Source organism: Cetorhinus maximus, chromosome 21, assembly GCF_964194155.1.
Source record: "Cetorhinus maximus chromosome 21, sCetMax3.hap1.1, whole genome shotgun sequence".
Taxonomy (NCBI): Eukaryota; Metazoa; Chordata; class Chondrichthyes; order Lamniformes; family Cetorhinidae; genus Cetorhinus; species Cetorhinus maximus.
This window is the reverse complement of record NC_135899.1, coordinates 7,217,730-7,289,818: the sequence shown is the minus strand read 5'-3', so window position 1 is coordinate 7,289,818 and position 72,089 is coordinate 7,217,730. Positions and strand designations below refer to the sequence as shown.

The 72,089-nt window shown below is 44.9% G+C and overlaps 1 protein-coding gene across 1 annotated transcript; it reads left to right on the top strand.

Annotated features, from left to right (window-relative positions):
* Positions 1–15,166: 15,166 nt before the first annotated feature.
* Positions 15,167–27,832, top strand: LOC144695626 (zinc-binding protein A33-like). Its single transcript, XM_078566524.1, has 6 exons — positions 15,167–15,852; positions 15,940–16,035; positions 16,129–16,362; positions 20,934–20,956; positions 21,036–21,151; positions 23,705–27,832. Exons 1-6 carry the CDS (start codon positions 15,445–15,447, stop codon positions 24,265–24,267), a joined length of 1,440 nt encoding a protein of 479 aa, XP_078422650.1. The 5' UTR covers positions 15,167–15,444; the 3' UTR covers positions 24,268–27,832.
* Positions 27,833–72,089: the final 44,257 nt, after the last annotated feature.

The following is a 72,089-nucleotide window of genomic DNA, read 5'->3' as shown; positions in this document are numbered from 1 at the left end:
AAATCCACAGGTCAGTCATCAGCTGTGGAGAGAAAAGCCAGGTTAACATTCTGGTATAAACGCTGGATCTGAACTGGGAACTGAAAGATCAGCAAGGATCTGTGTAGGGCTGGGGGAAAGAAGGAGGAGGAGTGAAGAGAGAAACAGATGGTGAATTGTGGAGTGGGAGTTAGTGGGTAGAGTGAGCTGTGAACTGCAGGAACCCGGGCGCCCGGGCAGGGAGCTGCTGCCTGTGATGTTGTTCCACAGGCGGAAACTCTTTCGAGTTATCAACAGTCACAGATTGCAACTCTTTCGAGTACAATCACAGTTCTTGGTTTCCGGGAGTGGGACATGAACCCACAACCCTCTGATTCAAAGGCGAGGGTGCTATGACCTGAGCCACAGGCAGAAGGTGAAGCTACATCGCCGGATATCAGATGGATTCCAGCTTGTAGTTTCTTCCTCCCAGGTGTGGGGGGACCATGAGCTTCACTCACTCTGAGACCAGGGGGTGTCCAGCACTCAGTTTCACCGTCATCTGATCCCCCGGGATATCTTCTCCCATTCGCCGCCTTTCTCATTCACTCGAGCTGCTTTCAGTTGGCCTCAGTTCCCCAAGGGGCCACCAGCTTCACTTCTTGAATTAATAACTCCTGAGTCTGTTCTCTGGGTAGTTTTGAGCGCGATTAATGAGCTGAAACATAAAAGGACGCCTCCATTAGCTGTCTTGCTGTCAATAAGGTTTACTAGCCGTCAACTTATCAGATGTGCCTAAATTTAAACGGTGTTTAACTGCCCAGCAGAGGAGCAGTCCCACTACAGAATGAAGGCGGCTGAAGAGTGTCCGGCGAGGTGAGAAGGGGGAACCTCGAGTTCAGGAGTGGGACATGGCTCAGATCCCCTGGAAGTACCTGTTTTAAAAAGTTCCATTGTCCAAATTCATCGGTCAGAGTTCTTAAAGAAATTCTTGGGCAAATTGCTTAACAGGCAGTTTACCTATGAGGTGAATTCCGCGGGACAGATGTAACTATTCCAGGATCTGAGCCGATATTCCTGCTGAAAACAGATGTTTCATCTTACAGTCCAGATGTTGATAATTCATTTTCCATTTTCTCTTCAAAGTAAAGCGCACCTTGGACATTAATAGACCCTCCTTGCCTGTAAATTACTAAATTAATTCAATCAAGTCTTCTCCTATAATATTACGAATTAGGAGCAGGAGTAGGCCACTCGGCACCTCGGTCTTGCTTCATCATTCAATAAGGTCATGGCTGATCTGATTGTAACCTCAACCCCACATTCCTGCCTAACCCCCATAACCTTTCATCCCCTTGTTAATTAAGAATCTATCTATATCTGCCTTAAAAATATTCAAAGACCCTGCTTTTGAGGAAGAAGTTTCCAAAGACTCACAACCCTGAAAAAAAAACTCTCCTCATCTCTGTCCTAAATGAGCAACCCCTTATTTTTACAGTGACCCCTAGTTCTAGATTCTCCCACAAGAGTAAACCTCTCCACATCCACCCTGTCAAGACAGCTCAGGATCTTAAAGGTTTCAATTAAGTCGCCTCTTACTCTTCTAAATTCCAGTGGATACAAGCCTAACCTGTCCAGCCTTTCCTCATAAGACAACCCGCCATGCCTTGTATTAGTCTAGTAAACCTTCTCTGAACTGCTTCTAATACATTTACATCTTTCTTTAAACAAGGCGACCAGTACTGTACACAACATTCCAGATGTGGTCTCACCAATGCCATGTACAACTGAAGCACAACCTCCCTACTTTTGTAATCAATCCCGCTCACAATTAGTTATAACATTCTATTAGCTTTGCTAATTACCTGCTGTACCTGCATTCTAACCTTCTGTGATTCATGCATTAGGACACCCAGACCTCTCTGAATCTCAGAGCTCTGCAATCTCTCACCATTTAGATAATAAGCTTCTTTTTCTATTTTCCCTGCCAAAATGAACAATTTCACATTTACCCACATTATACTTCACTTGTCAGACCTTTGCCCACTTACATAACCTATCTGTGTCACTTTGTAGCGTCCTTACGTCCTCTTCACAATTTACTTTCTGACCTATCTTTGTGACGTCAGCAAATTTAACAACCATTCCTTCAGTTTCTTCATCCAATTCATTTTTATAAATTGTAAACAGTTAAGGTCCCAGCATTGATCCCTGTGGCACACCACTCGTCACATCCTGCCAACCAGAAAAAGACCCACTTATGTCAACTCTCTGCTTCCTGTTAACTAACCACTCTTCTATCAATGCCAATATATTACTCCCTATACAATGAGCTTTTATTTTCTGCAATAACCTTTGATGTGACACTTTATCAAATGCCTTCTGGAAATCTAAGTTCTGTACATCCACCAGTTCCCCTTTATCCACAGCACACGAGACTCCTTCAAAGAACTCTAATAAATTGGTAAACATGATTCCCCTTTTACAAAACCATGTCGACTCTGCCTGATTGCCTTGATTTTTTCTAAGTGCCCTGTTATAACATCTTTAATAATAGCTTCTAACATTTCCCCTATCACTGATGTTAAGCCAACTGTAGTTTCCTGCTTTCTGTCTCCCTCCTTTTTTGAACAAATCTAATGGAACCTTCCCCGGATCTAGGGAATTTTGGAAAATTAAAACCAGTGCATCAACTATCTCTCTAGCTACTTCTTTCAAGACCTTAGGGTGAAGTCCATCCAGACCTGGGGATTTATCAGCCCACAGACCCATCAATTTGCTCAATACCACTTCCCTGGTGATTGTAATTTTCCCGAGTTCCTCCCTCCCTTCCATTTCCTGATTTACAACTATGTTACGTGTGGCCTCTATAGTGAAGACCAAAGCAAAATGCCTGTTTAATTCATATGCCATTTCCCTACGTTCCATTATCAATTCCCCAGGCACACTCTCCACAGGACCAATGCTCACTTTGTTAACTCTTTTCTTATTTAAATATCTATGGCAATTCTTACTATCTGTTTTTATATTTCTAGCTAGCCTTTTTTCATACTCTAATTTTTCCCTCCTTATTAACCTTTTTGTCATTCTTTGCTGTCCTTTACATTCTTTTCAATCTTCTGATCTGCCACCTGTCTTTGCTTAATTATATGTTTTTTCTTTAAGTTTTCTATTGTCTTTAACTTTTTTTGTTAACCACGGATGGTGGGCCCTCCCCTTGGAATTTTTCTTTCTCATTGGAATGTATCTATTCTGTGTATTCTGAAATATCCCTTTAAACGTCTGCTACTGAACCTCTATTCATCAATCCCTTAACCTTTGTACTGAACAAAATATTGTGACGGAGACCAGAGGCTAAAAGGGTGGAATAACTCACATAGTTAAAATTTACCTTTGCTGTGAGACACTTAAATTTGGCACAACCTAAAGGTGTGGTTTACATGAAGTGAGTCACCACGATGAAGATGTTAACTGTAGACATGCCGCTGGAAAGATTAGCTGGAGATACGATACCACTTTAGTTAACCACTTTAGTTTATCAACAGTGGGCTGGCAACTTGCACGCTCCCTCTGGCAGCTTAGGGGCATAAGTGTCAGGACACGCTCCACATTATGCCACCCGTTGAAATTGCAGCTACATGGCAGGGCAGTGAAATGATATTCAATGGAGAGAAGAGCTTTATCTTTAGATATTGGGCCTCGGGCTCAGTGTATTGCCACTGCTGAGATTCCATGACCTGACGGCGTTCCTGGCCAGGTAGTGAAGTAGGGAAATGATTTAGAGGGAGCTGGCGAGTGAGGGATAGTGAACCGCATATAGAGAATCCCGTGATGGGGACAGGAAGGGAGAGGGAATAGAGAGGGGACAGTGATGGGGAGAGGGTGGGGGTTGTGATGGGGCCAGGGAGGGGACAGTGATGGGGCGAGGGTGGGGGCAGTGATAAGGAAAGGGATGGGACAGTGATGGGGAGAGGGAGGGGCAGTGATGTGGGGAGAGGGAGGGGGAAGTGATGTGGGGAGAGGAAGGGGCAGTGATGGGAGATGGACGGGGCAGTGATGGGAGATGGACGGGGCTGTCATGGGATCGGGTGTGGGCATGAACTGGAAGGACCCAGCATGGTTTGTGTGGTTTGGCGCCTGGTAGCGGATAAAAACAAAAAGCTAAAAGCTACTGCGGATGCTGGAAATCCAAAACAAAACAAAAACAGAATTACCTGGAAAAACTCAGCAAGTCTGGCAGCATCGGCGGAGAAGAAATCAGTCAACGTTTCGAGCCTTCATGGCCCTTCGGCAGTTCTGCCGAAGGGCCATGAAGGCTCGAAACGTTGACTGATTTCTTCTCCGCCGATGCTGCCAGACTTGCTGAGTTTTTCCAGGTAATTCTGTTTTTGTTTTGTCCTGGTAGTGGAGCCTGGTGAAGGTGTCGTGCACTGTCTAGCAGCAATTTCATGTAGTTACTTTTCTGTTCTGTGGATAATCATTGTGTTAGCCACTTTCACCTGTATTATGGTGACCTGGCACTGGCTGCATGAAGAGTAGCAGTATATTATAAAGGTTGCTAATATAGGCGCCAGGCCCATATTTACTGATGCAGACAGGCCTGTTTCAGTTATGCCTCCAGGGAGCCTCTATTAGTTACTTTACCAATATGGCAGATAGCAGAATTCTGGTCTGTAAGATGTCCGCGCTACACCCACACTATGTATGGGAGTAGCAATATAAGATTTCCCGGCACTGGTTTCCAGATGTGCTCCAGCTCATGCTTTAGTATAAATATTTTGTGATACTTTGTGCAGAATGCAATGAATTAGACACGAGTCTTTATGGTCTAGGGGTTAAGAGGTTTGTGTAGAGCACAGGAAGGATAATGTGGTATAATGGATTGTACGCTAAGAGAACCCACCTGATTTTCCTTCCATCCATTTCAATAGGAATTCATATTCAGTTCTGTTGCCAATGCTTGTTCTGCACCCTAAAAAAAGGAAGACTCGAAAAATTTGGATTTAAAGAGCAGCTTTCATGAGCATAGGACGTCCTGGCGTGCATCACAGTCACTGAGGTACAGGTGAAGTGTATTCACTGTTGTAATGTAGGAGACACAGCAGCCAATTTGTGCACCGCATATCCCACAAACAATGATGCGATAATGACCATGCAATCTGCTGCTGTGATATTCATTGAGGGATAAATATTTATTCGAACAGCAGGGACACTTCCTCTGCTCCTCTTTGAAATATCGCCATTGATTATTTATGTCCACTTGAGAGGGCAGACAGCGCCTCGGTTTAATGGTTTACACAAGAGTTTCAGCCTTTTAATTCTGTGCTCCAAGTCCTGGAGTGAGACATGGACACCCAACCCTGATGCAGAAGCAAGAGTGCTGACAACTGAGCTATAACTTCCTTGCTGCTCCCTGCCCAGGTGATGTGAACTGCCGGATGGTAATGACTAAAATCCGACCAACGTTGAATATGGTGACAGAGGAGGACGTAAGATCTACAAAGTGGTGAACAGCTTATTACAAATCTCAGTGATCGCTCCTCTACCGTCCTCCTTTTGTCTTCCCCCTTTTCCCAGCCTTTGCACACTGCTTTCTTGTCAGATCCTGATTCTGGGTGTAAAACAAATCGTCAGAGACTGTAATTTCTCTTTGGAAATACGATGCAATATCATCCAGATGTTACCACGCTTCCAGTGACTCGAGTGATCTGTGCCTGGGAACCTGGGCTGAATCCATCCACAGACACACAGCAGCAGCAGATTCAATCAGGAACCATTGCAACTGATCAGAGCTTCCAGGCAGCTCCCTGGTATTTACAGCACTTTGTGTTTTACTGTGAGCGGCTACACTTTTCATTACAATTCAGTCCTGGACCACAAACTTACTCAGTGATTCTCCAGAGGGTTTGTAGTAAAGATGATTTTACACACCTGAGGGCACTACACTTTAGGAAGGATGTCAAGAACTTGGAGAGGGCACAGAGGAGGTTTACCGGGATGATGCCAGGGATGAGGATTTCAGTTATGTGAAGAGATTGGAAAAGCTGGGATTGATCTCCTTAGAGCAAAGAAGGCTGTGGTGGATCAAATGCATGGATTGAAAATCATGATGAGATTTGATAGAGAAAATAGGGAGAAACTGTTTCCTCTGGAAAGTGAGTCAGGAACCGGAGGTTAGAACTTGAATATAATTGACAGAAGAAGTGGGGGGTAATGAGGAGAAACTTTTAAAGCTTTTTTGAATATTTCTGGTGATCTGGAATGACTTGAGTCCCTGTGGACGGAGATTCTCGTGAACTTTCCAAAGGGCAATTGCGCGTGCACTTGAAGGGAAATAAATTACAGGGTTCTGACGAAAAATCTGAAATGTGGAGACTAAATGGAACAGAGCTTTCAAAGAACCAGCATAGGCATGATGGGCTGAATGGCCTCCTGCCTGGTAAGGTTTTATGCTTTTAAAGAAGAATTGAAATCTCGATCCCCGCCCATCCCTCCAATCCCTATTTCTTTCCAGCCATCACACCACTGCTAACCCTCCAAGGACCTCACTCTCCCTGTCTGGGTTCAATAATTCACCTGCCATCCTCTAACCCTGTTTTTCCTTTATAGTGCCCTCACTTTGGTCATCCGGCCTGAATATTGATCGGACGAGCACAGGAATATTTCTGTGAAGTTCATCTGAAATCAGAGGTTCATCACAACTGACAGGAACATTGAAACTGAAAGTGGTTTGAATCAGGAAGTGCTGAGTGTGAGCATGGCTTCCAGACAGCAGGAGGAGAGTTTGATCGAGGATTTAAATTGTCCAATTTGTGTTGATTTCTTCACCGATCCGGTTTCACTGGAGTGTGAACACAACTTCTGCCTCTCTTGTATCACCCAGTGTTGGGAAAAGCCGGAGATAAACTCCTGCCCGGAATGTAGACAGGAGTTTCTGGAAAGAAACCTCAGAGGCAGTCGGGTCTTAGGGAATCTGGCTAAGAAATCTCGAAAATTAAAGCTAAATCTGAAAGAGAAGGAAAGCAAACTTCACTGTGAGGAACATCAGGAAGAACTGAAGCTGTTTTGTGAAACTGACAAGAAATTGATCTGTCTGATTTGCAGAGATTCGCGGGAACACAGAGATTAAAGAAGCTGTTGGAATGTACAAGGTAAAAGAGAACAGATTTGATCGACTGATTATTTGCTCGCATTTTCATGGTCTAACACTTTCATTTCCCAATTTACTCTCCTAATCCCAGGATTGGGTGAAATCTTCCTTAGATTCTGTTATGATGTGGCAGGTGGTACGTGCCAGACAGACCAAATCTACAAGGGAATCTTGGTCATACTGTCACAACTGTTTTGCAATTTGTATTTATTATGAGATGATTTGTGCACTGAATTCAGAAGTAATGAGTCCACCAATAACTTCAGAGATTTTAAAATTACATTGAAACATTTATTAACAAAAGAAAATAATTTAAACACATTTATAAGATTACAGTTGCTTGATATTATAACAAACCCCAAAATTCCTAATCAACCTGACTCCCAACTACACACCCACTTTAAGACAACAGTCCAAAATAGATTTTAAATTTAAAGAAGCAATCTAACAAGGTTACCACAGCACCCACTCAACATTACAATCCAGCTACGATCAGATGGTGTGGATGTGTGTGCTAAGGTGAGTGTGAGAGTATCTGTGCGTGGGACTGATGTTGACTTCTATAAGGGAATACACAAATTGAACTTTTCAGTTACACCCTGTTTCTGTCACGTTTTGCTTTACAGCTTTTGGATGAAATATCTGCTGCGTGTTTTGAAATATATTCGACATGGAATGAGTAACTTGTTTGAAGTTTTGATGAGCTGAGAGAGGCTGGATTAGAGCAGTGCAGTTGATGTTGTCACATGAATTTTCAAAAGGCAAATCACATGGTACCATGTATTGTGCATGTTAGCGAATTAAAGCTCATAAAATATAAAAGGTGCCAGAGGACCATAGGTGGAAAACTGGTTAATGGAGAGAAAGCAGAGAGCTGTGTTGAATGGCTGTTTTCCCAGTCTTGAGGGATGTTTACAGTGGGATAAAACCAGAAAATGCTGGGGACATTCCGCAGGCTGGACAGCATCTATGGAGAGAGAAATATAATTAATGTTTCATGTCATAACCTTATTCATTAACTCTGCTTCCCTCACCATAGATGCTCACAGACCTGTTGAGTATTTCCGGCATTTTCTGTTTTTTTTAAATTTCAGATTTTCAACATCCACAATATTTTTCTTTTGTATTAGGTTCACAGTGGTGTTCCCCAACGTTCAGTGCTAGGATCGCTATTCGTGAAACCGATTGGTGACTTGGAGGTACAGAGGACAATTTCAAAATTTGCAGGTGACTCAAAATTTGAAAGTTTACAAAACAGTGAAGAAGTTGGTGGTAGACTTGAAGAGGACAGAATGTAATAGGAGGACACATGACAGATGAAACCCAACACAGAAAATTGTGAGATGATACTGTTAGGAAGAATTAAAGAAAGTACATCATCAGATAAGTGGCACTATATCAAATTGCTATACCTAGCCAGCGATGCCTACATCCCACAAATGAATAATAATATAAAAAGGCCCTCTTCCTCCTACACTCGATCTGCTTTCCCACCCTGGCCATTGGCCTCAGGGGCTGCTAGCTTCACTAACTCTGGAAAGGAACAGAAATTAAACGTTTCCCCAGCTGCAATAATGCTGGAAATCCACAGGTCAGTCATCAGCTGTGGAGAGAGAAGCCAGGTTAACATTCCGGGTATAAACTCTGGATCTGAACTGGGAGTTGAAATATTAGCAAGGATCTGTGTAGGGCTGGGGGAAAGAAGGAGGAGGAGTGAAGAAGCAAATAGATGGTGAATTGTGGAGAGGGAGTTAGTGGGTAGAGTGAGCTGTGAACTGCAGGAACCCGGGCGGCCGGGCGGGGAGCTGCTGCCTGTAATGTTGTTCCACAGGCAGAAGGTGAAGTTACATCGCCAGATTTCAGATGGATTCCAGCTTGTAGTTTCTTCCTTTCAGCGGTGAGGGGACCGTAAGCTTCACTCAGTCTGAGACCACAGGGTCACAGAATCTTAGACACAGAAGTAGGTCATTCGGCCCATCATGTCTGCTCCGGCTCTCCAAATGAGCATTATGACCTAGTGCCATTGCCCTGCCTTTTCCCCATACCCCTTGCAAATAATTATCTAATGCCCTCTTGAATGCCTTGATTGAACCTGCCTCACTCCTAGGCAGTGTATTCCAGACCCGAACCACTCGCTGTGTGAAAAAGATTTTTCTCACATCACATTTGTTTCTTTTGCAAATCACTTTAAATCGGTGCCCTCTCATTCTTGATCCTTTTATGAGTGGGAACAGCTTCTCCCTGTCTACTCTGTCCAGCCCATTCATGATTTTGAACATCTCTATCAAATCTCCTCTTAGCCTTCTCCTCTCCAAGGAGAACAGTCCCAACTTCTCCAATCTATCCTCATAGCTGAAGTTTCTCATTCCGTGAACCATTCTTGTACTTCCTGAACCTCTCCTGCATACTCTTCAATGTGTTCACGTCCTTCCTACAATGTGGTGCCCAGAACTGTACACAATACTTCAGCTGAGGTCTAACGAGTGTCTTATATAAATTCAGCATATCCTCCCTGCACTTGTACTCTATGCCCCTATTAATAAAGTCCAGGATACTATATGCTTTAGTAACTGGTCTCGCCTCCTCTCCCGCCACCTCACCTGCTGCCTTCAATGATCCATGCACATATACACCCAGGTCTTTCTGCTCCTGCACTCCTTCAGAATTTCACCCCTTATTTTATATTGCCTGTCCATGTTCTTCCTTCCAAAATGCATCACCTCACACTTCTCTGCATTGAACTTCATCTACCACCTATCTGCCCACTCCACTAACTTGTCTATGTCCTCTTGAAGTTCCACACCATCCTCCTCACAGTTCGCAACACTCCTAAGCTTTGTATCATCTGCAAACTTTGAAATTGTCCCCTGCACACCAAGATCTAGGTCATTAATATATATCAGGAAAAGCAAGGCTCCCAATGCCAACCCTTGGGGAACTCCACTACAAACCTTCCTCGAGCCCAAAAATTATTCATTGACTTCTCTCCTTCCTATTTTTCAGCCAATTTTGTATCCACATTGCTACTGTCTCTCTTATTCCATGGACAATAACTTTTCTCACAAGTCTGTTGTGGGGTGCTGTGTCAAATGCCTTTTGAAAGTCCATTATACCACATCAACAGCATGACCTTCATCAACCTTTTCTGTTACCTCTTTAAGAAACTCCAGCAAGTTAGTTAAATATGATTTCCCCTTTAGAAACCCATGCTAGCTCTTCCTTATCAATCCATATTATTTACATGTGACCAGGGGATGTCCAACACCCAGTTTCACTGCCATCTGATCCCTCGGGATATCTTCCCCCATCAAGATGGGGAGGTGGTGGTGTAGTGGTATTATCACTGGACTGGTAATCCAAAATCCCAGAGTAATGCTCTGGGGATCCAAGTTTGCATCCCATCATGAATTAAAATTATTGATTGTCATAAAAACTCATCTGGTTCACTAATGCCCTTTAGGGAAGGAAATCTGCCATCCTTACCAGGCCTGGCCTACATGTGACTCCAGAGCCACAGCAATGTGGTTGACTCTTAAAAATGTGCTCTGAACAAGGGAAATTAGAAACGGACAATAAATGCTGGCCTAGCCAGCGACGCCCACATCCCACAAATGACTAATAATATAAAAAGGCCGTCTTTCTCCTACACTCGATCTGCTTTCCCACCCTGGCCATTGGCCTCAGGGGCTGCCAGCTTCACTCTGGAAAGGACCCAGAAGAAATTTCCTTGAATTGAATAACCCCTGAGCCTGTTCTGTGATCAGTCTGAGTGAGATGAATGAGCTGAAATAGAAACAATGACAGTCATACCCTCAATAAGGGTTTCTAACTGTGAATCTCTCAGGCATGTTCCATTTAAACGGTATGTAACTGCTGAGCAGCGGAAAGTGAATGAAGGTGGCTGAAGAGAGTGCCCGGTGAGGTGGGAAATGGAGACCCTGAGTTCATGACTGGGAAATTACCCTGATCCCCGGGAAAGACCGGGTTTTGGAAGTTCCTGTGTCCAAATTCATTGGTGGAAGTTCCTGAGGAACACAGGGAGAAATTGCATGATAGTCAGTTTACCTATGAGGTGAATTCCGCGGGACAGATGTAACTATTCCAGGATCTGAGCCAACATTCCTGCTGAAAACAGATGTTTCATCTTACAATCCAGATGCTGATAATTCATTTTCCATTTGCTCCTCATAATAGAGCACATCTGGGACATTAATAGGTCCTCCTTGTCTGTAATTTAATAACTGAATTCAATCAAGTCTCCTCCTATAATATTAAACTAAGGAGGGTATTATCATATGGTGGCATTGTGGTATTATCACTGGACTAGTATCCAGAGAGCCAGGGTTCGATGGCAGATGATGATATTTGAATTCAATAAAAATATGGAATTAAAAGTCTGATGATGACCACAAACCTGTTATTGATTGCTGTTAAAACCCACCTGGTTCACTAATGTCCTTTAGGGAAGGAAATCTACGTACTTACCCAGCCTGGCCTACATGTGACTCCAGACCCACAGCAATGTGATTGACTTTTAACTGCTTTCTGAACAAGGGAAATTAGGGATGGGCAAAAATGCTGGCCTAGCCAGTGACGCCCACATCCCATGAATGAATAAAAGACATGGAAATAACTGATTTTAGTTAAAATTTAACATTGATGTGAGACACTCAAAGTGCGATTGACATGAAATTAGTCCCCCTGATAACTAACGATTCCATTGCAGCCGGAAGGATTATCAGGAGGAAAGCAAAATACTGAGAATCCTGGAAATATGAAATAAAAACAGAGAATGCTGATAAAACTCAGCAGGTCTGACAGCATCTGTGCAGAGAGAAACAAAGTTAACGTTTTGAGTCTGTATGACTCTTCAGAGGATGACCTGGACATCCGATACATAAACTAGTTTGGATTACTATCTCAGCCGTGGGCTGGGAACTTCCACCCTCCCTCTGGAAATTAAGGGCCAGATCTGGGGAGACACAGTCCACTTCCTGCCCCCCCCATTGGCGCAGCCACACAGGCAGGGCAATGGAATGATCTTCAATGGACAGAAATTGTTATCTTCAGATTTGGGGTGGATTGTGAGATTTAGGGAGCTGAGAGCCTTCAACGGACAGGATAGAGAAAGTGATTTAGATAGAGGAGGGAAGGAAATCGGAGAGGTAGGGCTAGTGAACTGGAGATAGAGAGGCTAGAGATTGGGAGAAGAAGGGACAGGTTCGGGGAAGGGGAGACAGTAATGGGGAGAGGAAGGAGCAGTGACGGGGAAGGGGAGACAGTAATGGGGAGAGGAAGGGGCAGAGATAGGGTGGGGTCAGTTATGAGGAGAGGGAGGAGCAGTGATGGGGAGGGGCAGGGGCAATGATGGGGCGAAGGAGGGGTGGTGATGAGGAGGGGAGAGGCAGTGATGGGGAGAGGGAGGGGCAGTGATGGGGAGCAGGAGGGCCAATCAAGGGGAGCAGGAGGGGCAATGATGGTGATGTGGGCAGTGATGTGGAAATGCACAGGTTTGTCATGTGTATCGGCTGTGGCCAGTGAATGGGAAGATCCCAGTATGGATTTTATGTTTCACAATCCAGTATTGGTGCCAGGCAAGTGAGCCCTGTACTGTCCTCTGCAATCTCATATCTTTTTTTTGTATTCTTCAGGTAAGCATCGTATAGGCCACTTTTGGCTGAATTATGCTGACCTGGCACGTAGTGGATGAAGGCTTTCAGTATATTATAATTGGGGCGGGGGGGGGGGGTGCGGTGGGGGGTGGGGGTGGGGGGTTGGTGGGAAAAGGGGGGATTGCTTTTAGAGCACTTGTACTGATGCAGGGTTTCCTAAGCCTGTTTCAGTTATGTGTCCAGGGAGCCTCTATTAGTTGCTTTACCAGTATGGGTGATGGCAAATTTCTGGTCTGTAATGATATCTGCTCTACACCCACACTCTGGGGGCAGCAATACTGAACATCTAGGTACTCTCCTCCAGCCCACACCTTCAGTATAAATATTTGGTGTAATTATTTTGAAGAATACAATGAAGTAGATGTGAGTCTTTAAGGTCTAGGGGTTAAGAGATTTAGAGATTAAGAGGAAGGAGAATGTGGTGTAGTGGATTGTACACTGAGGGCAGAACCCAGCTAATTTTCCTTCCATTCATTTCAACAGGAATTCATATTCAGCTTTGTTACCTGCACTTCCTCTGCACGTTAATAAGGAAGACTTGAGTGACTTGGATTTAAAGAGTAGCTTTCATGATCACAGGACATCCCAACATACTTTATGGTCAATGAGGCACAGGGGAAGTGTAGTCATTGTTGTGATGTAGGAAACACTGTAGCCAATTTATGCACAGCAAGATCCCACAAACGGCAAGTGACAATGACCAGAGAATCTACTTTTGTGATGTTGATTGAAGGATAAATATTGGTTCGGGCACCAGGGACACTTCCTCTCCTCATCTTCCAAATAGTGTCATTGAACCTTTGTGTTCCCTGAGAGGGCAGACAGGGCCTCTGTTTAATGTTTCATCCAAAAGGCTGCCCCTTTTACCGTACAGCTCTGCACTGGAGTTTCAGCCTTGAATGCTGTGCTCCAAGTCCTGGAGTGGGACGTGAACACCCAACCCTGATGCTGAGACAAAGTGCTACCCGCTGAGCTGTAACTTCCTTTCTGCCCCTTTCCCAGGTGATGTGAACTGCCAGGTGGTAATGACTAATATCCGACCAACATTGAATATGGTGACAGAGAAAGAACATTTTGCATGACACACTGCACACAAAATCTACACAGTGGTAAACAGCTTATGACAAATCAGCAGCAATCTCTCCTTGAAATTCTTTCTTTGACCCCTCTTTTTTCCCAGTCTTTGCACAATGGCTGTTCATCAGAGCCTGATTCTGGGTGTAAAGAAAACCACCAGAGACTGTCATTTCTCTTTGGAAATACAGTGCAATATCATCCAGATGTGAGCCATAATCCCACTGACTCGAGTGACCTGTGCCTGGGAACCTGGGCTGAATCCATCCACAAAGACACAGCAGCAGCAGATTCAATCAGGAACCACTGAAACTGATCAGAGCTTCCAGGCAGCTCCCTAATAGTTACAGCACTTTGTGTTTTTTTCATTACAATTCAGCCATGGACCACAAACTTACTTAGTGATTCTCCAGAGGGTTTGTAGTAAAGATGATTTTACACACCCGAGGGCATCACACTTTAGGAAGGGTGTCAAGGACTTGGAGAGGGCACAGAGGAGGTTTACTGGGATGATGCCAGGGATGAGGATTTCAGTTATGTGAAGAGATTGGAAAAGCTGGGATTGATCTCCTTAGCGCAGAGAAGGCTATGGTGGATCAAATACATATTGAGATTTGAGAGAGAAAATAGGGAGAAACTGTTTCCTCTGGAAAATGAATCAGGAACTGGAGGGCGGGGATTGAATATCATTGACAGAAAAAACTGAGGGTGGGGGGTGTGGGGGCGTAGAAAGAGATATTTTTCATTATGTTTTTGTCAAAGATGCCTTTCCATCTGGGATAGTCTGATTGCATGTGGAAGAAGACAAGTGGACGTGTACTTGAGTGGGGTGTAATTTACAGGTTTAAGAGGGAAAATCATTTAAACTGCCCTTAGGACATTTAAGAGTCAACCCCATATAGTCAATTCATTAATTTGGACATATAGGCCAGACCAGGTAAGGACAGCAGATTTTCCTCCCCTAAAGGGAAGAAACCCAGATGGGTTTTTATAGCAATTGCTTCATGGTCATCACTAGACCTTTAACTCCAGGTTTTTTTTTATTGAACTCAAATTCCACCATCTGCCCTAGCAGGACTTGAACCCAGTTCCCCAGAGTATTATGTTGGGTCCCTGCATTAGTAGCCCAGCAACACCACAACTGCGCCATCCCCTTCCATATTGAGCAGGTGGCGATGACGTAGTGGCATTGTCGCTGGATGGTCGCTAAATTGAGCAGCTTTAAAACAGCCAGTATAGGCACTTCGGGCTGAATGGCCTACTGCCTGTGATTTCAAAGAGCTAATGAAATCTCGACGCCGCCCATCTCCGCCTCCTCCCTCCTCCCCATCATCTCACTGCTAACCCTACAGGGACCTCATTCTCCCTGTCTAACTTCAATTACTCCCCTGCCATCCTCTAACCCTATTTATCCTTCATAGTGCTCTCGCTTTGGTCACCCCTGTTGCATATCATTCGGACACTGATGAGCACATAACCATTCCGTGAGCGTCGCTGTGAACTTCAGCTGCAATCGCTGAAGTGCAGCCATTCGTCACCCGAGACATTGAAACTGAAAGTGGTTTGAATCAGGAAGTGCTGAGTGTGAACATGGCTTCCAGACAGCAAGAGGAGAGTTTGAAAGAGGATTTAATTTGCTCCATTTGTCTTGATTTCTTCACTGATCCGGTTTCACCGGATTGTGGACACAACTTCTGCCGCTCCTGTATCACCCAGTGTTGGGAAAAGAAGATAAACTCCTGTCCTGAATGTAGACAGAAGTTTCGGGAAAGAAACCTCAGAGGCAGTCGGGTCTTAGCGAATCTGGCTGAGAAAGCTCGAAAATTAAAGCTGGATCCGAAAGAGGAGGAAAGTAAACTTCACTGTGAGGAACATGAGGAAGAACTGAAGCTGTTTTGTGAAACTGACAAGAAATTGATCTGTGTGATTTGTAGAGATTCGCAGGAACACAGAGAGCACCGCTTCCTGCCGATTAAAGAAGCTGTTGGAATGTACAAGGTAAAAGGGAACAGATTTGATCCTGATTATTTGATCACATTTTCATGGTCGATCACTTATTTTCTGATTTTCTCTCCCAAATCCCAGGATCGGGTGAAATCTTCCTTCGATTCTCTCACAGAGAAGAAATCGGCGGTTCTGGAAATGGAGCAGCAGCAGAAACAGAAGATTTCCCAGATTAGGGTAAAGTCTCCCTGTGCTGATTTTCTGGGATCTCTGTTAGTTTTGTTCCTTTTATCGCGGGACATTAATTATGTTTCACATTTCATTTGGTAGGAACAGTCGAGCAGTCTGCAGACCCACATCACATCCGAGTTCACTAAAATGCACCAGATTCTCACTGAGAAAGAGCAGCGTTTAATCCGAGATCTCAGGAAAGAAGAGGAGAGGGTTCTAGAACCAATGGAGGAAAATCTTCGCGAAATTCAAGACATTTTAAATTCTGTTGAGGAGAAACTCTCAAAGTTGCAGAAACAGATGGAACAAAAAGATGACCTGATATTTCTTAAGGTGAGATATTATATTTCAGTTTAGCTCAGTGACAGGGGAATCACAGCTTGAGGGGTGATGAGGTTGAAATAAATGCAGCATTTTCCCAAGAATTCATAACTGATTTTCGGAAACCATTTCGTTGTGTTGTCTATTCCGGGGCATATATGCAGTTTCTACTGAACAGATCTGCCTCCCACCTTCTGCAGAATCCCTGGAATACCTGTCACGTCAGTGGAATGAGTTTTCGAGACCTCAACACTCAGCTCGCTTTGATTTCTGTGTGTCTCAAGTTTAATATTTTCCTGAAACGAACATCATAATGCCATTACAATTACTGGGCAGTTCTGGTCACCACACTATAGGAAGGATGAGATTGCACTGGAGAGGGTGCAGAGGAGATTTACCAGGATGTTGCCAGGGCTGGAGCATTTCAGCTGTGAAGAGAGACTGGATGGTCTAGGGTTGTTTTCCTTAGAACAGAGAAGGCTGAGGGGGGACCTGATAGAGTCATACAAAATGATGAGGGGCATAGATAGGGTAGATAGGAAGAAATTTTTCCTCTTAGAGGAGGTGTCAATAACCAGGGGGCATAGATTTAGGGTACAGAGCAGGAGATTTAGAGGGGATTTGAGGAATTTTTAAAAAAAATCTGGAACACACCAGGGGGTGGTAGAGGCAGGAACCCTCACAACATTTAAGTGGTATTTAGATGAGCATTTTAAATGCCATAACATACAGGGCTATGGGCCAAGTGCTGGAAAATGGGATTCGAATAGATAGGTGTTTGATGGCCAGCACAGACACGATGGGCTGAAGGGCCTGATCCTATCCTATCCTATCCTATGACTTTGATACATGGTGTGGGAATGTCCGGTATGGTGAATGTGAAAGTGACTGTGCCTGTGGGTGGGACTGATGCTCATTTCCAAACAGATTAGCAAGTTTCTGGCAGATGCGATTGCATTTGTTTTTGGTTAAATACCTGCTGCTTATGTTGACATATATTCTGGATAGAATTACTGACTAGTTCGAGTGTTTTGCTAACAAGAGAAAGGATAGGTTATGGCAGTGCAGTTGATGTTGTCAAATGGATTTTCAAAAAGTGGACCGCATGGTAACACAAATCTGGCATGTTAGCAAAATTGAAGCCCGCAAGATGCAAAGCAACATAGATATAACATTGGCTAAGGAATAGAAAACAGGATGTTGTGTTGTCAGGCTCAGTGGAAGTTGGCAGTGAGACAAAACCAGAAGATGCTGGAGATACTCCACAGCTCATGTGGAAGATAAGAAAAACAGAATTAAAGTTTCAGATCATGACTTTAATCGTTAACTCCATTTCTCTCTCCTCAGCTGTTGCCAGGCCTGCTGAGTATTTGCCGGATTTTCTGTTTTCCTTTGAGATTGCCAGCGTCCGCAGTATTTTTCTTTTGCATGAGGTTTACAGTGGTGCTCCCCGAGGTTCGGTCCTAGGGACCCTGATCATGATAGACAATAAAGACTTGGAGGTGCAGATAACAAGTTCGAAATTTGTAGCTGACTCGCAATTTGCAAGTTTACCAAACAATGAAGTTTATAAATAGTAATAGACTTGAAGAAGGTAGAGGTTGGTGGACTAGGGGAGCACATGGCAGATGAAATTCAACACTGAAAATTCAGGTGATGCAGTTTGTTGGGGAGAATGGGACAAAACAGCACAAACTCAATAATAGTACAATATTAAACTCAGTAATGGGACAGAAGGACCCATCTTTAAATCTTTGAAGATGGCAAGGCAGGTTAACAAAGCAAGTAATAAACCATACAGAATTCTGAGCTGTATAAAAAGTGAAAACGGTAGAAAAATCCAGGAAGTTAAACTAAGCTGCTATAAAATAGCTCAGCCAGAGCTGGAGAGTTGTTTTCCACTATATTTTAGATATTTCTAGCAGTTTGGAAGGAAAATGTTATGTTGGCCTTTATCACAATGGGACTTGAGTACAGGAGTAAGGAAGTCTTGCTGCAGTTGTATAGGGCCTTGGTGGAACCACACCTGGAGCATTGTGTGCCGTTTTGGTCTCCTTACCTAAGGAAGGATATCCTTGCCATGGAGGGATTGCAACAAATGTTCAGCAGACTATTATAAAAGCAAAAAATTGCGGATGCTGGGTATCCAAAAGAAGATAAAAATACCTGGAAAAGCTCAGCAGGTCTGGCAGCATCTGCAGAGAGGAACACAGTTAAATGTGTTCCTCTCCGCAGATGCTGCCAGACCTGCTGAGCTTTTCCAGGTATTTTTATTTTTGTTTCAGCAGACTATTCCCTGGGATGGTGGGATTTTCCTTTGAAGAGAAATTGAGGAGACTGGGCCTGTATTCTCTACAGTTTAGAAGAATGAGAAGTGACCTCATTAAAGTGTACAAAATTCTTATAGGTCTCGACAGAGTGGATGCAGGAAGCATGTTTCCCCTGGCTGGAGGGTCTAGAACCAGGAGACACAGTCTCAGAGGAAGAGGTTGGCATTTGGGGCCGAGATGAGGGGGAATTTCTTTATTCAGAGGGTGGTAAATCTTTGGAATTCTCTACCCCAGAGAGTTGTCGAGGCTCAGTCATTGAATATGGTCAAAGCAGAGGCTGTTAGATTTCTAGATGCCAATGATATCAAGTGATCCAGGAATAGTGCTGGAGGATGGTCTTGAGGTAGAAGATCAGCCATGATCTATTTAAATGGCAAATCAGGCTCGAAGGGCAGAATGGCCTACTCCTGCTCCTATGTTCCTAAGTATGACATGAAAGTTTTGGATAGCGTTGAGAGACAGCTTATTGAAATAGTTCTAGTGGTAAAGGGTTACAGTTATGTTGATAGATTGGAGAAGCTGGGCTTGTTCTCCTTAGATCAGAGGTAACTTGATAGAAGGTGCTTAAAATTATGTTGGGTTTAGATGGAGTAAATAAAGAGAAACCACTTCAGTGGGGATGACTGAAGGATCAGTTATTAGAGGACGCAGATTTAGGATGATTGGCAAAAGAATTGGGAGTTGATAAGAGGAAAAGATTCTTTAAATGTCTCTTACACCAGTAGATTGGAGAAGCTGGGCTTCTTCTCCTTGGAGAAGAGAAGGTTGAGAGGAGATTTGATAAAGGTGTTCAAATTCATGAAGGGACTGGACAGAGTAGACAGGGAGAAACTGTTCCCATTAGTGGAAGGATCAAGAAATAGCGGGCACAGATCTAATGTCATTGGCTAAAGAAGAATTGGTGACATGAGGATGTTGTTTTTATATAGCGAGCGTTAGGAGCTGGAATACATTGCCTGAGTATGGTGGAGGCAAGTTCAATCGTGGCTTTCATTAAGGGAACTGGATAATTAACTGTAAAGGAAAAGAAAATGCAGGACTATGGTGAAAGGGCGAAGAGAGTGGCACTAGGTGAATTGCTGTTTCAGAAAGCCAGCATAGGCATGATGGGCTGAATGGCCTTCTCTGCTGTAACCATCCTTTGATTCCATACATACGGTGTGTAGGTTTTGGAATGCACCAATTTTGAGCATGATCCATATAAGTCTTCAAAAAGGAATTAGATAAATGCTTAAGAAGGGAACTTGCACTGATACTGGGGAAAGGCAGTGGATGAGCAGAACTGGATTCTCTTCCTAAGAGTCAGCACAGAGGCGATAGGCTGAATGGCCTCCTTCTGTGCTATCATATTCTATGATCCTGTGAATGACATGGAAGCTTGCATCACAGAGACAGGCCATTCTGCCCAACAGATCTATGCTAGTGTTTATACTCCACAGAAATATCTTACCACATTAATTTGTCACACCTATTCGTGTTCCTTTCTCCCACATAGACTTGTGTAGCTTCATTATGTTGTTCACTATCGCCGCTTTGTAATGAACCTCAACTATTCCATATCAGAGTGAGTCTACATTCTATTCACTTCAGTAAAGAAGTTTCTCCTGGATTTATTAGTGACTATCATATATTTATCTCCACCAGCTTTGGACTCCACCACAAGTGGAAACATCTTCCCTATGTCTAACCCATCAAACCCTCTTAGAATTTGAAGGACTTTTCTCAGGTCACCCTCTCAATCCTCTCTTTTCTGAAGGAAAATATGCAAACTTGTTCCATCTTTCCTAATATTTTGCCCTCAGCTTTGTTTTATTAATTCAGGGGTTTGGGACCGATTAGCAAGCCCAGTGTTTATTGCCCATTCCTAGTTGCTCTTGAGAAGCTGGCAGTGAGCCTCCTCCTTGAGCCACTGCAGTCTGTGCAGTGCAGGTAAAGCCAGAGCCTCAACCCACTGACACTGAAGGAAACTCTTTCGAGTTATCAACAGTCACAGATTGCAACTCTTTCGAGTACAATCACAGTTTTCTTGGTTTCCGGGAGTGGGACATGAACCCACAACCCTCTGATTCAAAGGCGAGGGTGCTATGAACTGAGCCACAGCTGACACCAACAGATTTCATGTCCCTGTCGGTTGCCGAGGTTGACGCCGGGTGGTCCGTCCAGTTTCATTGTTATTAGAATTTATTAATTCCTGCTTTCTGGACATAGACAGCCAGTCCCTATCAACTCATATTTGTGTTTTGTTTATTTCAGGAGGAATCTTGTCGGCCAAGGAGGTAGGACATGTTCAGTACTGAAATTCTACACAATTTAGTAAAATAACTGAGAAAACTGATTATGGTTTGATGCTTACAGGAGTATCAGCGACGTTTATGTGCTGCCATATGCAGGTGCCGCTCTGCCCATTGAAAAATTCACCGGCCCTTTACAGTACACAGTGTGGAGAGAAATGATCGACGTCATTAATCCCGGTAAAACTCAGATAGATTCCTTTGTCCTGAATTATATCACATTTATATGTCAAACGGATCTGATTACATCAAACAGCACCTTTATGAACGAGGTGGATAAACGCTCCTAAATAGAATAAAAGTCTTTATTTTCTCCCCTTCCCCGCGCCAGCATTTTCCTTCCCTCCCTCTCTGGGATCTGCTCTTGTTTCCAATCCTTAGCTTTTTTAAAAAAAAGTTTCTTTTCGCTGTCTCGGTTCTCTCTTCCTTTCAGCAGCAGGTTTCCATCGCTTACTTGCTTCCTCTATTATTTCCTTCCCTGTTCTCTGACTCTGGTGTATGTATCTCGCCCCCTCTCCCCTCGCGGTAATCTTTGTTGCTGGATTTTCGGAGCGATGCCTCTGCGCCTGAGGTTGTGCCTCTGACCCTCCTGGTGCGCCGGGTCCTTGATAATTGCTGAAAGGTCCGTGGGTCACTGTGCCGGACCTGAGAGCTGCAGCACGGTCTGGGGAACAGGGGGCTCTGGCCACCTGAGGGGGACTGCAGCAGACAGCTGACAGCAGGGCTCCCTGTAGCTGCTCTGGGACGCAGGGGCACATGGACATGGGGTCAGAACAGCTGGAGAAGCGGAAACACCAGGAGGGCAGCAAATTCCAATTGGCTGTGTTGATTTGAGAAGCAACAGTTGTAGGGAGCGCTTCTTGCACATGCGCAGACGCTGTGTCAGTGCCAGGCTGTTCAATCTGACATTTGCTTCTAAGTGAAGCTCTGTTTCCTGTCGATGAATTATGCAGTTTTTTCCCCCTCTTTTGCAAGCTGGTTTCTTGTCAACTGCCTCCTTTGCAAAAAAAACCCGTTTTTAAAAATTCATTTACAGGGCGTGGCCATCACTGGCTAGTGCAGCATTTATTGCCCAACCCTATTTGCCCCTTGAGAAGGTGGGGGTGAGCTGCCTTCTTGAACCGCTGCAGTCCCTGTGGGTTAGATACACCCACAGTGCGGTTAGGGAGGGAGTTCCAGGATTCTGGGAGGGAAGACATGCAACTACTCAAAGAACAACCATTTTACCAGGCAGGTTCTCGTAATGGCAACAGCAGCCCTCCCCTCCCCCCTGCCCCCACCCCACGTAACCAATTAGTCTGGGAGGGAACCAGTCTTAGGGAAACCCAAACTATATACTCTTAACTGGGTTCACAATTGCTCAAACAAAAATAAGTTATTTGATTAAAATGTTTTTTAAAAAAAATCACTCAATGTGAGGTTGGAAAGTATGTCCCTGGAGCGACTGTCCCTAATACCTCCCAACTGAGCTCGGGGTCTATGCCGGAGCTCCCTATATAAACTCTTTCCAACTTCTTCATTTGCTCTAAGATTAAAAGCAAAATACTGTAGATGTTGGAAAGCTGAAACAAAAACAGAAAGTGCTGGAAAAACTCAGCAGGTCTAACAGCATCTGTGGAGAGAAAGGCAGAGTTAAATTTTCGAGTCCGTATGACTCTTCTTCAGAGCTAAAGAGAAGTAGAAATGTGATGATGTTAAAGGTGGGGGAGGGGTGGAGCAGGTGAAACTGGATAGAAGGCCAGTGATAGGTGGCGGCAAAGGGGAGATTGACAGCGATGTCATGGACAAGAGGATAAAGGGGTGTTAATAGTAGTAGTAAGGGCTAAAGGAGGTGCTGATAGTGGCATTAAGGTAAGAAAGCAGAATGTGATAATAGCAGTACAAGGGTAAGCACTATCAGCAACTATCAGCACCTCCTTTAGCTCTTACCACTACCATTAAAACCCCCTTTGACCTTTTGTTCATGATATCTTTGTCAATCTCTTCTTTGCCTCCACCTATCACTGGCCTTCTATCCAGCTTCACCTGTTCCACCCCCCTTATACAGTATAAATTTCATCACATTTCAACCTCTCTTTAGCTCTGAAGAAGAGTCTTCCGGGTTCGAAACGTTAACTCTGTTTCTCTCTCTACAGATGCTGTCAGACCTGCTGAGTTTTTCCAGTATTTTCTGTTTTTAGTTCTTCATTTGTTCAGCTTGTTTAGTGGTTCTTTTATTATTTAGTGGTTAAAGTTTCAGTGTTAAACTGGACTTTGTTCCCTATAACTGCATTTTCACTTAATTTCTTATCTTTTAGTTTACCCCAGTAGCTAATCTCAATACATTATAATCGACAGTCTTCTGGTACAATATCACATCTTTAAGCGCTGATCCTTGTATAAAATGACATCATCTCAGTCTTATAATTTGAAAGAGTTTTGAGGCTGTCCCAATGTAATCAGTAATTTGTGAAATCTGCTTCAACTTTTTGGAATATACTGGCAGCTCAGTAAGGGAATGTGACATGCGAATGTGGCATGTGACATGCGAAGGTGACATGTGACATGCGAATGTGACATGTGTCGGTGGCCGCAGTGCGGATCCGCAACTAATTCCAGAGCCCGGAGCCTTTCAGGAGCCCCAGAGTTCCCAGGAATCTCCCGAGTGAGCTCTTCAAAAAGGAAGGAGTTTGGGTAAATTGCAGCAGGAAATTAAATCGCTGACTGTGTTATTTTTCTTTAACTTTCCTCCAGCTCCAGCCTCTCTGACTCTGGATCCGGACACAGCGAATCCCTGGCTCATCCTGTCTGAGGACCGGACCAGTGTGAGACTTGGGGACAAACCGCAGGACCTCCCTGACACCCCGGGGAGGATTGATTCCTGGCCATGTGTCCTGGGATCCGAGGGATTCACATCGGGGAGACATTACTGGGAGGTAGAGGTGTGGAACAAGACTGAGTGGGGTGTAGGAGTGGCTCGAGAGTCTGCCGAGAGGAAAGGGAGAATCTGCCTGAGAACTGAGTCTGGATATTGGACTGTGTGGCTCATTCCTGCCCGCGGCTATGCTGCAGGAACAACTCGAGGAAATCGCCTCATCCCAAGTGTGGAACCCCGGAAGATCGGGGTTTACCTGGACTATGAGGGTGGACAGGTGTCATTTTACAATGCGGACAACATGTCCCATCTCCACACTTTCACCCACACTTTCACTGAGAGAATCTTTCCCATCTTTAATCCGGGACTGAATGAGGACGGGAAAAACTCGGCCCCGCTAACAATCTGCAAGTTAAGGGTCACTAGCATACCCATCCCATAATTTCACACCCTCTCCCTGTCTCCTGCCAGCTGTAAACTGCTGGGTGTCGCTCTCAGTTACAGGTGGTGCTGATGGTTCGAATGTTACCTGAGGTCAGGGCGGGTACAGCCCAGTGACAATGTCTTGTTGACATTACTTCAGCCGCCTGTCAGGACTTGTGACCAGACCTGTCAACCTTAACTTGTCACCAGATTGAAGCTGCCCTCAGGACAGGAACAATTGATGCCCAAGAGATTGCTAAAACGTTGTGAGCAGTTTTCCTCCAAGTCAGCAATGTATGCTCTTCCTGAGTTTTCAGAGTTTGAAAACTCTGAGTTATTATGGGGCATGTTGGCTGATGTTATGACACAGCTGATGGTAAATGCTGAGTTGTTCAAATCGCAAAGGGAAACTTGAAACAACTGCCACAATTTGTTTTGCAGTTTGAATACATTTCGAGATGCGTGCCTTGAATTCAGTAGTAATTAGACCGCCAATTCTTATAAGTTTTTGTAAAACTAAATTAAATATTTGTTAATAAGAGAAATGATTTTAAAATACATACATAGATCTACAAATTACTACTATGATAACTTCTAAATCCCCTAATCAATCGAACCCGTTACACTTTCGTTAAGGCAACAGTAAGACACATAGATTTTAAAAGACCCAGGCAAAGGAACATGACACCTTGAACAAGTCAAATTTAAAGTGAGTACTTTTCACTTCAGCCCCTGGAGACAGCAGCTCAAGGCACAGATGCTGAAGGCTTTATCACACACTTATAAAGTCTTAAAAATGCCTTCCCTTACAAACAGTCTGTTTTATACATACTTTCCTCTTTGAATGCAAATACCCATTGTTTCACTATGTCTTTGGGCTTTTACCTCCCTGATAATAAAATCCTCTCATAGCACTAAGTTTTACCAGAATTCTTTGGGAAAAATAAACACACTTTCTAAACTTCACCTGGCTAGGTGACATATTTCACCCCTCCTTTGAAAACAATCTAGTCTGTTTTATTTAAAAATGCAAATGTTCCCTTGACAGCAATGTTTCTAAACTTCCCCATGTTTACCTAATTAACATTTCAAACCTAACTTCTCTTTTTACATCAAAGCACCCAGACTAGCTGCCTCTAATTCAATTAAATCTCTCTCTCTCTCTCTCACACACACACACACACACACACATATAGACACATCCCACTATTACTCTATTTTACAATAAATTCCAATAACATGATGAGAATTATTATGTCTTCCTGACAGCTGAGCATTCCCTCACTGTTGGATTATTAATTCAGGTTCATTACTCATTATTAAATCCATGATGACTTGTTCTTTCTTTGGTTCAGGAAAATATCAGAAAACCATCTCAATTCCAATTAAAATGTTCACTGCCATTATCACTTGGGGTGCTTTGCTTCTCCCAGCAGATGACCAACTAAAATCCCACGCCATTATTCTTCTCAACATATCTCTCTCATCTCCTTGTTAAGGTCTCACGTTGCTCTATCACTGTCGATAAACAACATTTTTATTTCTCAATTCTACCCATAAATTTCCTGCTGTCTGCTCACCCTCCCTGTCAGCCCCTTTCTGCTACTGTAATATTGCTGCTAACTAATATTGCTATATCTGTTTTTCTCCTACGTCCCTGCTCTTTCTAAAGACTTTATATAACTTGGAATATTTACTTCCCAGTCAAATTCAGCTTTTAACCAGGTCTCAATGATGGATGCTAAGTCACATCCTTTTAGCTCTATTTACGTTGATTTTGTTTGCTTTGCTTTAAATGCTGCCTACATTCATGCGTAGAGCTTTAAATTTGCAAATCTTTCCTGTCCAGCCTTTATGATCTGATATTGGTTTAACATATGTTTCAGTTAATCGTATTACATATTTCCAACAATTCTATGGTATGTTGATCAGTTATGTTGTTATTATTTCCCATCCTTTTCTGAATCTGTAGTATTTTATTACCTTTAACACCACTAGGGCCACCCTGATCCCTCTATAAGGTTGTTTTTATTTCTGCTCATGTCTAAGCACCTCTCCCGACCTCATTGATGTAAAGTCCTTCCCACGGATCTTTTAACATTTTAGCTAGCATGCTGATCCCAGCCTGTTTCTAGTTTACCCCTCCCAAAGACACAGTTCCTTCCTGTCATAGCTGTGGCACCAGTGTTCCAGGAAATGGAAACTCCCTTTTTCACAGCAATGCTTAAGCCATGTGTTAACTTCCCAAACTTCCTATGGCAGTTAACTCATGCCACAGGGAATGAATATAAAAACACAAGGTAAGTGATATGCTCTAAGTGAATAAGAAAATAAATTTCAAGTTGGATATCAAGGCAGCTGTCACTGGTGATATTATTTCAATAGATTTTATAGAATAATTCACAATGCCATAGAAAGGCTACAGCACAGAAAGAGGCCATTCTGCCCATCTTGTCCATGTCACCTCTCTGCAAGAATGACTTACCACATCCATCTTTCCTGCCTTTTCCCCTATGGCTCTGCAAGCATTTTTCATCTTCAAGTAATTATCCAACTCTCTTTTGAAGGCCTTGACTGAATCTGCCTCCAACCACACTCACAGGCAGAGCTGTCCAAATCTTACCACCCTCACTGTTTAAAACAGCTTTCCTCGTGTCATAGAGTCATTTACAGTACAGAAGAATGCCATTTGGCCCATGCAGCCTCTTAGTGGAGGAAGCCAGTCAATCCCATGCCCCTGCCCTATCCCCATTGTCCTGAAAGCTTATTTCCTTCATTGATCGTCTCTGCTTCCACTGCCCTTGCAGGTGTGAGTTCCAGATGATTGCCACTTGCTGTAGAATAAAGTTCTTCCTTACGTTTTCCCTGCATGTTTTGCACAAAGCATTAAATCTGTGCTGTAAGCTAAGGGGAATAGTTTTTCCATGTCTACCTTATCCAAATCTGTCACAATCTGTCAAATATCCCTTCAAGATCCTTTGCTGAAAGGAGAACAACCGGAGCTTCTGAAACCTAAACTTGTAGCTAAAATATCCCATCCCTCAAACCATTCTGATAAATCTCCACTTCAATGTTTCAGAGACCCATTGCTCTTCCTTCTTTGGCCAATCACCTTAAATTGATGTTCTCTGCTTCTCGATCTTTCTGCCAATAGGAACTCTTTTTCCCTATCTACTCTGTCCAGGCCATTAATGACAAGTCTGTTATCTGGCATTTTATCAATTTCATTTTAGAAGTCCATGTTCACCATATCAACCACATGACCCTCATCAGCCCTCTCTGTTACCTCACCCTTATTTCCCTCAGTGTCCTTGGATGCATCTCATTTGGCTCTGCTGACTTATCAACTTGATGTATTGGCAGTCTATATAATACCTCCTCTCTCCCAAGTTTTAGCTAATTCAGTGTCTCAGCTACCTCCTCTTTCACTATAACTTAGAGAGGATCTACTTCATTTGTAAAGACTGTTACAATCCCGAACTTTCTATGGCAGTTAACTCGTGCCACAGGGAATGAATATAAAAATGCAAGGTAAATTATATGCTCTGAGTGAATAAGAAAATAAATTTCAAGTTGGATATCAAGGCAGTTGTCAGTGGTGATGTAATTTCAATAGATTTTATAGAATAATTCACAAAGACTGATAACTTTTAATCAGAAATTTGAACTTCCAGTTAATAGCTGAAAGGATGGCACAAGATGTCAGATTTTAAGAATACTATTGTAACTATCCAAAGGACCTTTTGCAGTTAGCCCTATAAATTTTCTAATTACTATTTTCTCTAGAAATAATGATTTATATTCCTCCCTCCCTTTTTCCCTTTGAATTTCTAATATGTTTGGGATGCTTTTTGTGTCTTCTGGCAGGAAGAATGGTACAAAGTATTTGTTCAAAGTCTCTGTCAAAGTTTTTCATTGTCAATTCCCCAGTCACATCCTCTGAGGGACCAGCATTGACTCTAATTGCTGTCTTCTTTTATATATACTTGTAGAAACTCTCACTGTCTTTTAAAATGTCTTGCTATTTTTCACTTATATTCTAATTTATCACTCATTTTTTTTATTCATCCTTTGCAGGATTCTAAAAGTTTCCCAATCCTTTGGCCTACCAGTAAACCTTGCAGCATTGTATATCTTTTTTTCAATTTTATACCATCCTTAATTTTCTTAATTAGCTATGGATGGTCCATCATTTTTGTAGAGTTGTGCTTTTTTCAATGAACACACCTTTTTTAAGAGTTATTAAATATTCCTTAAATGTATACCACTGCCTATCTACCATCTTACTTTTCAACCTATTTATCACTTTAATTTAGACAACTCTATCTTCATACTTTTGTAATTGCCTTTAGTTAAATTTAGGACTCTTGTTTCAGGCCCACATTCTTGACCTTCAAACTGATTGTGAAATTCTCACATGTTATGATCACTCTTCCTTGAAGGATCCTTTGCTCGATGGCTGACTAGGAGTCTCGCCCACTCTTACCACTTGACATTGACGTGTGTTGCAAGGATTTATATTGCTATGTTATGAGCACAACAACCTTGACCATCAACTCCTGGAGTGGGACTTGATCCTGGAGCTTCTGGCTCAGAGGCAGGGACCCTACCCACTGCACTACATGAACTCCATGTTTGCATATATGCACTGTAGATGCATGTGAGACATAATTGCATTCGTTTACTCTAACTCCATCTATTAATATCTTACTATTACTATTACCTTACTATTTCTTAGTCTAGTTCCATCACTCTCGTCCTTATCGGTTATCAGGGCTGCTCGGAGGTGTTCCGGGAGACACTCTTTCTTGACCTGTCATTGCTTCAAAAATGAAGAGCAGTTACTTTGCACTTTTAAATACAGCCCCTCAACGTGCCACCAAACCCATACGCTCTTTTACGATCCTGGTCTCAATGACTATTACCTCTATTTTAGGATTTAACTGCTTGTTTTTTCCCCACCAAGTTTGACACACGCGGGTGGAATGCGTTATCTGCTCTATCCCAAACATTGCGTACATTTCTCTTCATGCCCTGGGCTGCAAATCATGCTCCATTGTCACGACCGAACATCTCAAATTCCCTAACTCGCAGGATGTGCTAGTATAGCTTTGAGCTGATAATGTAAAATGACCAAATCCAACACGACCTTACATTGAGAATTGCAAAGTGGCAAATAGGAGAAAGGGCTAATTCACTTCTGTGCTGTAAAAAACCTGCGCGGGTGTGAGAGGGGAGTCAATCACCGCAAAAGAGCAGTTTCAGGCTTTCCTTTAAATTATAATAAAGATTTGGAAAAAAAATCAAACTAACTTGTGGCTTTTCAAAACTGGTTTCTTTCTTTGAGTTTAAATAGACAGTGCATTGTTGCAGTGAGGTAATATGAATTCAGTCAAACTGAATCCGTACAGTATGCCTCAGTTAAAATGTACAATGTCAAATACTTAAGCACAGAGGTTTCACTCGAATCTCCTAACTTCTGGGAGAATGATTTTAATTAAAACGAACATACACTTAACAATTATTTTCATGCTCTCACAGCATCTCCAAGTATCAAGTCAACTGTTCAAGAAGTAACAAGAGAAAAAGTTGAAAATACTCGGCAGCTCATACAGCATTTGTGGACAGAGAAACAGAGTTAATGGGCAGAATCCTAACATAACAGTGCCACATATAGTGTAGGGGTTAAGTACACACTTGTAATTAAAATGGGCTTTGCTGTGGGTTCTTTTGCCTGGGTGGCGTAGTGGATACTGGACTGTGTGGCTAAGTCCCAGCAGTGGCTATGTTGCCCTCACCTCACCCTTAAAGATTCTTCTCTTCCCAAGTGTGGAACCCCGGAAGATCAGGGTTTTCCTGGACTATGAGGGTGGACAGGTGTCATTTTACAATGCGGACAACATGTCCCATCTCCACACTTTCACCCACACTTTCACTGGGAGAATCTTTCCCACCTTTAATCCAGGACCAAATGATGCCAGATGAAACTCGACACCACTGACAATCCATAGGATTAAAGGTCACTAACAGATCCATCCCATAATTTCACACCCTCTCCCTGCCTCCTGCCAGCTGTAAAATGCTGGGTGTCACTCTCAGTTACAGGTGGTGCTGATGGTTCGAATGTTACCTGAGGTCAGGGTGGGTACAGCCCAGTGACAATGTCTTGTTGGGGATATTTGTTTTGTTTAATCGGTGCAGAGGAACAAACTCATCAGAATATAGGAACGGGGGAGGTCATTCAGCCTCTCGAGACTGAAATGTCATTCAATTAGAGTTTGGCTCATTTGTATCTTAATCCCACACCCGCCTTGCCTCTGCATCTCTGAATCCCCTCACCCAACTAATCAATCAATCTATATTTTAACATTTACAATTGACCACCTGACTCAACAACTTTTAGAGAAGAGAGTTCCAGATTCCACTGGCCTTTGTCTGAGGAACAGTGTCCTGACACTAATGGAAGGGGCTCGCTCTAATGTGCAGGTTATGTCCCATGATCTGGACTCATCCTGCTGAGGAAGCAATTTCTCTGTACTCAGGGGGGTAGTGCCAAATTTTGATTGTGCTGGAGCTCAAATGTGTTGGCCATATCATTTTCTACATCTACTATTACGTTGTTTTCCTATGTATTAATCATTTGAGCCCCCAAAAGTCAGTAAAACTGCTTTTTAAATGAAAAATATTAGTGCCCCCAACCTCTTTCTCACCCCTCCCTCCAGCAACCTCTCCCAACCCAAACAAATGCTCTCACATACACAGCAGTTAGCCTCAAACCCTCCCCATTCCACACCTGGGCCTCTGCAGCATCTCACTCCCAGGCCTCACAGCCTCCCTGGGGCCCCATCACTCCACTCCTCAGCATTCCTATCCCCAGCCCACTCCTTGGTACTCTACTCCCCCGTCTGTATTTACAATGATAATTCCTTTAATCAATGTTTCTTTAATTCATTCATGGGAAGTGGGCATCACTCACTGGGCCAGCATTTATTGCCCATCCCTAATTGCCCCTGGGAACTGAATGGCTTGCTAGGCTATTTCAGAGTCAACCACATTGCTGTGGATCTGGAGTCATATGTAGGCCAGATCAGGAAAGGACAGTAGATTTCCTTCCCTGAAGGGCATTAGTGAACCAGATGAGTATTTACAACAATTTCACGGTCATCTTTAATTCAAGATTTTCTTTTTACTGAATTCAAATTTCCCTTAGTGGGATTCAAACCCAGGCCCCCAGAGAATTACCCTGGGTTGCTGGAGTACTAGGTCCAGTGACAATATCACTATACCACCACCTCCTCGTAAGTTTAGCACCTGCAACATTTCCTCGTAGGGTGGAATTGCTGTTGGCAGGCGTCATGGCGGGGGTGGGGTATAGTTCGATGTGAGGGGTAGAGCTCGATTTCTCATTGGCCTGAAAGCACAGCGGGACCATCCAATGGTGTCCGCCATGGCGGAATGCAAATCCTTCTGGAGGCTGGCATGAATCCAATTTGCATCCCGGTAATTGGATGATAGGAAGGAATCATCCCCCCACTCCAGATTTACCATCATGCCGGTGGGAAAACACGCTGACCCAGAACGCGTCTGGACAAGTGTGACCTGCAGAAATTGGGACTTACCATGAGGGCCTTGCTCAGGTCGTGGACATCCAAGGAAAAGATGACGCTGGAGCCCTACAGCTACTGGACCCTGGGGCAACATGTGCATCGCGTGCTGAGTGGATTCTCATGGACATGGCTCTGCCATGAAGCAGCCCTCGGGAGGTGGGAGGCCTCCACTGATGCTTCGGGTCTGCTTCAGAACATCACGGTCTTGGCCAGGGGCTGCCGCAGATGATCGGCAGGGATGGGGGTGGGAGAGGAAGGTCCAGCTGTGAGTGGGAGAGGAATGTGTACCGGGGGGAGTGAGGTTGGAGGGGGGGGGTAGGTGAGGTTGGGAGGGGAGAGGAGGGAATATGGAGGTGGGGGGGAGGGGGAGCGGGATGTAATGGTGGAGAATGCAGCAAGTGGGGGGTTAGATGTGACGGGGGAGGAAGGTGTAAGGGAGGGAGATTGGAGGTGGGGAAGGTGTCTGGGGAGAGGAGGGAGTAAGGGCGGAGGAGGGAGTAAGGGTGGAGGAGTGGGGTAAGGGGGAGGGGATATCCAAGTGAACGCGCAAGGGATGGGCCTATGTAGTCAATGACAGATTCCTGGGGATTGAACTGAAGGTGGGCCTGGGAGGAGGGAATGGTGATTTTAAGAGGGGGCAGAGAGAGCCAAAAGGGTGGGTGAGTGAGGTTGAGCCGGTAATGGTAGAAGGGATGGCAAGGGTGGTTGGTGGGGACTCAGTGGCAGACATGGACCCTGGGGGTGGGAAGGAGGAGGCCGGGGAGGTTAATATGGATGGGGGTAGGATTCTCAGGAAGGTAGGGAATATGCATGTTTACCTGGACATCCTGGAATGACAAGAGTTTGTATTGGTAGGTGTTGGTGGGAAGGTTGGAGGTGATGCCAGGGGTTCCATACTGATAGGGGTGTCAGACATGGGTGACTGGCGGAGAGGAACGGATGGGGGCGATGATGGGATACTTGACCACGACCATGATTGTTGAAATCGAAAGCGAGCAGAGCCTTGTGTTGGACAGGTACAGGTGCTGCATGGGAGTGTGATCAGTGGGTGGGCGGAGATGAAGGTCAGCTCAGACGGACAACTGAAAGAGAACCCCAGCAGGCAGCATTGAAAATGCTCAGGACAGTGGGGTGAGTATGATGGATGCGTGCATGGGAGAGTGTTTGCACACGGCTCCGAAAGGCCCTGCCACACACAGACACACACACACATACACACTTCTCCCTCCAGAATCACTCATGGTCTGGCTGCATGCAACTGAACTGTTAAAGTGGGGGCTGCAGTGTGAGGACTCATGAAGCTTGTCAATGAAACTGAAAGACGACATTACACATTATTCAGTGAAACTGAATGTATTTTCAGATTGTTAAGTGACAAAATGTGTTCATCTGTGCAACCAAGTGATCAGAATTTCTTAACTTTTCTAGGCCTACCACTTCTTCTAGGTGCTGACATCAGCAGCATGGGTGGAGACAGCCTGTGCAATGGTTGGCCCTGTTGCCTCCAGTGACTTTGGCACGCGTCCTGTTGCCGGAAGTCACCGGTAATGGTTGTTGGCTGAGTACACAGAGGAGAAGAGTCAATTCTCTCTTAACTCTAAATTTGCTTTATTCACGTCGTTAGATCATCTACATACAGCTTATACGTCTGGTTAAATATCGACATGCAGTTTACAGCAGGTTATACAGTTTTATACCCAAAACTAGGATCTAAACACACACCCACTAGGTTCCTCTGACACTCCCTGAGTGTTCACAGAATATTAAAGCTAATACCCGAAAAGGAGAGCTGGCGCTGAACAGGCGTTCCGTTCTCTCTCTCTTGTGTCTCTACGTTGCTGATGTAGGTTCTTCCGCTTCTGCGATGGTTCGTCTCCGGAGTCTAGCTGCTTCCATGCCCGAAACCCTCCATTCTTATTCCGAAATCTTATCTCTCCAAGCTGTGCTGTCTCCCTCCCGTTGGTTTAGGTCTGCTTGCCTAGTCTAAAGCATATTCTCATTCGCTCTGTTCCAAGACTTAGGTAGCATTAACCTCGTTACTCCTTTTCTAAATAAGAACTTGTGTCTCATCACATTTCCTTTGTCTTTGCTAATTCAAACTGGTTCCAGCCAGCTCAGGCCAGTGACTGAGCTCAGGTTTCAAAAGTTGCTCAGGAGTTTCTCTGCAGCCCCTGGCCAACAGTCCTCTGGAGAGAAACGGCCTGGAGGGACCCAGCTTGCTTTGGCTGCCCTGCTGTGGGCCAGCTAGTCCCTCTGCGTTGACAGAGGACGAGGTTGAGGGGGGTCACAGGCAAAGGGAACTCGGAGTGAGAGGACAGCCTCCATAATTCCTTAGTGGATGACCTGGGTTGTCCAGCTGCTGCTCCTGCTTCCTTTGGGTGCCCAAGGGCCCCGGCCTGACTCCTTGAGGGGAAGGAGCACCTGGAAGGGTGTCAAGGTGCCCAGTTTCCGATTCGTGTTGTCACTGTAGGAACTCATCCATGGCTACAGCGATGCAGTGCAGGTCTACACGCATCTCCGCATTCTGCTGGACCAGAGTCTCCATTGTGTCCGTCACCTTCCCCATGGAGACCTCCATACACGCACATGCGGGCATCACTTCATCAAAGAGCAGGCAGATACACTCCTCCGACTTGCATGCCATTCTGTTGAGGGCTTCCACTAGCTCTATGTGATGTTCCCCCACCTTCTGTTGACTCTCCATGATGGGTTGGGAGGCCAAATCCAGGGACTCGTCATCTGACTCGGACCTCACAGATGCCTCTTCTCCAGCAGTCCTCTGAATTGCGGGGAGCTCGGCTGAACCTGCTTCCTCCTGCTGTGAACACGTGTCCGTGCGGTGACCACCAGATTGTGAACCTGAGCCTGCTCTAGATCTAGGTCCTACTGAAGTGTGTGTCTCTGCGCTGGTGGAGGGTGTGGATAAGTGCTGTGACGGGTCTTCCAGACTGCTTATTTCCTGCTCTTCAATAGAGGAGGTGTCCTCTTGGCTGGAGGTGAGGATGTGGATGGAGCTGAGGGACTGGCTGGCTGAGGGTGTCAGTCACTTGGCAGAGCTCCCTGTGAACCAGTGTAGAGATGGTGAGTGCATGAAAGCAGAGTCAAAAGCAGGAGAGAGAGCACTCACAGTTGCATTGAGGGGGGATGATGTGGTGCAGGATCCTCAGGTGGGTGTTTGCCACTGACCTCACTGTTGCCGCAGACATGGCCCACATCCTCATCAGTCAGCGCAAGGGCACACTCCTCAAAGTGAGTGAGGGGCAAAATGTGGGCCATTCCACCCCCGGTGTGGGGCCTCTCCCTGCTGTTGTGAGCTGGCTTCTCCTGAATCAAAACACATAGAGAGAGTGTGAGCAGGATGCATGGCACAGCCTGGAATGTCTGTGTGGTGAGTGGAGCCATGGACAGGATGAGGACGTGAGCTCCAGAGGATATGAGCCTGATGGAGATGTGAGTGTGTGTGTGAGTTAGTGGTGTTGTCCCTTGAGATGGGAGATCCCTGTGGGTGTGTGATGGGTTTGTGAGTGTGTGAGCTGAGAGTGATGAGGTGGTTGACTTACCCTGCTGGAACGGATGAGACCATTCATCGGTGTTCCAGTGGTGCTGACTGCCGCTGTCACTGCCTCCGAGGCCAGATTGGTGACTCTGTACATCCTGCAGTCAGAGCGGGGTTAGAGGACATTGCAGTGGCCTTCTACTGCAAGCAGCAGGTGCCCCAGAGAGGTGTCACTAAGTTTGGGGGCTGCCATCTTCTTTGCTTTCGGGGCCACCTGTGGCCTGGAGCAGTCCTGGTCTGTGGACATGAAGCAGACTGCACTCATTTGCGCTTTAAGTATGGCACCTGGAGTGAGAAAACACTGAGGTCAAGGTGTGGCAGGCAAATCTGAGCCCACCCACCAGTGACGTGTCGTGTTTCCCACGAATACATTATTAATGAGGCAGGATGTGCTGGGAATGAAGGGCAAAACCCATCATTGTGGCTGGCAGGTAAAGCATCTTCTTTCCACGCCCACTACCACAATGAGTGCAAATCTGGGATGATTCCACCACAATGTAAATCTAATAGCCACAGTGTAATTCTGGTGAACCTGCACTGCACCCATTCCAACAGATTTTTAAAAAAAATTATTCACAGGATGTGGGCTTCGCTGGCTGGGCCAGCATTTATTGCACATCCCTAATTGCCCTTGAGAAGGTGGTGGGGAGCAGCCTTCTTGAACCGCTGAGGCCTAAGTGGTGTAGGTACACCCACAGTGCTGTTAGGAGGGGAGTTCCAGGATTTTGACCCAGTGACAGTGAGGGAACGGCGATATATTTCCAAGTCAGGATAGTGAGTGACTTGGAGGGGAACTTCCAGTTGGTGGTGTTCCTATCTATCTGCTGCCCTTGTCCTTTCTAGATGGCAGTGGTCATGGGTCTGGAAGGTGCTGTCAAAGGAGCTTTAGTGAATTCCTGCAGTGCATCTTGTAGATGGCACACACTGCTGCTACAGGGCGTCGATGGTGAAGTGGGTGATTGTTTGTGGATGTGGTGCCAATCAAACGGGCTGCTTTGTCCTGGATGGTGTCAAGCTCCTTGACTGTAGAGGGGCTGCACTCATCCAGGCAAATGGAGAGTATTCCATCACACTCCTGACTTGTTCCTTGTAGATGGTGGACAGGCTTTGGGGAGTCAGGAGGTGAATTACTCAATGCACGATTCCTCTAACCTGCTCTTGTAGCCACAGAATTTATATAGCTAGTCCAGTTCAGTTTCTGGTCAATGGTAACCCCAGGATGTTGATAGTGGGGGATTCAGTGATGTTAATGCCATTGAATGTTAAGGGGTGATGATTGGGTTCTCTTTTTTGGAGATGGTCATTGCCTGACACTTGTGTGGCATGAATCTTACTTGCCACTTGTCAGCCCAAATCTGGATATTGTCCAGGTCATGCTGCATTTGGATATGGACTGCTTCAGTATCTGAAGAGTTGCAAATGGTGCTGAACATTGTGCAATCATCAGTGAACAACCCCACTTCTGACCTTATGATGGAAGGAAGGTCATTGATGAAGCAGCTGAAGATGGTTGGGCCGAGGACACTACCCTGAGGACCTCCTGCAGTGATGTCATGAAACTGAGATGACTGACCTCCAATAACCACAACCATCTTCCTTTGTGCCAGGTATGACTCCAACCAGCGGAGAGTTTTCTCCCTGATTCCCATTGACTCCAGTTTTACGAGGACTCCTTGATGTCACATTCTGTCAAATGCTGCCTTGATGTCAAGAGCAGTTACTCTCACCTCATCTCTGGCATTCAGCTCTCTTGTCCATGTTTGAACCAAGACTGTAATGAGGTCAGAGCTGAGTGGTCCTGGCGGAACCCAAACAGGGCATCAATGAGCAGGTTATTGCTAAACAAGTGTTGCTTGATAGCACTGTTGATGACCCTTTCCATTGCTTTACTGATGATGGAGAGTGGGCTGATGGGGCGGTAATTGGCCAGGTTGGATTTGTCCTGCTTTTTGTGCACTGGACATACCTGGGCAATTTTCCATGTAGCTGGGTAGATGCCGGTGTTGTAGCTGTACTGGAACAGCTTGGCTAGGGGTGTGGCAAGTTCTGGAGCACAATTCTTCAATGCTATTGTCAGATTATTGTCAGGACCCATGGCCTTTGCGGTATCCAGTGCCTTCAGCTTTTCTTGATATCACATGGATTGAATCGAATTGGCTGAAAACTGGCATCTGATACTGGGGACCTCGGAGGAGGCTGAGATGGATCATCCACCGGGCACTTCTGGCTAAAGATTGTAGCAAATACTTCAGCCTTATCCTTTGCACTGATGTGCTGGGCTCCCCTATTATTGAGGATGGGGATATTTGTGGGGCCTCCTCCTCCAGTGAGTTGTTTAATTGTCCATCACCATTCACAACTGGATGTGGCAGAACTGCAGAGCTTAGATCTGATCCGTTGGTTGTGGGATCACATAGCTCTATCACTTTCTGCTTTTGCTGTTTGGCATGCAAGTAGCCCTGTGTTATATCTTCACCAGGTTGACACTCCATTTTTAGGTATGCCTGGTGCTGCTTCTGGCATGCCCCCCTGCACCCTCAATTGAATCAGGGTTGATCCCCTTGGCTTGGTGGCAATGGTAGAGTGGGGGATATGATGGGCCATGAGGTTACAGATTGTGTTTGAGTCTAATTCTGTTGCTGCTGATGGCCCACAGTGCCTCATGGATGCCCAGTCATAAGTTGCTAGATCTGTTTAAAATCTATTCTGTTTAGCACGGTGGTAGTCCCACGCAACACGATGGAGGGTATCCTCAATGTGAAGGTGGGCCTTCGTCTCCACAACAACTGTGCAGTGGTCACTCCTCCCGATACAGACATGGACAGATGCATCTGCGGCAGGCAGGTTGGTGAGGATGAGGTAATGTATGTTTTCCTCTCTTGTTGGTCTCTCACCACCTGCCGCAGACCCAGTCTAGTAGCTTTATCATTTAGGATTTGTGATAATGGAGACATTCCATTTGACTTTTATTTATTTCCTCAAAATCTTTTCTTTGTCATCACTATGTAGGGAGCCCTGCATGTCTCTGCTCATCCACATTTCCTAGCATCTCACCGCTTAGAAATCATTCTGTGTCAGCTTTCTCAAGTCCAAATGGGAACTCTCTCCCTAACAGTACCTACACCACAGGGACTGTAGCGGTTCAAGAAGGCAGCTCACCAACACCTTCTCAAGGGCAATTAGGGATGGGCAATAAATGCTGTCCTAGCCAGTGAAGCCCACATCCTGTGAATTAATTTTTTAAAAACCCAAAAACTGAATCCACACTTCCCCCACATTGAATTCCATCTGTCACAATTTTATCCTGTCACTTAATCAATATTCTTGCAACCTTTTGTTCCTGTGTTCTTTATGTATGGCACCACATTGCTTAGTGCCACCAGCAACTTTGTTGCGACTCTCTCCAACTTCATCCAAGTCATGTAGGATGTATAATTGAAAGCAGTTTTGCTGGTACCTCTGGCTGTGGTTAGATTCTTTGTAAATAACATCTCGGAAGTTACATTGTGTTGAATAATATAAGTTTTGGTTTTTAACCACATTCTAACTTCATTAATACTGCTTTATTAGCCCTGAAAGCATCGGTTAAAACATAAGGTAAGATCCATTATGATAAAAAAATCACATTTCTCAAATAATAGTTATTTTCGAGTTTCTTTATCTCTAATCTATATGAATCCAGTTATGGTGATTTGTCTCATTATCTGTAAATTTTATTTAAAATTGAGGAATTTAACAGAGGATTTAACTTTTAGGTTTCCAGTGTGTGAGCATACTTCAATGTGATTGTTTTTTCATTTATACACAGGATGTGGGCTTCGCTGGCTGGGCCAGCATTTATTGCCCTAGTTGCACTTGAGAAGGTGGTGGTGAGCTGCCTTCTTGAACCACTGCAGTCCATGTGGTGTAGGTACACCCATGGTGCTGTTAAGGAGGGAGTCCCAGGATTTTAACCTAGCGACAGTGAAGGAACGGCGATATATTTCCAAGTCAGGATGGTGAGTGGCTTGAAGGGGAGCTTCCAGGTGGCCCTGTCCCCATCTATTTGCTGCCATTGTCCTTCTAGGTGGTAGTGCCCATGGGTTTGGAAGGTGCTGTCTAAGGACCCTACCTCACCCTGCTTCCTAACATCACTGCTGCTGCATGCCAGGAGATCCCCTTGACTTGTCACCAGATTTAAATTGCCCACAGGAAAGTGCTAATTCATGTCTAAGAGATTGCTGGAACTTTGTGGGCAGTTTTCCTCGAGATCAGTAATATCTGCTATTGTTTCACTGATGATCCCATTTCAGCCATTTGACCCCTCTGCTTTGCCATCCTGGTCATTGTTGGCTTGCTTCCTTATGGTTAGCTTACTGATTAATTCAGGCTTGTTATTCATTATTCTCAAGATGACTTATTCGTTCTTGCATTCAGGAAAATACTGTTCCAGAGAACCATCTCGGTTGCAATCAGGAAGCTCTCTGCCATTGGCACTTGCACTGTTTTGCTTTCCCTCTGTCAATAACAGTCGTGTTGCAGTATTTTGAAATGCAATTTGCAGAGTATTCACTTAATGCTGCCGGACAGAACAACACCTGTGGATGGAGCTGTAAGAAGAAGAAGCAGAGTTGTAGAGAAACCGTGTTCAGAAAGGACCTACATTTTTTGCTCAGGCAATATTAAATTATGGTCTGCCTCTAAGCTGTTTCTACATCCCAACAACCTCACACTCTGCCAAGGACATCACAATGACCAATTAAAGTCCCACATTATTACTCTGTTTTTTCAACAAGTTTCTCTGCTCGCTGTGTTTATGCCTCCATTGCTTTATTATTGCTTCGCGAGTTCTGGAAACAGCTTTTCTATTTGTCAATTCTACCAATAGTTGTTTGGTAGTACAGAACCTGACTATTGCTGAAAAAAGAGACATGTCTAAGCTTTTTGCCTTGCTCACATTTGCTGTCACCCCCTCATTCTGCTACTGTAGCATTGCGGTTTACCAATATTGCTAGAACTGCCCTTTCTCTCATTTCCTTCTTCTTGTCTTCTCCTTTATAACCATAGAACCATAGAACACTACAGCACAGAAAACAGGCCATTCGGCCCTTCTAGTCTGTGCCGAAATATTATTCCGCTAGTCCCACTGACCTGCACCTAGTCCATAACCCTCCAGACCTCTCCCATCCATGTATCTATCCAATTTATTCTTAAAACTTAAGAGTGAGCCCGCATTTACCATGTCAGACGGTAGCTCATTCCACACTCTCACCACCCTCTGAGTGAAGAAGTTCCCCCTAATGTTCCCCCTAAACCTTTCCCCTTTCACCCTAAAGCCATGTCCTCTCGTGTTTATCTCTCCTAATCTAAGTGGAAAGAGCCTACTCACATTTACTCTGTCTATACCCCTCATAATTTTGTAAACTTCTATCAAATCTCCCCTCATTCTTCTACACTCCAAGGAATAAAGTCCTAACCTGTTTAATCTTTCCCTGTAACTCAACTCCTTAAGACCTGGCAACATCCTAGTAAATCTTCTCTCCACTCTCTCAATCTTACTGATATCCTTCCTGTAGTTAGGCGACCAGAACTGTGCACAATACTCCAAATTTGGCCTCACCAATGTCTTATACAACCTCACCATAACATCCCAACTCTTATACTCAATACTTTGATTTATGAAGGCCAGTATGCCAAAAGCTTTCTTTACAACCCTGTCTACCTGTTACGCCACTTTCAGGGAATTATGTATCTGAACTCCCTTTGTTCCTCCGCACTCCTCAGTGCCCTACCATTTACTGTGTATGTCCTACCTTGATTTGTCCTTCCAAAATGCAACACCTCACACTTTTCCGCATTAAATTCCATCTGCCATTTTCTGGCTCATTTTTCCAGTTGGTCCAGATCTCTCTGCAAGCTTTGAAAACTTTCCTCGCTGTCCACAATGCCTCCAATCTTAGTGTCATCAGCAAACTTGCTGATCCAATTCACCACATTATCATCCAAATCATTGATATAGACAACAAACAACAATGGTCCCATTGCAGATCCCTGAGGCACACCACTAGTCACAGACCTCCAGTCTGGGAAGCAATCATCCACTACCATTCTCTGTCTTCTCCCACACAGCCAATTTCGAATCCAGTTTACAACCTCTCCATGGATATCAAGTGTCTGAACCTTCTGAACTAACCTCCCACATGGGACCTTGTCAAAGGCCTTACTAAAGTCCATGTAGACAACATCCACAGCCTTTCCTTCATCTACTTTCTTGGTAACCTCCTCGAAAAACTCTACAAGGTTCTTTAAACACGACCTACCACGCACAAAGCCATGCTGACTATCCTTAATCAGCCCTTGGCTGTCCAAATAATTATATATCCGATCTCTCAGAACACCTTCCAATAATTTACCCACTACTGACGTCAGGCTCACTGGCCTGTAATTACCTGGTTTACTTTTGGAGCCTTTTTTAAACAACGGAACTACATGAGCTACCCTCCAATCCTCCGGCACCTCACCCGTGGCTAAGGACATTTTAAATATTTCTGCCAGGGCCCCTGCAATTTCTACACTAGTCTCCCTCAAGGTCCGAGGGAATATCACGTCAGGCCCGGGGGATTTATCTACCTTTATTCGCTGTAAGGCAGCAAGCACCTCCTCCTCTTTAATCTCTATATGTTCCATGACACTACTGCTTGTTTCCCTTTCTTCCTTATACACTATGCCAGTTTCCTGAGTAAATACTGATGCAGAAAAACTGTTTAAGATCGCCCCCATCTCGTGAGGCTCCACACATAGTCGACCACTCTGATCTTCAAGGAGACCAATTGTGTCCCTTACTATCCTTTTACTCTTAATATACTTGTAGAAACCCTTCGGGTTTACCTTCACATTATCTGCCAAAGCAACCTCATGTCTTCTTTTTGCCTTCCTGATTTCCTTTTTTTAGTATTTTCTTACATTTTCTATACTCTACAAGTACCTCATTTGCTCCTTGTTGCCTATACCTGCTATACACCTCTCTCTTCTTCTTAACTAGATCACCAATGTCCCTTGAAAACAAAGGTTCCCTATGCCTGTAAACTTTGCCTTTAATCCTGACAGGAACATGCAAACTCTGCACTCTCAAAATTTCGCCTTTGAATGCCTTCCACTTACTGAACACATCCTTGCCAGAAAACAACTTTTCCCAATCCACTCTTCCTAGATCCTTTCTCATTTCCACAAAATTGGCCTTTCTCCAATTTAGAATCTCAGCTTGAGGACCAGACCTATCCTTATCCATAATTAGCTTAAAACTAATGACATTGTGGTCACTAGACCCAAAATGCTCACCCACACATACTTCTGTCACCTGACCTGTCTGGTTCCCTAATAGGAGATCAAGTATTGCATCCTCTCTCGTTGGTACCTCTATATATTTATTTAGAAAACTTTCCTGAACACATTTGACAAACTCCAAGCCATCCAGCCCTTTTACAGTATGGGAGTCCCAGTCAATATGTGGAAAGTTAAAATCTCCTACTATCACAACTTTCTGTTTCTTACATCGGTCTGCTATCTCTCTACAGATTTGCTCTTCCAATTCTCTCTGACTATTGGGCGGTCTATAATACAACCCTATTAGTGTGGTCACACCTTTCCTATTCCTCAGCTCCACCCATATGGCCTCTGTAGATGAACCCTTCGGGCTGTCCTGCTTATGCACAGCTGTGATATTTTCCCTGACTAGTAATGCCACTCCTCCCCCTTTCATCCCTCCCCCTCTATCACGTCTGAAACAATGGACCCCCGGAACATTGAGCTGCTAGTCCTGCCCCTCCTGCAACCAAGTCTCACTAATAGCAATAATGTCGTAATCCCACGTGCCAATCCACGCCCTAAGCTCATCTGCCCTTCCGACAATACTCCTTGCACTGAAGTAGATACACCTGAGAACATTTCTATCACGTACAGACCTTTGATTTCTGTCTATACATGCATTCCTCGCTTGACCTTTATCCTCCTCCACCTCACTATCTGCTCTAACACTCTGGTTCCCCTCCCCCTGCAAATCTAGTTTAAACGCCCTGGAGCAGCACTAGCAAACCTACCCGCAAGGATGTTAGTCCCCCTCCAGTTCAGGTGCAAACCGTCCTGTCGGAACAGGTCCCACCTTCCCTGGAACAGAGCCCAATTGTCCAGAAACATGAAGCCCTCCCTCCTGCATCATCTCCTTAGCCACGTATTTAGCTGCATTATCCTCCTATTTCTAGCCTCACTAGCACGTGGCATGGGTAGCACTCCTGAGATTGTAACCCTGGAGGTCCTGTCCTTCAACTTTGCACCTAACTCCCTAAACTCTCTTTGCAGGACCTCCTCCTCCTTCCTATCCACGTCATTGGTCCCTACATGGACGATGACATCTGGCTGCTCACCCTCCCTCCTGAGAATACTGAACTCGATCCGAGATATCGCAGACCCTGGCACCAGGGACGCAACAGACCATCCGGGATTCTCGATCTCTCCCACAGAACCTCCTATCTGTTCCCCTAACTATCGAATCGCCTATCACTACTGCTGTCCTCTTTTCCCTCCCTCCTTTCTGAGCTGAGGGTCCAGACTCGGTGCCAGAGACGCGACCACTACAACTTGTCCCTGTTAGGTCGTCCCCACCAACAGTATCCAAAATGGTATACCTATTGTTGATGGGAACGGCCACAGGGGTGCTCTGCTCTTTCTGTCTATTCCCCTTCCCTCTCCTGACATTCACCCAGCTGCTTGCCTCTTGACTTTTAGGGGTGACTGTCTCCCTGAAACTCCTGTCTATTACTGCCTCTGCCTCCCGAATGATCCGAAGTTCATCCAGCTCCAGCTCCAGTTCCCTAACTCGGCTTCTCAGGAGCTGCAGCTGGATGCACCTTTTGCAGGTGTAGTCATCAGGGACAATTGTGCTGTCCCTGACTTCCCACATGCTGCATTCGGAGCACTCGACTGCCCTAAATGCTGCCTCCATTACCTACTCCTAATTTACTTAAAGGACTTTACCTGGCCTTACCCCACTGGGATCAAGCTCGTCCTCAGCCTCTGCTCGCCGAAGCCTCTCGAACCAAAGCCTCAAAGCTCCACTCCTTCACTGGGCCGCTCACACACTGGCCGCTCCTTTTATGCTTCCCCTCCTTTTATTTTCAAGATCCGTGCTCTTTTTCAAATGACCTCCCCCACGTTCTTTTTCAACTGACCTGCCTTCAAGATATTTACCTCCCAGTCAAGCTCAGCTTGTAAACAGGTCTCAATGATGGCCACTAAGTAATATGCTCTTAGCTGAATTTGATGTCCAATTCATTTGTTTTATTCCTTATGCTTCCTTCATTAGTTTATAGAGTTTTTAATTTGGCAATAACCTCGATCCAGCCTTTATGTTCTGATGTTGTTTTTAACATGTCAGCAAATCACATTCCATGTTTCTGTCACTTCTGTCCTAGTCGATCAGTTATATTATGATTATTTCCTATCCTTTTTTGAGTCTGTAGTGTTTTTATTACCTTTAACAGCCTGACGACCACCCTGGCCTTTCTTTAAGGCTATTTTTATTCTTGCTCCTTGTCTGACCATCTGACGCCTTATATGTGCTGTTGTGAAACACGTCGGTGTTTTTTTCCCACTGACGTGGGCGGACGATCTTGTGGGGGGTGGGGATGAGTCCGGAGGGCAGGCCTAATAATGATATGCTGATGTATTACAATGAGGTCCCCGACGTCCGATGGTGGAGAACATGCCCTGCCATCAGCTGGCGGAGCAGATGATTGCAAACTGGTTTCATGACACAGATATCTGGCCTTCTCGCCATATTGTCCGCTCATGCCACTGAACATGCCCAGCGCTGGCAGGTCCAGAAAATCCCAGCCATAGCTTCTAAAATCAGTAGGTGTTACTTTATATTTTTAAACACAGTCCATCTAATTGCAATCATAATTATTTGTAGTTTTAAGATCCTGGGTGTCGCTGAATATTTTCTCCATTTTAAGTTTTAGCTGTTCTATTTGTTTTATTCCCACCAATCAAATCATGCTCCATTATCATGATTGACCATCTCGAATTCTCTAACTCACAAGATGTAATATTTTCACTTTGAGCTGACACTGTGAAGAAAGATCAGATCCAACGTGTCTTTACATTGAGGATCGCAAAGTGACAAATAGGAGTAAGAGTTCAATCACTTCTGTATTGTGGAAATGCTGTGGGTGTGTAAGAGGAGTCAATCAGCACAATAACAGCAATCTCAGAATTCCCTTTGAATTTGTGAAATAACAAGGGTTTAGAAAAATTTCAAAATAACTTGTAACCTTTGAAAGGTGCTTCTTAGCCTTGTGTTTAAAACATAAACTGGATTATACCAGTGGTAGAAATTGACCTGATCTTTCCTTTCAGTATCAGTTCAAAGTGAAAATATTACACCCTGTGAGTTAGGGAATTCGAAGTGTTTGATCGTGATAATGGAACATGATTTGCAGGCCAGGGTATGAAAAAAATGTACCCAATTTTGGGATACAGCAGATATCACATGCCACTCACATGTGTCAGGACAGGTGGAAATAAAAAAAGCAAAGTGGTAGAATATAAATTCACTTATAATCAGTCATACCGCACATCTAATTTAAAATGTATAAAGTCAAATACTTTCAGAAAGTACACCAGTGTCACTTGAATTTCCTAAGTTCTGAGGGTATGGCTTTAACTTGAAATGAACACGTTGTTAACAAACATATTCACACTCTCATAAGAACACCAAGAAATAAAAACAGGAAATGTTGAAAATAGTCAACAGGTCTGACAGCATCCGTAGAGAGAGAAACTGAGTTAGCAGGCAGAATCTTAACAAAGCAGACCCATAAGCAGTGGTGAGGGCAGCATAGCCATAATGGGGTGGGTATGATAATGGGTGGGAAAATGTTTGTCATTAAAGCGAGCTTTGCCATTGTTCTTCAACTCAGTGAGTGATTCATATTTACTGAAAACTAAAAACTGAGATAGCGTAGATCTCTGGAGGAGGCGGACGATGATTAACCACTTGGCACTTCTGGCTGAAGATGATTGCGATACTTCAGCCTTGTCTTTTGTACTCAAGTGCTCAGCTTCGCTATCATTTAGGATGTGGGTACTTGTTATACCTCCTCCTCCCATTTGGCGTTTATTTGTCTAATAACATTCACAACTTAATGTAGCAGGACTGCATAACTGGCATGAATGTTTGACTGGTCAGAATTAGAGCAGAGCTAATATCTCAGAGCATTCTAAGGCTGAAGGATATTACTGAGATAGTGAGGGGCGAGACTCTGGAAGAATTTGAAAATGAGCACACAATTTTTAAAACTGATGCATTGCTTAACCAGCTGCCAATTTAGTTGTCAGGAAGATATAATAACTTCCATAATGTTATTGGAATTTATTGTAAAATATGTGTGCGTCTGTGTGTGTGTGTGTGACTTAATTGAATTAGAGGTAACTAATCTAGGTGTTTTAATGTAAGAAGAGAAGTCAGGTTTGAAATGTTAATTAGGTTAACATGGGGAAAATTTAGAAACATAGGCATCAAGGGAACACCTGCATTTTAAAATAAATTAGGCTAGATTATTTTCAAAAGGGGGAGTGAAATGTGTCACCTAGCCAGGTGAAGTTGAAAAAGAGTGTGTTTATTTTTCCCAAAGATTACTGGTAAAACTTAATGCTATGAGAGATTTTTATTATCAGGAAGGTAATGTCCAGAGACACAGTGAAACAATGGGTATTTGCATTCAAAGCAGAAAATATGTATAAAGGAGTGAAGGCTGTGTGTATGGGAAGGCAGTGTAAGATTCAACAAATGTGAAACGCCTTCAGCCTGTATGTACCAAACTGCTGCCTCCAGAGACTAAAGTTAACAGGACACACTTTGAATTTGACTGTTCAGGGCATTGTTTACTTTGCCTGGGTCTTTTAAAACCTGTGTGTTTTACTGTTGCCTTAACAAAAGTGTAACTGGGAGTCAGATTAAGTAGGAGATATCAAAGTTATCATAGTAGTAATTTGTAGATCTATGTATGTATTTAAAGCCATTTCTTCTATTAACAAATGTTTAAATTAGCTTTGTAAAAACCTATAAAACTTGGTGGTCTTATTACCATTGAATTCAGGGCACCCATCTCGACATTTATACAAATCGAAAAACAGGTTGTGGCAGTTGTTTCAAGTTTCCCTTTGGGATTTGTACAACTCAGCGTTTACCATCAGCTGTGTCATACAGTAGTTCAGTGAGCAGAGGGGTGGTGGGTAAATGGGACTTGGTGCTAGTTAGGGTATGGGCAGCAGAAATTAGGATGAGCACAAGTTTATGAAGGGTGGAGTGCGGGAGACCATCAGAAGTGTATTGGGAGATTGCTGAAAGACACATGTTGTCGAAGATTTTCATTTTGTACTCATCAGGACAATGCGCAAGAATATCAAATTGTAAAAGGGACAACAATTTGTATGCATGAGAGGAGAGTGTTGATTGTTTGGCAAGTGGACTCTGATTGGCAGGGGCGTTGCCATGGAGAATGCACCAGTTAACCGATGACTGATAGCTAAATGCCCAGTTTTGTTTAAATTCAAACCAGATAGGGTGTCTCTGATTGGCCAAGGCATTGCCCTGGGGAATGGACTAGGGAATGGCTATCACCTATTTTGTTTGGTTGAAAAAGGTGCAACGTGTTTGCATTCTTTCTGTCTGCATTGGACAGGGCCCTGTGTATTTATATATGTGGCTTCTGGCACACAAATGTGAGCCACACTGTGAGCCCATCTGGTAATTTTAAATTGGTTGTCAGTTTAATTCTTAGCACACTCAGGATTGTTCAGCCAATGCTGTCCAATCACAGAATCACACCTAATGTTGGACACTATGTTTTGAGTTTTGCAAGCTGGTTGGAATTATACCTAGCACATAGGAAGATGGTTGTGGTTGTTGGAGGTCAATCATCTCAGTTCCAAGACATCACTGCAAGAGTTCCTCAGGGTAGTGTCCTCTGCCCAATCATCTTCAGCTGTTTCATCAATGATCTTCCTTCCATCATAAGGTCAGAAGTGGGGATGTTCGCTAATGGTTGCACAATGTTCAGCACCATTCACAACTCCTCAGGTACTGATGCAGTCTATGCCCAAAGGAAGCAAGACCTGGACAATATCCAGGCTTGGGCTGACAAGTGGCAAGTAATGTTTGCGCCACACAAGTGTCAGGCAATGGCCATCTCCAACACGAGAGAACCCAATCATTGCCCCTTGGCATTATCATCATTGAATCCCCCACTATCAACATCCTGGGGGTTACCATTGACCAGAAACTTAACCTGACTAGCCATTTAAATACTGTGGCTACAAAAGCAGGTCAGAGGCTAGGAATCCTGTGGCAAGCAACTCACCTCCTGACTCCCCAAAGCCTGTCCACCATCTACAAGGCACAAGTCAGGACTGTGATGGAATACTCCCCACTTGCCTGGGTGAGTGCAGCTCCAACAACATACAGGAAGCTTGACACCATCCAGGACAAAGCAGCCCACTTGATTAGCACCACATCCACAAACATTCACTCCCTCCACCAGCAATGCACAGTGACAGCAATGTGCACCATCTACAAGATGCTCTGCAGAAACATGGCAAGGCTGCTTAGTTAAGACTCCAAACCCACGACCATTACCATCTAGAAGGACAAGGGCAGCAGACACACGGGAACACCACCACCTGGAAGTTCCCTTCCAAACCACTCATCTTCCTTACTTGGAAATATATCCCCATTCCTTCACTGTTGCTGGGTCGAAATTTTGGAACTCCCTCCCTAACAACACTGTGGATGTACCCGCACCACATGGAATGGTTCAAGAAGGCAATTCATCACCACTTTCTTAAGGGCAATTTGGGATGGGAAATAAATGCTGACCTAGCCAGCGAAGCCCACATCCCATATAAGAATAAAAAAAGCACGGCCTGGTTGGGTACGGACACTGGTTTACCTGTTGAAGCGGTGGCTGGGGCATTGTTATGACTGATGCAGTTGGTAAAGCTGAGTTATTTAAAAATCCCAGAGAGAAACTTTAAACAACTGTCATAACCTATAATTTTAAGTGTTATGTTTGAGATGCGACTCTAAATTCAGAAATCAGACCATCAGTTCTTGAGGTTTCACATTAAGTTAATTGAAACATTTTATTAGTTTACACAGGTTAAAAATATATTCACATAGTTACAAATTACTACTATCATAGCTTTTAACAAATTCCCAAACTATTCTCCATTAAGGCAACAGCAACCCATAGACTTAACCAAACACCAGGAAAAGCATTTTCACCTCACAAATTCAGAATGAGGTTCTTTTCACTGTGGAGCCAGTTAGAGGCTTACAGCTGCCTTTTGATCTCACATTGCCTCTGCCTGCACACCCGAAAACTACTGAAGTTATATCTACCACCACTGATTGAATTCAAATTCTCATTGTCTCACCAGCCTCTTTGAACTTTACCTTTTAACAATGAAACCCCATTCATAGTACCAAATTTTAATAGTAATATAAACATATGGCTTAGTAGCTGCTAGAAAAACATCAAATTTTCACCCCACTTCTTGAATGCTCTACTCAAAAAATGCAAATGCACGCTATCTCTTTTACATATCAAAACTAGTACATATCAAAGCACCCAGACTAGCTGTCTTCAATCCAATCAGAGACAAACCCGCAGTCTAAACCTCTATTTTAAAAGAAAAATATTTTCCAAAATATTATACACATTAATAGTTTCATGACAGACATTTGATATGATCCGTCCGTCTTTGGGACGTACAGTTTACATACCTAGTATCACCCTAGCACTGAAATTCATATATCACATTACACATTTGTGTGATAGGCAGAACGTCCTTTTGGTTTGATGGCAGCTTCCTGTTAGTGGCAAACGGCGCTTGTGTTGCTATTGCATAGTAGCAGTGGTGAAACAGCTAGCTTCATCTGTTGCTCACATTTTTGAGAAACCTTACCCAGGGTAATGTGAGGTAGACTGAGTGCTTTTCAGGGCCAAATGTGGTGGCATTAGGCCTATACATGAATCTGTGCTATATACAGTGAGCAATGATCTGATCAGGGCAGCCATTATCTCACGGGGTCAGTATTCATTGAGCTTATGAATTCAGTAGCTCAACCAGTTGAGTTCAGTTTCAACAACACCATGTCAATAGATGGTATTGCCATGGGACTAAGCCTAGCTTTCATTGACATCTTTGTTGGGTTCCATGAGAAACGTGTCTTTGATGGAGTGACACCTAACCTCCGACCCCTCACATATTTTCGACATGTAGATGATACATTTGCTATATTTGAATCTGCAGCCGCATGTAAGAATTTCCTTACATACTTCAATGGGCTCCATCCTATGCTCAAATTCACCTTTGAATTGGAGCAGTCAAATAAGGTCCCTTTCCTTGACGTGCTAGTTGGGAAATCTACCAGGAGGTTCTCTACCACTGTCTACCTGACGCCTACCATGACTGACCAATATATTTTTTGGGATTCCTACATTTTCATGCGTCGTAAGATTGGCCTATTTGGCAATCTCGTAAATAGGGCCCGAACCATTTGATCACTGTACAAGCTTGATGCTGAAACAGGGCGCGTCAAAGTCATCCTGCAGGATAATTCGGATCATTAACCCAGCCCTCTGGATTAGTAGTCCGGTTACATAACTACTATGATACAGTTCCTGCCATATATGTAAATAAAATTTATATTCATCACTCTTCCCTGCCCATTTTTCTGAGCTACAGTTTATGATGTTGTTGCTTGTTCTCGTGCATGAATCACTGAAAGCTAGTATGCAGGTACAGCAGGTAATAAGGAAGGCAAATGTAATTCTGGTATTTATTGCTACAGGAATTGAGTATAAAAATAGGGAAGTATTGTTGCAACTGTACAAGGTATTGGTGAGACCGCACCTGGAGTACTGTGCACAGTTTTTGTCCCCTTACTTGAGGAAGGATGTAGTTGCACTGGACGCAGTTCAGAGGTGGTTCACTAGATTGTTCCAGAGATGCAGGGCTTGTCTTATGAGGAGAGATTGAGCAGTTTAGGCCTATACTCGCTAGAGTTTAGAAGGATGAGATGAGATCTAATGGAGGAATATAAGATGCTAAAGGGGATAGACAAAGTGGATGTGGACCGGATGTTTCCCCTTGTGGGGCATTCTAGAACGAGAGGCCATAGCTTTAGGCTAAGGGGTGGTAGATTTAAATCAGAGATGAGGAGGAATTACTTTTCTCAAATGGTCGTGAATCTGTGGAATTCAGTACCTCAGAGTGCAGTGGATGCCGGAACACTGGATAAATAATTTAAGGAGGAGATAGACAGATTTTTAATTAGTAATGGGTTGAAAGATTATGGGGAGAGGACGGGAAATTGAAGTTGAGGCCGAAATGAGATCAGCCATGATCGTAATGAATGGAGGGGAAGACTTGAGGGGTTGAATTGCCTACTCCTGCTCCTAGTTCTTATGTTCTAATGTTCTTATGCTTGGATTAGGAACAAAAACTTTCAGTATTTATCTCTATACTTGATACCATTTCACTTGAGGCACATTACAAGGTGATCAATCCTTCAAGATGTTCAAGGGGGTTAAAGGTTACCAGGAGTAGGCAGGAATGGGGGTGGTGGTGGTGGTTGAGGTTACATTCAGATCAGCCACAATCTTATTGAATGGTGGAGCAGGCTTGAGGGGCTGAAGGGCCTACTCCTGCTCCTAATTTGTATGGTCGTATGTTCAGCATGTTTCTAAAAAGCGATCAAAGAGAGGAAAATATTATTTTGAAAAATTGGGACATTTGTCAGATTTCAAAAAAATAACAAAACCACCAGTTGCTACCGCTGGAGGAAGGTACTGAAGAGGTGAGGAGATAGCGTGTAAAATAAAATACAGAAGCAGATAACAGAACCCTGAACAGGGAGCATTAATGGATTTGAATTTGAGTGTCTCACATTACTTAAGGCATTTTTGACAATGTGCTTGTATTGTATTTGTTAAATTACTATGTCTTTAGATAGATTAGATCATTAGAGGCTAAGATCAGGGTCTACTGACAGTAATGATCCCCGCACTCCTATTTGCTTCAGAGAGTTGGACATCTTACAGCAGGCACCTCAAAGCACTGGAGAAGTCCCACCAGCAGAGCCTTAGCAGGATCTTCCAAATCCAGTGGTAAGGAAGGTGGGCCGACAGCAGCGTTCTCTCCCAAGCCAATTTGCCCAGTATTGAGGCGCCAATCATGCAAAACCAGCTCCGCTGGGCCGGACATGTCCTACATATGTCTGCCACCAGACTCCTGAAACAATTGCTCTACTCGGAGCTCGGTCACAGAAGGACAGGGATGTCCTCAAAGTATCCCTGAAGAGGTCAAACATCCCCTCAGACTCATGGGAGACCCCGGCTTGTGACTGACCAAAATGGAGAAGGTCCATTTGGGGAGGTGCCGAACATATCGAGACACTTCACTGGGAATGTGGAGAGGTGAAGTCAAGGTGTTGGAGGGAGCGCACAATCCTCCAAACAACCCATTTACCCGACTCTTCAAACACCACCTGCCCCACATGTGGGAGAGTCGGCAGATCACAGATTGGATTTATCAGCCACCTCAGAACCCATTGAACTGGAGAGGAAGCATCGCCAACCCCAAGGGACTGGCTAAGAAAAAGACAAAATCTTTGGATGGATTATATGATTTATATCTTCATTAATCAGGGATAGAGAATGAAGGAGTTTCACTTTATCCAAACCCCATTTTAACAGATCAGTGTAAGTTGATCAGTGAAATTTCTAGTACAGAAATTATCAGCATCAATACCAATCTGTGAAATGTGGTTCCTATTTATATTCAGATGTGAACTGTTTAGGGTCACTTCCTGAATAACACAAAGGTTCAGCAATCAGGTAAAATAGCAGGGACCAGGAAACAGAAGTAGATCAATTTCTCCAGGAATTTACTTTAAAAACAGCCCAGACACAGGCAGATTTAACAGGAAAGTACTTTAAAAGTTTAGAGGAAGGAGTTGTGCTTTCAACCCTTAATGAGCCACTGTCAACCCAAAAATGTCACAAAATTATTCCCTTCTTAGAGGGGGGCAACTAACAGAAATCCAAGCCAGGATGAAAGGAAATTTGTTGATGCTGCCCCAAACTATCTCAAGGCACAATAATCCTGAAACTTAACAAATTAAATAATAGTGCTGTGACCTGATGAATATCAGCAGAGGCCAGAGCAGTGTAAAAAAATCCCAAAGGAAGAGAATTTAAAAAGGGATAGCAATTAAAAATAAAATTAAAATGGAATGTTTGGTATTAAAATAAAGTTTAACCTAAATGGATAACAGGAGAAATTATTCAAGAAAATGAAACAGCTGAAAAGATTATAACTGAGATGGAGTTGGTGAGGTGTATTTGTTGTGCAATATTCATGGAGGAGGAAGACAGATGGAAGATAGGGGAGGTGATGGCATAGTGGTATTGTCGCTGGACTAGTGATCCAGAGACCCAGGGTAACGCTGTGAGGACCCAGGTTTGAATCCCACCACGACAGATGGTGAAATTTGAATTCAATAAAAAAATAAATCTAGAATTAAAAATCTAATGATGACCATAAAGCCATTATCAATTGTTATCAAACCCATCTGGTTCACTAATTCCCTATAGGGAAGGAAATCTGTCGCCCTCACCTGGTCTGGCCTAGATGTGACTCCAGACCCAAAGCAATGTGGTTGACACTTAAATGGCCTATCAAAGCCTCAAAGAAAGGAATGAAACCAGACGGACCGCCCGCATCAGCCTGAGCACTGGAAATGACAACGTCAAGCTCAGCCCTGTCATCCCTGCAAAGTTCTTCCTACCAACATCTAGTGCCAAAATTGGGAGAGCTGTCTCATAAACTAGTCAAGCAACAGCCTGAGATAATCATACTCACGGAATCATATCTTACAGATAATGTCCCAGACACCACCATCACCATCCCTGGGTATGTCCTGTCACACCAGACAGACCCAGCAGAGGTAGCGGCACAGTGGTATACAGACAGCTGGGAGTTGCCCAGGAAGTTCTCAACATCTACTCCGGACCCCATGAAGTCTCATTGCATCAGGTCAAACATGGGAAAGGAAGCCTCCTGCTGATTACCATGTACCGCCCTCCCTCACCTGATGAATCAGTGCTCCTCCATGTTGAACATCACTTGGAGGAAGCACTGAGGGTGGCAAGGGCACAGAATGTACTCTGGGTGGGGGACTTCAATGTCCATCACCAAGAGTGACTTTAGCTGCTTGACTGGGTCTATGGCAGGTGATGAGGGAAAAACATATTTGGCCTCATCCTCACATCTGCCTGCCACAGATGCATCTGTTCATGACAGTATCGAGAGGAGTGACCACTGTACAGTCATTGTGGAGGCAAAGTCCTGCCTTCACATTGATGATACCCTCCATCGTCTTGTGTGGCACTACCACCGTGCTAAACGGGATAGATTTCAAACAGATCTAGCAACTCAAGACTAGGTATCCATGAGGCGCTGTGGGCCATCAGCAGCAGCAGGATTGTACTCAAACACAATCTGTAACCTCATGGCCCAGCATAGCCCCCACTCTACCATTACCATCAAGCCAGGGTATCAACTCTGGTTCAATGAAGAGTGCAGGAGGGCATGTCAGGAGCAGCACCAAGCATATCTAAAAATGAGGTGTCAACCTGGTGAAGCTATAACAGAGAACTACTTGTGTGCCAAACAGCAGAAGCAGCAAGTGATAGACAGAGCTAAGCGATCCCTCAACCAATGGATCAGATCCAAGCTCTGCAGTTCTGCCACATCCTCATGAATGTTGGTGGACAATTAAACAATTCACTAGAGGAGGAGGCTCCACAAATATCCCCATCCTCAATGATGGAGGAGTCCAGCACATCAGTGCAAAAGATAAGGCGGAAATATTTGCTACAATCTTCAGTCAGAAGTGCCGGGTGGATGATCCATCTTGGCCTCCTCTGGAGGTCCCCAGCATCACAGATGCCAGTCTTCAGCCAATTCGATTCACTCCACATGATATCAAGAAGTGGCTGAAGGCACTGGATACTGAAAAGGCTATGGGGACTGACAATATTCCGGCAATAGTGCTGAAGACTTGTGCTCCAGAACTTGCCGTGCCCCTAGCCACGCTGTTTCGGTACAGCTACAATGCTGGCATCTATCCGGCTATGTGGAAAATTGCTCAGGAATGTCCTGTACACAAAAAGCAGGACAAATCCAACCCAGCCAATTACCGCCCCATCAGTCTACTCTCCATCATCAGAAAACTAATGGAAGGGGTCATCAACAGTGCTATCAAGCGGCATTTGCTGAGCAATAACCTGCTCACTGATGCTCAGTTTGGGTTCCGCCAGGGCCACTCAGCTCCTGACCTCAATTCAGCCTTGGTTCAAACATGGAAAAAAGAGCTGAACTCCCGAGGTGAGGTGAGAGTGACTGCCCTTGACATCAAGACAGCATTTGACCGAGTGTGGCATCAAGGAGCCCTAGCAAAACTGGATCAATGGGAATCAGGGGCTAAACTCTCCACTAGTTGGAGTGTAACCTAGCACAAAGGAAGATGGCTGTGGTTGTTGGAGGTCAATCATCTCAGCTCCACGACATCACTGCAGGAGTTCCTCAGGATAGTGTCCTAGGCCCAACCATTTTCAGCTACTTCATCAATGACCTTCCTTCCATCATAAGGTCAGAAGTGGGGATGTTCGCTGATGTTTGCACAATGTTCAACCACATTGCTGTGGGCCTGGAGTCACATGTAGGCCAGACCAGGTAAGGATGGCAGATTTCCTTCCCTAAACGGCATTCCTGAACCAGATTTTTACAACAGCCGATAATGGTTTCATGGTCACCGTTACTGAGAATAGTTTTACAATTCCAGATTATTAATTGAATTTAAATTCCACCAGGTGCCGTGGTGGGATTTGAACCCATGGCCCTAGAGCAGTAGTCTCGGCCTCTGGATTCCTAGCCTGGTTAATAGGGAGATTGGAGCTGAAGGGATGTATATGGGAATGCTGGATGGATTGAGATTCTTGGAAGAAACCCAGTGAAAATACTGCCGACTAAATTAGTGGACAGGTACCTGACGTTGCCCAGTTTTTAAATAGATTTTTGGGTGTGGGTGCTTCTGACAAGGCAGCATCCACTGTACATTCCTCATTACCCTGAAAAGGTGGTGGTGGGCCATATGAACACTGTACCCTTATTCTTTGCAGCAGTTGTAATACAGCTGAGTGACCAAAGGACAGTGAAGAGTCAAACACATTAATGTGAGATTAGAGTCACACATGGATCAGACAGGAGGAGGACGCTTAGATTTTTGTGACATGGACACTTTTGCTTGCACCGGTTTTTAAAATTATTTTGAAATTCTCAAACTGCCATGGTGGGATTTGTACCCAATTTCTCTTGAATATTTATCCAGTAACATAAACGCTAGGTTAGCGCAGGTGAAAACAATAAGTTCAACAAAGCAGAGGCAAATAGAAAACCAGAGATGACAACCGGACACTGACACTTTAGAGACTTGGACAACCAACTGTCTAACTTTACAGATCGGAGACACTGTCATTGTAGACAAGACTTTACTCAGAAAGGTGGCTGATCAGATAAGGCTTCAGGACAACACTGGCAGGATGATGAGCTGCCTACCTGGAACTCGACCAGTAAATATTATAGTTATTTTGTAATTTTAGCTTTGGCACTCTACAAATTGGGAAATATAGTGACCATAAATATTTTACAACAGGAGATCCGGATCGTTCAAAAGTCTGGATATTGTATTTTCGATAAAGTGCTTGAAACTTTGAAATATTTCGCCCTTAACACAGGCTGGTGTTTGTGTTCCTATTGCCTGAATCTTGAACAGAAAATGGGAGAGATTCATTTTATTTTAAAGGCCAGTTTGCAGATCAACATAAATTGATTGTCCCTTTCAATGCATCATAAGGATCCCAGTGTAGTGTTCACAGGGTGAAACAGAAGTTATTGTACACTGAGGGACTGGGAACATAAAAGTTGACAGTAGAGAGCCCGTTGTTACTGTTGCAATTCTATCACAATGAAGTGATGCTCCAGTTGTAAGTGAAAGCAACTGTTACCAACTGGGCAAAGGTTAGGGCATTATTCTTAAGTATATATAAGAACCGGTTTTCACCGGTATATGGGAGAGGGAAAGACAGTTTGTGCCCGTGTTCTCTGGGTTTTGTGAACAAACCTATGTGAAGGAAAGACTGACTCTAGATTCCCCCCTTAACCAGTGAATGAGCTTTTTTCTAACACACTCCATGGTTAACAGGGTAAAGCCCCAGGAGCCCAGCAGCTGAGGAAACATTGTTGGTGTGACAGGTGAGGGCAAAAGGAAAGAACTGCTTCAGCTACAACAGAGGCATCAGTTGCAGTCACAGCGGATAACCAGTGGCAGCATCATGGAATTACATCATGGAATTATGTCATGGAATTACACCATGGAATTTCATCATGGAATTTCATCATGGATTTTTAAAAATTATTCATTCATGGGATGTGGGTGTCACTGGCTGGGCCAGCATTTATTGCCCATCCCTAATTGTCCTCGAGAAGGTGGTGGTGAGCTGCCTTCTTGAACTGCTGCAGTCCATGTGGTGTAGGTACACCCACAGTGCTGTTAGGGAGGGTGTTCCAGGATTTTGACCCAGCCACAGTGAAGGAACGGTGATATATTTCCAAGTCAGGATGGTGGATGACTTGGAAGGGAACTTCCAGTTGGTGTTGTTCCCATCTATCTGCTGACCTTGTCCTTCTAGATGGTAGTGGTCGTGGGTTTGGAAGGTGCTGTCAAAAGAGCCTTGGTGAGTTGCTGCAGTGCATCTTGCAGATGGTACACACTGCTGCTACTGTGCGTTGGTGGTGGAGGGAGTGAATGTTTGCGAATGTGGTGCCAATCAAGTGGGCTGCTTTGTCCTAGAATTACGTCATGGAACTACATCGTGGAATTATGTCATGGCTGCAAAAGGAACATCAATAAGTAGGAGGAACCAGACCAGGGGACAAATAATAACTGCAACTGCACCAAGAGTAGTGATGAGCAAAGCAAAACTCAAATTCATGACCCTGAGAGAAGTTAAGTCAACAAAACCAACTGGAACTATATCCAACAGGACTTGGGGCAATTTATGGTGAAGTTTCAACATTACTTGCTCATTGCTTCACTTTGTGTGGAGCTCATAATTGGTGTCCATAATGCTTCCTGTTATCACCATATTTGATTGTAATTTTCTGTCAATGTTTCCCATTTTAAAGTGACAGGTCAGCTTTATTGTGGAGTATTGAGCCAGTTCTGCCATTCTATTAAATTGTGGCTAAACTGTAGCTCAACTCCATTTACCTGCCATTGCTCCATTCACTCTTCCCAACAACAGCCTATCAACCTCAGTCATGAAAATTTCATTGGACCCAGTGTCCATACACTTTGGCAGAAAAAGTTCCAAATCATGGGTGAATTTAGAACTAAGGGGCACTGTTTCAAAATAAGGTGGTTCCCCCATTTAATACAGGGATGAGGAGGAATTTCTTCTCATAGAGGATCGTTAGTCTTTGGAATTTTCTACCCCAGGCAGCAATGGAGGCTGGGATATTGAATAAATTCAAGGATAAGTTCAATAGATTTTAGATTGACAAGGGAGTCAAGGGTTATAGGAGAGAGACAAGAAAGTGGAGTTGAGGCCATAATCAGATCAGCTGTGGTGGTCTTGAAGACAGAGCAGGTTCGAGGGGCTGAATGGCCTACTCCTGCTCTTATTTCTTATGTTCTTAGGTTCTTATTTCCACTACTTTTTCTGTGAAAAAAACTGCTTCCTGATTTCCCTTCTAAACAACCTGGCTCTAATTTAAGTCCATATCTTCTTGTTCAGGAGTGCTTCCACCACAGGAAAGAGTACTTTCGTCATCTGCCCTATTGAATCTTTCTAACAGGTTAATCAGATCACCCCTGAACCTATATGTGCTCATGGAATACGAGCCACGTTTGCACAACCCCTTCTCATAATTGCACTCTTTACATCCCGGTATCATTCTGGTGAATCTTTGCTGCACCCCTTCCAGAGCCAGTGCATCCATCCTGAGGCGTGGGGCCTCAAACTAAACATGTTCCTCCAGGTGGGGTTTGATGAACTCTCTAGAGAATGGAAGCTTAACCTCCTCCCATTTTTAAACCACCCAGCTTGCGATAAAGGTCAACTCTCCGTTAGCCTTTTTGATTGCTTTTTATACCTGTGCTAAAGATGATTTGTACACTGGAATTCTCAAATCTCTGTGCTCCTTTACAGTCCCTGATTTCTCACTATTTAGATTTGTCCTGTGTTCAAAATGGGTGACCACATGCACCCACATCAAACTCCATCTGCCATAGTTTTACCCAATCACTTAATCAGTCTCTATCCCTTGGAAACATCTTGCTTCCATCTGCACTTCTTACTGTCCCTCCTAATTTAATGTTAGCTGCAAACCTGGGTATATAACCCTCCATTTTTTTCAACCAAGGTGTTCTTAAATATGGTGAAAAGCTGAAGCTCCAGAGCAGCTCCCTGGGGAGCATCACTTGTCACATCCTGACTATCTGTCTACCTACCCTTTATCCTCACTCTGTGTCTTCTGCCTCCCAAACAATTTCCAACCCAATAATCTTTTATGTGGAATTAAATTGAATACCTTCTTTTTATTATTCACTCATTCGTGGGATGTGGGTGTCACTGGCTGGGCCAGCATTTAGTGCCCATCCTTAATTGCCCTTGAGAAGGTGGTGGTGAGCTGCCTTCTTGAACCACCGCAGTCCATGTGGTGTAGGTACATATGCTGTTAGGGAGGGAGTTCCAGGATTTTAACCCAGCGACAGTGAAGGAACGGCGATATATTTCCAAGTCAGGATGGTGAGTAACTTGGAGGGGAACTTCCACGTGGTGATGTTCCCATCTATCTGCTGCCCTTGTTCTTCTAGATGGTAGTGGTCATGGGTTTGGAAGGTGCTGCCTAAGGAGCCTTGGTGAGTTTCTGCAGTGCATCTTGTAGATGGTACACACTGCTGCTACAGTTCGTCGGTGGTGGAGGGAGTGAATGTTTGTGGAAGGGGTACCAATCAAGTGGGCTGCTTTGTCCTGGATGGTGTCAAGCTACTTGAGTGTTGTTGGAGCTGCACTCACCCAGGCAAGTGGAGAGTATTCCATCACACTCCTGACTTGTGCCTTGTAGATGGTGGACAGGCTTTGGGGAATCAGGAGGTGAGCTATTCATTGCAGGGTTCCTAGCCTCTGACCTGGTCTTGTAGCCACAGTATTTATATGGCTAGTCCAGTTCAGTTCTGGTCAATGGTAACCCCCAGGATGTTGATAGTCCATATAGATAAAATACAAAGCACACCCTTTTCTATCAGATCAGTGACTTCCTCAAAGCTTCAACTAGATTAATCAGTCACGACTTTAATAAAGTCATGATTGAAACTGATAAGATCCTGAGGTGTCTTGGCAGGAGAAAATGGAGAGGATGTTTCCTCTTGTGGGAGAATCCAGAACTAGGGCTCACTGTTTAAATATAAGTGGTCAGTCAGTTAAGACAGGGATGAGGAGAATTTTTTTCTCTCAGAGGGTTGTGAGTCTTTGGAACTCTCTTCCTCAAAAGGCAATGGAAGCAGAGGCTTTGAATATTTTTAAAGCAGAGATAGATAGATTTTTGATAAGCAAGGGGGTGAAAGGTTATCGGGGGTCGGTAGTAATGTGGGGTTGAGGTTACATTCAGATCAGCTATGATCTTATTGGACAGTGGAGCAGTCTCGAGGGGCTGAGTGGCCTACTCCTGCTCCTAATTTGTATGTTTGTATGTATGCTCATATGGTCATGCTGCCTTTCTCTGATTATCTCATCTTTGTTCAACTGTTCAATTACTCTGCCCTTAATGACAGATTCTGGCAACTTCCCCACAACTGCTGTTAAACTAACAGGAATGTGGGTATGTGTATTTTTATGAGGCACTTTACAGGCACCTAGTCCTAATATTGACTTTAACAACTTCAGATGTTTGCTATATCTCCCTCTGTCTCTCTGGTAGGAGCTGCTAACAATGTAGGTGGATGTAGCAGTGATTCTGGAGATAGGGGAAGGGAGTGGTACTTGGGCTGGGAACCCTCTCAGTGTGAACACCGTGCTGGTGAGGTGGTCTGTACCCACAGTGCCCACCTGTATTTGTCTTTCCTGAATCATTCATTTATCTGTTGTCTCCACGGACATTTCCTGACCTGCTCAGTGTTTCCAGCATTTTCTGCCTTTGTTTCAGGTTTCCAGCATCTGCAGTATTTTTTTTCCCTTTTGAAATGTTCAATGTTTTTTCTGATGATTCACCTGCAGGTGACCCAGTTACTCTTCCTAACCTGTCAGTGCACCTTGGGTGACTTCACAGGATATTTAAGGATTAGGATGGACATTCGGCCCATCTTACTCAATCTATCCAGGAAGACTCGACTGCTACCCCTTCAGTGTGATGTTCCATTTTCTCTTGGATAATTTCAGAGTTTCGGTTCCCACCACTCCAGGAGACCATCCCAAGTGTTAATCACCTTTGTACAGAGAAGATCCACTTTTCAATCTCGAGTTTACAGTATTCATCCCGTGTCGCCTCTTAAAATTAATTCTTATGGTATTGGTATCACTGGCAAGGTCAGCATTTATTGCTCATCCCTCATTGTCCAGGATTGGATAGCTTTAAATGAGCCAGTACAGGCTTGATGGGCTGAATGTTCTGTTTATGTGCTGTATGATTCCATAATAAATCAAATCTTATTTAAAATAAGAATAACATTTCACAAACACAGATATCAATGGCATTCAGGGATATGCGGATAGTGCTGGAAAATGGCATTGAGGCAGAAGATCTGCCATGATCGAGTTAAATGGCAGAGCAGCCTCGAGGGGCTGAATGGCCTACTCCCGCTCTGATGTTCCTAAACCCATTGTGAATGATGATGAATAAATGAGCACTTCTCAGTGCCACCAGCAGATGGCAGAATTGTTCCAGTTATTTATTCTTGGGGGCAGAATTTTACGTCAGTGGGATTTTACGGTCTTGTCGAAGTCAATTGAGTTTAGGATGGCTCGTCGCATTTTATAGCCCCCTCTCCGCCGCAGCGGGGCAGTAGAATTCAGGCCTTAAGCTTTGCTTCCACATAGTGTAGCTAGAAAGACAGCAGATAGTGAAAACACATTGAGAGTTTGCTCCTGTCTACTCAGAACGATGAATATATAATTCAGCTATCAATGTCTTGCGGTATTTTTCTGTATTCTTAAGAGAAGGCAACTGAGGGTAGAGAAGACAACAGCAACAATTTGTATTCATGAAGCGCTTTTAACACATTAAACTGTCCCAAGACATTTGCTTCACTGGAGCTATTACCAAACATTTGACACTGAACCACATACGGTGAAATTAGGAAAGACAACTAACAGGGTGGGCTTTAAGGAGTGTCTGAAAGAAAGAGAGAGGGAGGAGGAGAGATGGGCTTGTTTAGGGAGACAGTTCCAGTGTTTAGGATCTCGGCAGCTAAAGGCACTGCTGTCAATGGTGGAATGAACAATCTGGGGGTGTGCAGCAGGTCAGAGTCAGAGTGCAGATACCTCGGACGATTGTAGGAGATTACAGAGGTAAGGAGGGCTCAGGCCAGGGGGGGGATTTGAAACGAGGATGAGAATTTTACAGTTGTGGTCTTGCTGGGCCAGGTGCCACTGGAGGCCAGTGGCCACAACGGGGGATGGGTGAACAGGATCGAACGGGAATTAAGTGGCGGCAGCAAGAGTTTTGGATGTGTTCAAGTTTTCAGAGCGTGCAAGTGGAGGGGGAGGGTCTGGCAGAGGAGCATTGGAATACTCGAGTCTAGAGGTAACAGGGGAAAGAATAGGGGCTTTAACACAATGTCTGAGCAGTGGAGCCTTTGTCAGAACACCATCTGATTTTGCTGTTTGTTGGTGTTTTTTAATTCACTGTCACTTCACCAGGAATGTCCACCTCAAGGAAGTTCTGCTCCCCTCTGTGACGTGACCTCCCTCTGTCCCCTGCTCTCCTTCCATTGCTACCTTTGTCCCTTCTTGTGTTTGATTGGGTCTGTAGCTCTTTGTGCAGGAAGAGACATGGTGGTTGGAAAGATTTTGCAACATCTTCATGTTGTGAAAAGTGCCACATTACAGCCTGGGTTCAAACATGGACAAAAGAGCTGAGCTCCTGGGGTGAGGTGAGAGTGACTGCCCTTGACATCAAGGCAGCATTTGACTGATTGTGGCATCAAGGAGCCCTAGCAAAACTGGAGTCATTGGGAATCAGGGGGAAAACTCTCCACTGGTTGGAGTCATACCTAGCACAAAGGAAGATGGTTGTGGTTGTTGGAGGTCACTCATCTCAGCTCCAGGACATCACTGCAGGAGGTCCTCAGGGTAGTGTCCTTGGCCCAACCATCTTCAGCAGCTTCATCAATGACCTTCCTTCCATCATAAGGTCAGAAGTGGGGATGTTCACTGATGATTGAACAATGTTCAGGACCATTTGTGACTCCTCAGATACTGAAGCAGTCCATGTCCCAATGCAGCAAGACCTGGGCAATATCCAGACTTGGGCTGACAAGTGGCAAGTAACATTCATGCCACACAAGTGTCAGGCAATGACCACCTCCGACAAGAGAGATGGCATTACCATCACTGAATCCCCCACTATCAACATCCTGGGGGTTACCATTGACTAGAAAATGAACTGGACTAGCCATATAAATACTGTGGCTACAAGAGCAGGCCAGAGGACAGGAATCCTGCGATGAGTAACTCACCTCCTGACTCCCCAAACCCTGTCCACCATCTTCAAGGCACAAGCCAGGAGTGTAATAGAATACTGTCCACATGCCTGGATGAGTGCAGCTCCCACAACACTCAAGGAGCTCGACACCATCCAGGACAAAGCAGCCCACTTGATTGACACCACGTCCATAAACATTCACTCCCTCCACCACCGACACACAGTAGCAGCAGTGTGTACCACTACTAGATGCACTGCAGGAGCTCACCACAGCTCCTTAGACAGCACCTTCCAAACCCACGACCACTACCATCTAGAAGGACAAGGGCAACAGATAGATTGGAACACCACCACCTGGAAGTTCCCCTCCAAGTCACTCACTATCCTGACTTGGAAATATATCGCTGTTCCTTCACTGTCGCTGGGTCAAAATCCTAACAGCACCGTGGGTGTGCCTACACCACATGGACTGCACCGGTTCAAGAAGGCAGCTCATCACCACCTTCTCAAAGGCAACTTGGGATGGGCAATAAATGCTGGCCCAGCCAGCGAAGCCCACATCGCATGAAATAAATAAATACATACATGTATACATAAAGAAATAAATAAAGGCTCTTTCATTTCTTTGGGATCAACTGTGCTCTGTTGCAACACCCCATCACGATGGAACAGCCTCCCAGCACTCACTAGCGAAGATTACAAGGAGGAAAGGTGATGCTGAGGGTGCCCTCGCCCCTATTGAAAGGTTCAGAGAAAAGCAACTGGCAGGAATGCTTTCTCCATGGCAGCACCACAGCCAATCAGAGTTGACTTGCCAAGCCAATCTGCACTCTTTTCTCCTGGAGTATAAATTGTCGTGGTAGTTTGAAATTTGGTATTCTTGTGTTTGTCCTGACGAGCAGAAGGCAAGAAACTCTGGCAACATGTCTCTCTGGAGCTTATTCCCAATTTTAATCACTCCGCTATTGGTGACTGTGCCTTCAGCTGCCCAGGCCTCAGGCTCTGGAATACCCTCCATAAACCTCTCTGTCTCTCTACCTAGCTTCCCTTCTTTAAAATGCTGCTTAAAACTAACCTCTTTGACCAAGCATTTGGTCACATAACCTGGTATCTCCCTCTGCGACTGGGAGTTATATTTTGTTTTTGAATGCTCATCCTGAACCTCGACAGCTCTAACGGGAACAATCTAAATAGGGGATAAAGACAGAAAACGCTGTAAACACTCAGCAGGTCAGGCAGCGCCTGTGGAGAGAGAGAGAGGGAAACAGGGCTCATTGAACAGACACATTAACACTGCTTCTCTCCCTCGTTCCACACATGCTGCCTGACCAGCTGAGCGATTCCAGTGGTGTTCTGTTTTTGTTTCAGATTCCCAGCGCCTGCATATTATTTGCTTTCATATTAACCCTGTGGCATCATTCTGTTTATCACAAAGGCACCAATCACAGAACAAGGATAGGGTAAAACAATGAGGCGGATTCCTTATCTGAAGCTCAGAGACAAGACCACGCTAACTGAGCCCCTAGGTTTTGCAGGATTCTGTGCATTAGAGGTGGTTGTCCCATTTCCCGGGTTGTCTGTCGCTGTTTATCTGGGATTGTCTGTCGCTGTTTATCCCGGGTTGTCTGTCGCTGTTTGTCCCTGGTTGTCTGTCGCTGTTTGTCCCGGATTGTCTGTCGCTGTTTGTCCCTGGTTGTCTGTCGCTGTTTGTCCCGGATTGTCTGTCGCTGTTTGTCCCTGGTTGTCTGTCGCTGTTTGTCCCGGGTTATCTGTCGCTGTTTGTCCTTGGTTGTCAGTCGCTGTTTGTCCCTGGTTGTCAGTTGCTGTTTGTCCTGGATTGTCTGTCGCTGTTTGTCCAATATTGTCGGTCATTGTTTGTACTGGGTTGTCAGTCGTTGTTTGTCCCATGTTGTCCGTCGCTGTTTGTCTCGGGTTGTCTGTCACTGTTTGTCCCATGTTGTCTGTTGCTGATTGTCCCGGGTTGTCAGTTGCTGTTTGACCCGGGTTGTCTGTCACTGTTTGTCCCGCGTTGTCTGTCGCTGTTTGTCTCGGGTTGTCTGTCACTGTTTGTCCCGCGTTGTCTGTCGCTGTTTGTCTCGGGTTGTCTGTCACTGTTTGTCCCATGTTGTCTGTTGCTGTTTGTCCCGGGTTGTCAGTTGTTGTTTGACCCGGGTTGTCTGTCACTGTTTGTCCCGCGTTGTCTGTCGCTGTTTGTCCCGGGTTGTCAGTTGTTGTTTGACCCGGGTTGTCTGCCACTGTTTGTCCCGGATTGTCTGTCGCTGATTGTCCAGGATTGTCTGTCACTGTTTGTCCAATATTGTCGGTCACTGTTTGTCCCGGAATGTCTGTCGTTGTTTGTACCAGGTTGTTTGTCGCTGTTTGTCCCGGGTTGTCTGTCACTGTTTCTCCTGGATTGACTGTCACTGTTTGTCTCGGGTTGTCTGTCACTGTTTCTCCTGGATTGACTGTCACTGTTTGTCTCGGGTTGTCTGTCACTGTTTCTCCTGGATTGACTGTCACTGTTTGTCTCGGGTTGTCTGTTGCTGTTTGTTCCGGATTGTCTGTCGCTGTTTGTCTCGGGTTGTCTGTTGCTGTTTGTTCCGGAATGTCTGTCGCTGTGTATTCTGGATTGTCTGTGGCTGTTTGTCATGGATTGACTGTCACTCTTTGTCACGGGTTTTCTGTCGCTGTTTGTTCCGGATTGTCTGTCGCTGTGTGTCCTGGATTGTCTGTGGCTGTTTGTCGTGGATTGTCTGTCGCAGTTTGTCCCGGGTTGTCTATTGCTGTTTGTCCTGGATTGACTGTCACTCTTTGTCATGGGTTTTCTGTCGCAGTTTGTCCCGGGTTGCCTGTTGCTGTTTGTCCTGGATTGACTGTCACTCTTTGTCACGGGTTTTCTGTCGCTGTTTGTTTCGGGTTGTCTGTTGCTGTGTGTCCTGGATTGTCTGTGGCTGTTTGTCGTGGATTGTCTGTCGCTGTTTGTCCCGGGTTGTCTATTGCTGTTTGTCCCGGGTTGCCTGTCGCTGTTTGTCCCGGGTTGTCTATTGCTGTGTGTCCCGGGTTGCCTGTCGCTGTTTGTCCAGGATTGATTGCCACTGTTTGCCCCGGATTGTCTGTCATTGTTTGTACCGGGTTGTCAGTCGTTGTTTGTCCCATGTTGTCAGTTGTTGTTTGACCCGGGTTGTCTGTCGCTGTTTGTCCCGGGTTGTCTGTCGCTGTTTGCCCCGTGTTGTCAGTTGTTGTTTGACCCGGGTTGTCTGTCACTGTTTGTCCCGGATTGTCTGTCGCTGTTTGTCCCGGGTTGTCTGTCGCTGATTGTCCCGGATTGTCTGTCGCTGATTGTCCCGGATTGTCTGTCATTGATTGTCCCGGGTTGTCGGTCGCTGTTTGTCCCGGGTTGTCTGTCGCTGTTTGTCCCGGGTTGTCAGTTGTTGTTTGACCCGGGTTTGTCTGTCACTGTTTGTCCCGGATTGTCTGTCGCTGATTGTACCAGATTGTTTGTCGCTGTTTGTCCCGGGTTGTCTGTCACTGTTTGTCTCGCATTGATTGTCGCTGTTTGTCTTGGGTTGTCTGTCACTGTTTGTCCAGCGTGGTCTGTCGCTGTTTGTCTCGGATTGTCTGTCACTGTTTGCCCAGGGTTGTCTGTCACTGTTTGCCCTGGGTTGTCTGTCACTGTTTGACCCGGGTTGTCTGTCGCTGTTTGACCCGGGTTGTCTGTCACTGCTTGACCCGGGTTGTCTGTCGCTGTTTGTCCTGGATTGTCTGTCGCTGATTGTCCCGGATTGTCTGTCACTGATTGTCCAATATTGTCGGTCATTGTTTGTACCGGGTTGTCAGTCGTTGTTTGTCCCATGTTGTCTGTAGCTGTTTGTACCGGGTTGTCTGTCGCTGATTGTCCAGGATTGTCTGTCACTGTTTGTTCAATATTGTCGGTCATTGCTTGTCCCGGGTTGTCTGTTGCTGTTTGTACCAGATTGTTTGTCGCTGTTTGTCCCGGGTTGTCTGTCGCTGTTTGTCTTGCATTGACTGTCGCTGTTTGTCTCGGGTTGTCTGTTGCTGTTTGTCCTGCAATGTCTGTTGCTGTTTGTCCCGGAATGTCTGTCGCTGTTTGTCCTGGATTGTCTGTTGCTGTTTGTCCCGGGTTGTTTGTCTCTGTTGTCCCGGGTTGTCTGTCACTGTTTGTCCTACGTTGTCTGTCGCTGTTTGTCCAGGATTGTCTGTCACACTTTGTACCAGGATTTCTGTCGCTGTTTGTTCCGGATTGTCTGTCGCTGTTTTTTCCGTATTCTGTGTCGTTGTTTGTTCCGGATTGTCTGTTGCTGTTTGTCCCGGATTGACTGTCACTCTTGGTCCTGGATTGACTGTCGCTGTTTGTCCTGGATTGTTGTTGCTGTTAGTCCGCGATTGTCTGTCATTGTTCGTCCCGGGTTGTCAGTCGATGTTTGTCCCATGTTGTCTGTCGCTGTTTGTCTCGGGTTGTCTGTCACTGTTTGTCCCGCGTTGTCTGTCGCTGTTTGTCCCGGGTTGTCTGTCACTGTTTGTCCCGGGTTGTCTGTCACTGTTTGTCCCATGTTGTCTGTCGCTGTTTGTCCAGGATTGTCTGTCACACTTTGTACCAGGATTTCTGTCGCTGTTTGTTCCGGATTGTCTGTTGCTGTTTGTCCCGGATTGACTGTCACTCTTGGTCCCGGATTGACTGCCGCTGTTTGTCCTGGATTGTTGTTGCTGTTAGTCCGCGATTGTCTGTCATTGTTCGTCCCGGGTTGTCAGTCGATGTTTGTCCCATGTTGTCTGTCGCTGTTTGTCTCGGGTTGTCTGTCACTGTTTGTCCCGCGTTGTCTGTCGCTGTTTGTCCCGGGTTGTCAGTTGTTGTTTGACCCGGGTTGTCTGTCACTGTTTGTCCAGGATTGTCTGTCGCTGATTGTCCAGGATTGTCTGTCACTGTTTGTCCAATATTGTCGGTCATTGCTTGTCCTGGGTTGTCTGTCGTTGTTTGTACCAGATTGTTTGCCGCTGTTTGTCCCGGGTTGTCTGTCGCTGTTTGTCTCACATTGACTGTCGCTGTTTGTCTCGGGTTGTCTGTTGCTGTTTGTCCTGCAATGTCTGTCGCTGTTTGTCCTGGATTGTCTGTCGCTGTTAGTCCCGGGCTGTTTGTCGCTGTTTTCCTGGGTTGTCAGTCGTTGTTTGTCCTGTGTTGCCTGTCGATGTTTGTCTCGGGTTGTCTGCCTTTGTTTGTCCCGGGTTGTCTGTCGCTGTTTTTCCCGGTTGTCTGTCGTTGTTTGTCCCGGATTGTCTGTCGCTGTTTGTCCTACGTTGTCTGTCGCTGTTTGTCCAGGTTTGTCTGTCACTCTTTGTACCGGGATTTCTGTCGCTGTTTGTTCCGGATTGTCTGTCGCTGTTTTTTCCGTATTCTGTGTCGTTGTTTGTTCCGGATTGTCTGTTGCTGTTTGTCCCAGATTGACTGTCACTCTTGGTCCCGGACTGACTGTCGATGTTTGTCCTGGATTGTTGTTGCTGTTAGTCCGCGATTGTCTATCGCTGTTTGTCCCGGGTTGTCTGTCGCTGTTTGTCCCAGATTGTCAGTTGTTTGGCTAGGATTGTCTGTCGCTATTTGTCCCAGATTGTCTGTCGCTGTTTGTCCTGGTTGTCTGTCACTGTTTGTCCCAGATTGTCACTTGTTGTTTGTCCCGGATTGTCTGTCGCTGTTTTTCCGGGGTTGTCTGTTGCTGTTTGTCCAGGATTGTTTGTCCAGGGTTGTTTGTCGCTGTTTGTCCCGGGTTGTCTGTTGCTGTTTGTCCCGGGTTGCCCGTTGCTGTTTTTTCCAGGATTGTCTGTCGCTGTTTGTCCCAGGTTGCCTGTTGCTGTTTGTCCAGGGTTGTCTGTCAATGTTTGACCTGGTTGCTGTCGCTGTTTGTCCCAGATTTTCAGTTGTTGTTTGTCCAGGATTGTCTGTCGCTGTTTGTTTCGTGTTGTCTGTCGCTGTTTGTCCCGGATTGTCTGTTGCTGTTTGACAGGTATTAAATGTCACTCTTTGTCCCAGGTTTTCTGTCACTGTTTGTTCCCGGTTGTCTGTTGCTGTTTGTCCCGGATTGTCTGTGGCTGTTTGTCGTGGATTGTCTGTAACTGTTTCTCCTGGATTGATTGTCACTCTTTGTCACGGGTTTTCTGTCGCTGTTTGTTCCGGATTGTCTGTCGCTGTGTGTCCTGGATTGTCTGTGGCTGTTTGTCGTGGATTGTCTGTCGCAGTTTGTCCCGGGTTGCCTGTCGCTGTTTGTCCAGGATTGATTACCACTGTTTGTCCCGGATTGTATGTAACTGTTTGTCCCGGATTGTCTGTCATTGTTTGTACCGGGTTGTCAGTCGTTGTTTGTCCCATGTTGTCCGTCGCTGTTTGTCTCGGGTTGTCTGTCACTGTCTGTCCCGCGTTGTCTGTCGCTGTTTGTCCCGGGTTGTCCGTTGCTGTTTGTCTCGGGTTGTCTGTCACTGTTTGTCCCGCGTTGTCTGTCACTGTTTGTCCCGGGTTGTCAGTTGTTGTTTGACCCGGGTTGTCTGTCACTGTTTGTCCCGGATTGTCTGTCGCTGATTGTCCAGGATTGTCTGTCACTGTTTGTTCAATATTGTCGGTCATTGCTTGTCCCGGGTTGTCTGTCGTTGTTTGTACCAGACTGTTTGTCGCTGTTTGTCCCGGGTTGTCTGTCACTGTTTGTCTCGCATTGACTGTTGCTGTTTGTCTCGGGTTGTCTGTTGCTGTTTGTCCCGGAATGTCTGTCGCTGTTCGTCCCGGGTTGTTTGTCGCTGTTTTCCTGGGTTGTCAGTCGTTGTTTGTCCCGTGTTGCCTGTCGATGTTTGTCTCGGGTTGTCTGCCTTTATTTGTCCCAGGTTGTCTGTTGCTGTTTGTCCTGGATTGTCTGTCGCTGTTTGTCTCAGGTTGTTTGTCGCTGTTTTCCTGGGTTGTCAGTCATTGTTTGTCCCGTGTTGCCTGTCGATGTTTGTCTCGGGTTGTCTGCCTTTGTTTGTCCCGCGTTGTCTGTCGCTGTTTGTCCCGGGTTGTCAGTTGTTGTTTGACCCGGGTTGTCTGTCACTGTTTGTCCAGGATTGTCTGTCGCTGATTGTCCAGGATTGTCTGTCACTGTTTGTCCAATATTGTCGGTCATTGCTTGTCCTGGGTTGTCTGTCGTTGTTTGTACCAGATTGTTTGCCGCTGTTTGTCCCGGGTTGTCTGTCGCTGTTTGTCTCACATTGACTGTCGCTGTTTGTCTCGGGTTGTCTGTTGCTGTTTGTCCTGCAATGTCTGTCGCTGTTTGTCCTGGATTGTCTGTCGCTGTTAGTCCCGGGCTGTTTGTCGCTGTTTTCCTGGGTTGTCAGTCGTTGTTTGTCCTGTGTTGCCTGTCGATGTTTGTCTCGGGTTGTCTGCCTTTGTTTGTCCCGGGTTGTCTGTCGCTGTTTTTCCCGGTTGTCTGTCGTTGTTTGTCCCGGATTGTCTGTCGCTGTTTGTCCTACGTTGTCTGTCGCTGTTTGTCCAGGTTTGTCTGTCACTCTTTGTACCGGGATTTCTGTCGCTGTTTGTTCCGGATTGTCTGTCGCTGTTTTTTCCGTATTCTGTGTCGTTGTTTGTTCCAGATTGTCTGTTGCTGTTTGTCCCAGATTGACTGTCACTCTTGGTCCCGGACTGACTGTCGATGTTTGTCCTGGATTGTTGTTGCTGTTAGTCCGCGATTGTCTATCGCTGTTTGTCCCGGGTTGTCTGTCGCTGTTTGTCCCAGATTGTCAGTTGTTTGGCTAGGATTGTCTGTCGCTATTTGTCCCAGA

Coding starts and splice junctions, on each gene's coding strand:
- LOC144695626 (XM_078566524.1), top strand. CDS start 15,445: ATGGCTTCCAGACAGCAAGAGGAGAGTTTGAAAGAGGATTTAATTTGC. Junction 16,363..20,933: donor ATGACCTGATATTTCTTAAG/GTGAGATATTAT, acceptor TGTTTATTTCAG/GAGGAATCTTGTCGGCCAAG. Junction 21,152..23,704: donor GATCGACGTCATTAATCCCG/GTAAAACTCAGA, acceptor ACTTTCCTCCAG/CTCCAGCCTCTCTGACTCTG.